This window comes from Cupressus sempervirens, chromosome 4 (genome assembly GCF_028749045.1).
Source record: "Cupressus sempervirens isolate cs-2001-9-10 chromosome 4, ASM2874904v1, whole genome shotgun sequence".
Classification (NCBI taxonomy): Eukaryota; Viridiplantae; Streptophyta; class Pinopsida; order Cupressales; family Cupressaceae; genus Cupressus; species Cupressus sempervirens.
Window position 1 is genome coordinate 674,672,253 of NC_143121.1, and position 72,089 is coordinate 674,744,341.

Below are 72,089 nucleotides of genomic sequence, written 5' to 3' on the forward strand. Positions count from 1 at the left end.
GACACAGATGACGTGTATGAGTTAGAGAGAAGTTTTTTGTAAGTGTCTTGGGTAGCGTATTGGCCTTCATTTAATCTCAGTGGTCCAATGTACTCAACAAACAACATTTGGAATCTCAGATGGAATATAATAATAGCCTCCATCAGTGATGATAGGCACAGTAGTCACAATTGATTGGAGCATCTGTGACAAATAAAGGTAAAATGGAGAAAAGAGAGGATCAATAAATTTGGAATAAACACAAACTACACACCAACAAAACCAAGGCATGTGGAATTCACAAAAGCCAAATTAGGGCTCACTCTGCAATTATCTTGTTTCACAAATAACTCTATCATGCTCGGGGCTTGTTCTACAACAAATCTATCATGCTCTCCTTCAACTACAAAGTGGAGAGGTGTCATGGTGCTACAATTACATTGCCCCTTAGTAAAGAAGCATTTGACAATACTGAGATTTTCCAAAGGTGCACATTGTGCATCAAATTCTCAGTGACTGCTTGTGTTGTGTTGGCAATCACTACAATTAGCAGATAGGTAAGTGTAAAGTCCATGAGGTACATATATTTTTATAAGGGTTATTTAAATTTATCATTACTATTATTTCTAACATTATATGAACCTGAATATAATAGAGTTAATGATAAATAAGAAAGTCATGTTTAATATTACCGATAGAACTAATATATTATCATGAAATGATGAATAATAAATCATTCAAATTATGTAGATAACTAACTATGTGTGTAATGTTTCCTTATTCATTTTTGAGTCAAAATTTCATAATCATAGTTAGTTATTTGATAAGGAAATAAAATGTTGGAAATATATGTATTAAAGTATATATTTCAATTAGATTATTATATATATTGGAATTATTTATTGTGAAAAGTTATTTATTCTTGAGTATGATATAAATCTTCCTCTTATTTCTTGTTTTTCTCTACAAGCACTTGCTTTGATCTTTTCTTTCGAGTATGTCTTGTAGCAAAGGGGATATTGATATCAGATTCAGAGGGAGTTTGACACTTCCAAGGTAAGGAGTCTGAAATTTCATTAGAGGAAAACTCGTAAAGAAAGGGAAATACACAAAGGAAAATCATTAGAGCAAAATTATTTTGGTACATCTCCATGATTGACCTATTCTCCCAAAGCGCTTAATTCACCTAGAAGTGGGGAACTATTCAGCAAAGGTGGTTGAATCTATAAGGATCCTTAAGGTAGTTAAGAGTAAATAATGGATAAATATCCTATAATCACCACTTCCACACATAAGGGTAATGAGGTAAGATATATATTTTATGCATATATTGCTATGAAATAATTGATACTTTCTTATTACTGACACATTTGTTATTGTGAAGAATATTGAATAGTCTATCAATGATTCTAGTTACAAAGAAATGAAATCAGAATATATGAAAAATGAAATATAAATATGTTGATTTAAGGAAAATATAGTAATTATAATACATTTAAATTATATTATAGAGAGTCTATCTCTCATCCAAATTATGCAATCTTAGATAGGGAGTTGGTGGGGGGAAAGGCAGAGTAATTTCAAGCACTTGTTAGATACGCTTGGAGCTTATTTCATGTGCCCTCTGCACCATCATTCTACCATCAAGATGATCGTAACAAGGAGAGAGAAGGTTGTTTGTGTACTATAAGAAGAAATCTTTCAAATGAACTAAGTAAATTAAATTTAATACTCATCTTCTCATCCACATTATGAAATTTTGAGATAGGGAGTTGGTGGGGGGAAAGGTGGAGTAATTTCAAGCACTTGTCAGATATGCTTGGAGCTTGTTTCATGTGCCCTCTACATCGTCATTCTACCCTCTCAGAATGATCATAATCAGGATAAGAGAAGATGACCTGACACTATGAGGAGAAATCCTCCATGAAAACCAATAAATTAATGTTAATACTCAACTCCTTATGTAACTTCATAGCAGAAAGGATCATAGGTTGTTTAAATTTGATGATTTCCTAATTTATGCCTAAAATTGAATATTAGGTTAAAGATTAAAAAGGGGTCATCACAATTGATTCCTTCCAAAGGATTATGTAAATGAGAAAAAAGGATCACCACAAGACTCATCTTTCTTTAGAACTATTATATGCTAATAGTTATTTGTGTTGTAGGTCCATGATCAAAAGGCGTATTAGGGAAGTATATTTTATAAATGATTTCCTTTACTCTACTTCATTATGAAAATTAAATTTAAAGAATCAACAAAGAATGTATGATGTGTCTGCATTGTGTATGCTTTGTGCCTTCATTGCATTATTTGTCTTCATCATGTATGCATTGTGTTTTCATACACTTATGTGTCTACTTCGTGTTTGCCTCGTGTCTTCTTGCATTAATGTATACTTCGTGTCTACTTTGTGATTTTATGCATTAGTGGTTTATACATTGTATATATCTATATTTCATAATCTTGTTAGTATAATCATTATTTTAATAATCCAAATAAAAATGATCAAGGAATAGGCCATTGATCTTTAAGTTGAGTGGAAAGTAGGAATTGCATGAGGGCAAGCAATTTGTGGAAGGGCGGACTTGTCATGAGCCCAAATTTAAGGATATATGAATATTTGAATAACATATTATACAATGATAATAATTAAGAATAATAATATTATAATCTATTATAATAGTGATATATTTGACAATGTAAAACAATATATAATATTATAGCATAATTGTAATATAAAATATTATATTAAATAACAAATAAATAATTTGATTATAAATGATATCGAACACTAATAATGATTTTATAATGTACCTACATTGGATATAAATATTATTAATAACTTAAGGTAATAGATTGATTAATTAATCAATATAATATTATATCGAATATGGTACAACCATTAATATGAAATTTTAGTACAATATAAATATACAAATATAAAAGTAAATAGTCTAATATTATGTAATATATATCATTAATATAATGATATGACATAGAATTTTAATAATACAATAAATAAATAAATTGTAAAAATTGGAAATATAGTTTATTATATATATAATAATAATCTATTATAAATATTAAATGATTTATAAACACAATCATCTTTAAGAGGAGTTATTAAAAGATAATTATTATACGACTATACATAGAACAAACCATTATATAATATTATGTAATCATTAAATATATACTATTATAATTGATATAATGTATATCATATATTATAATCTGAAATATAAATGAAATACATATCGTTAAAAGTATATACTATATATTAACTAAATATAATGTTATCATGTGTAAACTAATTTAATGTATATGACCGGTGACTCTTACTAAGGGTCACAACCATATATTCTATAAGGATGGGAGATATAAGATCAACCTAATTTTGGATCAATATCTTTAGAAGGAAAACATATTGGAGCATGAATAATTATCTTCCTAAGAATTTCATCAGCAGGCATACATCAAGCAGGGGTATCTGACTCAGCAGAGAAAATCTCAAATGAGTGGCACATAGTGGAACCTGGATAAAGAGATGGAATCATTGAAGGAAAAAGAGACACAACCAAAGAGGAGATTGAACATTTGGTACAATGAATTATGAGTTAGGATCATATACTATTTACTATTTAATTAGCCAAACAGATTGGCCACTGTCAACCTCAAATATCCAGCAAAGGAAAACTAATTAGATCATTGAAAAAGCAATAATTATTACATCTTTACCTACTATGCTTATAATGAGATTCACATAGAATGAAAACATATCAGAACTTCCAAATCAGGTCTTATCTCGACAATCAAAAGAATCACCCCCATAATATTATCAATCAACAAAAATATGGCAAAAGGAATAAAAATAAAGAAAAAGTCATAAATAAACAAATGACCCAAAAAGGGTTCATTACATTCAGGCTCATCATTGAAGGCCTAAATGTACCTGGATGAGGCCCAAAAACTCAATGAATGAGCACTTGCACAAATCTGAGCCTATAGATCAAAAAGCTAAGGCTTCTAAAAAGTGGTTATAATAACCAATCAAAGCAATGATTCAAGAGTTATGGCATCCTAAAGTTGGGCTGACCAAAACTTCCAAAATAAATGTCAAAAAATGTATTTGGCCAACTATATATGTATTTTTCGGGTCTATCAGCCCTAGGTATTAAGTTTGAGTTCTAGAACCTTTCCAGATTGCATATTTAAAAAATGCCTGAACATTGTCTAGGACTATTCTAGGTGATAGTTCGTAGCTTTGTCTTACATATTAATATAGTGAAGGTGCCCTTGTGGGTTAGCATATTTTAATTTTGGATTTTGTTATTCCACATTTGTGGTGATAATTAGAAGCCCAAATTTTGTTTTCATAAATTATTGTTACTTCTTTGTTCCTATTATGTGTTTATGGTATTAATGGGATCACCCTTCATCAAGTGGTATTAGAGCTAGAGTTCCTAAGTGTGCGGAAAATTTTCCAAATATGAGGTAGTTCACTCCAAGATCATGGTTTGGGTTGAGTGTTTAGATAGATCTCCAATTGTGAGGTAGTTTAATCTAGGGTTTTAGTGGAAGCATATAGATACCTCCATGAAGAGAACATGGTGGGAGTGTCGTAGGTGTTACACTAGAGGATTTTAGAGCCCTCTAGAGGAAAATTCAAACACTGTAATAAAAAATGCATAGAGGAAAGAATATTTCCATATGTGGTGATGAAAGTGAGGATGAAAGGGAAGAAGAAGGAAACACTAATCAAGCAGTAGAAGATGATGTTTTGAACCTAGAGGAGGAAAAAATTTTGGAGGCCATTTGTAAGATTGGAAAAAGACCTAAGTTTGATGTTCCCACATTTTTGGGAAATATTAACCTAGAGGAATTGATCAATTAGATCATGAATTGGAAGAGTACTTTGAATATGAAGATATTAAAGATCTAGATAGGGTCAAGTTTGCAAAGGCCAAATTGAAGGGTCATGCAAAGATTTCATGGTAGGAGATCCAATTGGAGTGAAATAAAAGAGGAAGAGACAAAATCACCAGATGGGATCAAAATGATAGCTAAAATTAAGGATAGTTCATTCCTATGGATTATGAGCTTGATTTGTTGAAGAAGATGCAAAGGTTGAAGAAAGAAAGAAGATCTACTCAAGAGTATACCAAGGAGTTCCATTGAGTTCTCATAATAATTGGCTATGTGGAAGTTAATATGGAGAAATTTTCATGTTATTCAAATGGGTTAAGGCTAAGAATTTAGGAGGAGCCAATCCTAGTTTGAATGAATAGTATTGAGGAGGCATACTATTTTTCCCTAAGAGTAGAGGAGAAGTTGATCAAAAGAATAAGGATGAGGCTAAAAGTAGCACTCAAAACTAGAGGGGAAACAATTCCAATCATTTCTAAGATTAGAACAATAGAGAACAATTCCAATCATTGCAAAAGAAAATGTGATGATAAGTGTTGTGATGTGATCATTGATGGTGGAAAAAATAACAATATAGTGTTAGAAAAGATGGTCACAAAGTTGAAACTAAAGAGACAAAAGCACCCACATCCATACCATATTGCATGGGTGCAATATGACCACAAGGTCAAGGTTATGTAGAAATGCTCAGTAAAGTTCAAGATTGGAAGCTACTAGGATGAGATGCTATGTTATATCATACCTATGGAAATATGTCATATATTACTGGGTAGGCCATGGCATTTTGATAGACATGTTTTACATGATGTGTAAGAAAATACTTACACTTTGAATAAAGATGGAGTGAAACATAAGTTGAAGCCATTGAAAGAGAAAGAAGAAAAGGTATGTAGTGTTGTTAGAATATATTTTATTGATGGAAAGGATTTTTTCCAAGGTATGAATCATGAACATATGTGTTTTTCTGTAATCCCAAAAGATGGTAAAGAAGAAAATGAGGAGGTACCAACAAAAGTTGAAGATTTTTTGGGAGATTTTCCTACTATTATGTGAGATAATGTACCTCATGGACTACCCCCTATGAGAAAGATCATTCACCAAATGGATTTGATTCCAGGAGCTAGTTTTCCAAACAAGGAAGCACATAGAATGACACCAAAAAAAGTGAAGAGTTGAATAGACAAGTGCATGAGTTGTTGTAAAAGGGGTTGATTCAAGAGAGTTTGAGTCCATATTTTCCATAAAACTTCATCTTCTTAATTTTCTCTTCGATAATTCTTTGTTTCTATGACAATCTCTAATATTCTAGCAAAATATCCTATTACATTTTCATCTTCCAACATCCTAGCATCTTGAAATAAACATACCCAACTTTGTAGTCTATCCTTCTTATTCGGTTCATTATTGTCAAATGTACTTTGCAAAACATTCCAAATCTCATTAGCAAGAATTAAATATTTTATATCTCCATATTTAGTTTTAGGAAGAGATAATAACAATGCTTCTTTAAAAAGAATATTCTACATAAATAGATCTTTTTGTGCTTCCTCACATCCTTCAAGCTTGTCTTCTTCAATATTAGTTTTAGGATTTGTAGTAACCAACCAAAATTTTGGAGCCATACATAGTGCATGTGTCTTCATCTTTTCTTTCCATCTCTCATAGCTAACTCCATAAAAAATTGGATTATCTTCCCTAAAGTATGTCATAGATTTTGTTAAGCTGCTTTTCCTTGAAGGACCTAATACTTTGATATAAATTATTACAAAGTAAAGTCCACCAAGATAACTAAGAGGGGGGGTGGGGGGGGGGGGTGTTGAATCAATTATGCACTTAAAACAACTCTCAATATCTTTATTAATTCTAAAAAATTTAAATAGTAGATGTAATAGCCATAGAGAGATAACCATGAACAATAAAATTAGATATCTTAACTAGGGAAACCCATGATTGGAGGGTAAATCTCGATGGGTATGGTATCCATAAAATGATGTAATAATATAAAAGTTCCTTGTTGGAGGATAAAACCTATTAGGAATCAATAAAATATAATCAGTACATATGAGTCCTTTTTAGGAGACTTTAAATCCCTATTAGGAGATTCCAACCATGTTTGGAGCTGTGCCAACCCTATTAAGAGTTAAACAAAGGAAAATTGAACCCATTGTCCAAATATCATTACTACTAAATTCCTTTCAAAGAATACAATATAAAACAACAACTATCAAACCAAAAAAATTTCTTTCCATATACAATTCTTTGTAAGCTCACTGTGCCTCAACCACACCAAACTTTACTCTAATCTTCACAAGTTTTCATATCAAGATCACACAATATATATTACAAAGATATGATTGCATATTATTACTTTAGATCCAAGAAAAACATATCTCATTTATACTAAGTCCTAAGACAAGTTATTGAGTCATCCTTGAGGCTTTCCCAATTTAAAATAATAACATAGGACCATCTTAAGATATTACAATACATGTTATATTATAATTTTACATTTTATCCAAGATTATAAACAAACTATCAGCTCACTATCTTTATAACTTTTCACTCAGTGATATTCAGATTATGCCCTCATAATTAGGCCATCTCTAACATGTCTTTAACCTCTATCTTAGTCTTCTTAAGCTAGTTACATCCCTGTGAAGATATATAATCAAAATAATACTACCCTCTTTCCAAAAATTCTTTCTAAAAGCTTCCTTCACTAAAATCTTCATAGCTCTATCTAGTCTTCATATTTCCATACATACTTTTAGGTGTAGTATATAAACATAATGTGGAAGATATCCTCAAGTACACATAAGATGATCTTAATCTCATGAACCACACCAAATGATTCTTCCTCTATAGCTCTATTAGTCTTCATAGAATAATTAGTATGTTGGCATCAATGAAAAATAATGTTATGAATTCAACTTGTAAGCTCTTAATCATGTCTCTAATAATCCTAATATACTTTCCTATAGGAATATCATCAACATTCATGATAAAAATAACTTCATTATATTTTTCCTAATCCTAGATCTCTACTTTTATGGCCAACAAGACCATAGGTTGGCTTGTAAGTAATTTTTTTATAAAAGTATATGTCCTTCCCTAAAGGAGGTCCAATGACCTTTCAATTAAGAAAATTAACTTATGTGGTGATAAGGATAGGCCCAAACATGATTTTGGAAGAGACTCCCAAGTGCACAAAATTCCAAGATGTCACACAAACCTCACCAAAGCCAAACCTATACATTACTCAAGTTGCCAATAAATTAGCGTGCCTCAAACAAAGAGAAGGATAACTTTCGCACATGATGGAATTAGATTCTACAATCTTAGGGGAAGGATCCATGGCAGGTCTACATTAAGGAGCTAATTTCATGGAAAGATAAAATATGAAAAATAATGGTCATTAATCCATACATAAGATAGGAATAATGAAAGGAAATCTTTTTGGTTGATGCGATATTGCCAAAGTCCCCAAGATGCTCTTGCATCAAAAAACTTAGTAAATAAAGAGCTGATGTCCACATCAAGAAGCCCTAATTCTATTATAAACTCATAAAGATCCAATTCATCTTGTGTGATCAAAGAACTATCTTCAATAATTTTATTCTGCCATTGAACCAAGTATTCTTTATACTCTTTTCCCCTAGTGCTCTTACTAATTCTGGTAACCAAAATTTTATCAATTATCTATGTCTTCTTCTTATGATAATCAATCTTTCATCTATCTCTTCATCTAATTTATGATACTCAAAAGATGTCTTGAAATAATAAACATAGGTGAAATACCCATATCCTCAAGAAATTCAACTTCAAAAGCATTACCACCACATGTTTCTTCAAGATTTTACAAGGTCCAAACTTCTTCATCTTTAGCTTACTATATCTGACAACCAAAAATATGCTCTTCCTTGAGTGTACCATTACCTCATCTCCAACCTCAAAAGTCTTACGTCTTCTCTTCTTATCTACTCTATATTTATATCCTTGATTACTATCAAAAAGATTAATTTTCACATCTTCATAAAAATTCTTCATAAATTCCATAAATACTTCAGCTTTAGTACCATTCTTATCTTTAACATCTAATATCCTTAATTTAGTAGTTCCTTTAGGACTCATGCTGCTTACAATCTCAAAAGGATTCTTCTTATTACTTTTATTCATATGTTTTTAATATGAAAATTCATCTTTTTCCATGATCAAATCTCAATTAGAAGGTCTATCTTTGATCAAACATATCAAAAGGTTACAAAAACTTATATCCACAAGTTTAGTTTTTCCATCAGTATATGGATGAAATGTAGAGCTAAACTTAAGATTAACATTCAAATTTCTCTAAAGAGTCCTCCAAAAATACTAGTAAACTTTGTATCTCCATCTGAAAGAATAGTCTTGGGAAATCCATGTAGTCTCACAATCACTTTGAATAATAAATCTTCTGTATACTACATTTGATTTCTTCTTACATTAAGGTATGAAATGTGTCATTTTAGAAAATTTGTCAGCCACTACAAAGGTATAATCATTACCTCTTTGATTAGTAGGTAATCTTAAAATAAAATCCATATCTTCCCAAGGCTACAAGGAATATGAAAAGGTTTATATAATTTAACATTTTGACTACTCCCTTTAGCAACTTGATATATCTTGTAACTCTTCACCATCTTGTGAACATCCTTATATATCTATAGTCAAAAGTATCTCTCTAAAACCATCTTTATTGTCTTACCAATCCCCAAATATCTTGTTGTTGATCTCCAAGCCCAAGTTGCCTATTAGTGCCTAACACTTAGTCATTTCCAAGGAAGTTATGGATGATCATCAATGTGACTAAGCCATCCAAAGAAGGCTGGGCTACAAAGGAATTTTATATATTTTATCTTATGCTGACCTAGTCAAAGGTTTTTGAGCACCTTAGTAGAGACCAAGTTAGTATACATGTCGAGTAACAAAGAAGAGATTGAGCATTTGGAAAGCTAGGTAATGTCGAGTGAGATAGTATATGTCAAGTGTATAGAAGTTAAGTGACAACAGGAATGTTAGTTGTGACTAAGTGTCAAAACATTCAAGTGCCTAGTAACCAATTTTGATATATGAGTTTGTAATAGCATAAAAACCTATGTAAATCATTTAAACCAAATTTTACACAATATTTAAAGATTGCAGAGACATTTAAGCAGAAGATTACACATTTTTTAGAACACATTAATCCTAAGAAAAGTAGGTTAACCAATCAAAATTTTTTGAAAGGTAAAATGGCTAAAGGATGTGTTGGCTTTTTTTTTCACCTTGCATAATTTTGTTACATTCCATAGTGAAAGAACCAGTGGTTTTATGTTTAAAGGTAACATGTGTTAAAAATCGTAGATGAAATTATTAAAATTTCATGAAACCCTTGTTGTTGTGCCCTAGTCTTCAAAAGATTTAGAAAGTAGTATTTTATTTGAAAATAGCATGGGAAGATTCTTAATTTAAGGTTATACCTTAACCTTTTCCCATATTTATTTTAAATTTACTTTCCCAAAAAAATATATCTTTTGCCATAAACCTTTGTCTTAACCATGGTTTTTACCCTCTGTTAAACCCTTATTATTATCTGAAGTGTTTTAACCACTATAGGGTTTACACTTGCTAACCGTTGATCTTAGAAAGATCAATGATGAGCACTTTCCTGCATTACAAACTTTCTCAACCTTTAGCAAATGTGGGGAAGCACCTACATGACACATAGCCCTTGGTGATGTTAGTTCCCTAATGCACCATAAAAGCTTGATGTGTAAGATGTCATGCCCAAAATATAAGGCCAAAAACGCACATAATTTTTTTTTAAAAATAGAATGATATTAAGGTCATAAAATATTTTAGATGCAAGTTCCCAACGATATAAATAAAGATACAACTTAGTTTGGACATTTCGTTAGTGGGGTTATCAGGGTGAACTGAAAATTTCTTAATAAGTCAATTAATTAAATCAACAACTAATCCATTTAACTAAGGACCTAATCCATCAATTAACTTTAATACTTTCTTAAAATATTACCCCCTATGGATGATGATGGGTAGGACTCCACATTTTATTCGTTACATTAGAAGATTAATTTAAAATCCCATTAGTCCACGCATGCTAACAATATTTTTATTTTGTGTTTTATTTATTTTATTTTTATTTAAAAAGAAACCTTACTTCCCAAGTTTACACTAACTTTTATAACTTTTCTAACATACTTATAACATTCTCATTTACTAATCTATCAATTTCAAATAAAATTGGAGACTAGATTTATTTCAATTAAATCCATAAGTGAAACTAAACTTTATATAACACTATTATAAATCTAAATCCATATTATTGATACCAATACAATGTTCAATCTATCTAATCTTACAATCTATGATATAATGTACTAATAATATAATAAATCTAAACTAACTTAAATCAAATCAGAATAAAATAAAATAAACTAAACTATATTTAATATGAAACAACCATCACATAAACTTAAAACTAATCTAGACTATATTAGCATTAACTAACTATATGAATTCATGATTACAAGTACATGTTAAAATTTTACCCATCTTTTCTTTTATTTATTTTTATTTTTTATGTATACTAAATTTTAAAAGAAAAACAAATAATACTAACACAAGAGTAGCTAACATTTAAATTAAAACAAGTCTTTCTAAACTAACCTTAACATCTAAACTTACTAAACTAACACTAACTAACAACTTTGAAAAAACAAAACTAACTTACTATCCTAAAACATAATTACCTATACTAACTTCCCACTAACCCCATCCTACGTGGCACCTACCCACCAACCAACATCCTAACCAAACTACCCAACATTCTATGACCACCCTCCCCCACAACCTAAGCCAAGTGGCTCACCTCATGCATGGGCCACTTCCCAAGGCTTTGCACTGTCCAATGTCTACATAGTGCAGACTTGGTTCCCGCCCCCTCTCCTCATTGCATGATCCTACAGTAAGGAGGTAAGCGCTAGCAGGAGAATGGAGTAGATAGTTTGCAAGGTAAGGAAATTAATGAAAGAACTTACTTTGCCCCCCCTCCATCCACTTGATGACATGACATGTCATAGATGTTACGTGCTCTCTTGCTGGCAGGCAGTTGGGAAGAAGTTCACGCCTAGTCTTGGAAGGAGATAAAAGTAAGAGATGGGTGGGGAGGAACCTTTTTTTAAAAAACCTACCATGTTTTAATTCCATTCCTTCTCAACTAACATGACATAGGAGCATGAGATCCAAGGTGGCTAAGGAATGATTCGAATTCTTGTCAAACTTTAATTTTTTGGCTTGCCAACTTCATTCAACCCATGTACTATCTCAGACCCTTGCTGATGCGAATTATATATGCTTGTTTGTCAAGGTAAGCTTTTAATGCAATAAGTATTGTTGTTGAGAAATGTCTACAAAGTGCAAATTTAATTATTTTAACTTTAAAATGCATTCAACTCATATCCATATTATAGATTTAATATTAATTTTAGTTGCAGTCTATAAGAATAATGCAGAGAATATTCTCTGTGACCTTGGGGGGGGAATTAAAATATTTTCCATACATTTTCCAGAGAGTTCTTTTAAGCCTGGAGATGCAATTTTTTTGAATTCTATTCTTAAGTGTTGATCTCTAATACTTTCATTTTTTTTTGTGTTACCCTAAGAATGATATCTATCTATTGACAACCTTGATTTCCTTATCCAACTTACTATTATAAAGATGTGTATGAAATTATTCTTTTCTTCCATAATTCAGTCCTCAATAATCAACATGTAACAAGGTGATTGTTCCATTTATCCAGAATTCAAGGTAATGCATAGTTCTTAGTCCAATTGACTTTTGGAAATTATGAAACTTAACAAGGAGAAAAAAATAACTTGGATCACAATATAAGATTTCTACATCATCTAAATGCTTAAACCATATAATTGAAAACTTCATCATATCAAATTTAATTTCATTAACATAATTGGAAAAACTTGGGACTTCATAATTAAATGACATTATCCATCAATCTATTTTCTCACAACATATGCAAAATTTGAAATCACACAAGATCAATACAAGGAGGTATTCATGATCATTTTCTTTCTCTATTATTCATCCTGGTTTAAGGCTCCATCGGGAAAGAACCAGTAAGAAAACCCGATGTCTTTGCCACTACATCAAATTCAATTACAACTTACATAATATTATAATTCATTGAGTTTCTTCAAGGCATGCACAAGAGAACTTTTATCAAATGTATTCATTGGATCAAGGAAAAACATGAAAAAGACAAGAACCAATATGGAGATAACAACACAAGGAGATGAGAAAATTGAACATGCATTCCCACCCGGTTGCACAATAGGTCCAACAATGAACCAATATAGGGGAAAGGTGGATTTTCTCAATAGGAGAAGTCAATCACCATACCTTCACTTAGCCCTTTCAGGGCATCCACAAGGATTTTTCATTCTTTTCCACATTCAAGAATTCTCAATAACAACAAGGTATGGGATGACAAGTAGGGGCCCATACACCCTACCCTTTCTCCCTCCTCTCTCCATGAGAGGAGACTCTACACTATTGAGGTCCAACTAATGCCCTTTCCCCAAGCATGGCCACTGCTTCCCTATCCAAGGGTGAGTGTTGCCAAAACATCCCCATAAAAACCTCTCAAAAACAATCATCACACCAAGAAGGCATATGAATAACATCAAAAGAAACAAGATAAAATCCCTCCCAAATCCACCCCAACACACAAACAACAAATGCATATCTACACAATGTCTCCAACATGATTCCAGCAAGATTCAAAACATGAACACACATAAAGAACCATTCATGGAATGAAGAACTCCTACCTTCATAAAAGAGTTATGGCAATGGTAGTTTGAGAAGAGCTTCCCTTTCTTCCTTCAATCTTTATGACTTCCTCCAAAACTAGAGGATTGGGTGACAAAAACTAAACTCCCCCCAAAAATGCCTCTAAGTATGGTCCTTAACTCCACTAAGCTTCAAGTAACTCAAGATGGAGGTTTGGTTTCACTAACCCAAGTAAAGAGCAACCCATTTTCGAAATCAACCTATAATAGGGTTTTTAAGAGACCCTAACAGTCAACCTAGGAGGCTAAAGGGTTGGAAAGTACCCCCACCCATACCCTTACCCATAGGGGTACTTAAATTTAATGTTTTCTAAGCCTTTAAAGGCTTATTAGGAACAATTAAAAGTTAGGAGAATAGTAAGATCAAATTACAACCTTTAAAGGATTACAATATAAGGTTAGCACAAAATTAACAAGTAGTTTAGCTCTGCTTTTTCGTTGAGTTGTCTTGGCTAATTTTCCTGCACACTCATTGCACACATCAGTAGGTCCAAAACCACATGCATAATGTGAATTAAATATTAGAGGAATTATATAAATTAAAGCATCCATTTCTCAATAAATAGTTGTTTATCTAATTCTACTCATATTTCTAACCTTTCGACTTGCATAACCAAATGTATTAGTGTTGCATACATTTTCTTCATCGTTATACATATTTATAAGCATTTAAATGAAAAAATAAAATAACTAAAGTAAGCATCACACATCGAAAAAAATAGATTAACAATGTTCAATGTATCCAATAATGTTCTGACATAACAAAGCATGAGCATCAAAATAATAATGTATCCTTGGTGCTAGGATGGGTCAGGGCGAGGCCTCACATAAGAACAGGTTCATAAGTGTCAAGTGTTGTTAATGCATGTTGGAAAATTTTGGCTATTTCATTGCTCAAAGTGACCAATAGGACTACTTTTAAATGATATGACACCGCATCCTAGATCTTGTGAAGATCTATGGTGAGAAATTCCCTACAATGTGAAGATGTGCGAGGTTTATAAAATGCAAGAAAGTTCCCTGGTGACATGTGTACTTAGTTAGGTCATGAGCCCAAGGTTTGAAAAAGTGATAGAACAATTGGAAACTATTAGGAAATGCTAGAAAAGGTAACTCATTTCATTGGTCATTTCTACTGACTAGATTTTGAAAAAGGTGAGTTGTATGGGACCCTTGACCATTTAAAGATTGATAGAGGGTACTTTACCACTTTATGAAAGTGTCTGATGTTTAACAAAAATAGGGAAGCACCTGGTTGACATGTGGACAAGTGGGGCTAGTCACTCAAAGGTTTTCTTAGTCACATTGAGTTGGAATGCATGTTGAGATGGTTCATACTAATTGGTTGGGTGGTCTACATTTTCATTAAGTTGGAAGGTGATTGTATCAGTGGGACCAAGATATTAAAAGTGAACTTGTAAAGTTATAAGGGTTTTCATGATTGTTGATCTTTGGAAGATTGGCAATCAACACTTTCCTACAATATGAAAAGTACCCAAACTTAAAAAAATGCAGGGAAGTGTCTAGTTGATTTGTGGCCATTTCCAAAAAGGGTTAATGCAGTCTTTTGGGTTTCAATCTGTCATCCAATTCTTGAAGATCAATGGTGGAATTTCAAATTTTATAGCACGACACATAATATGACTATTGAAGCATTAATTTTAATCAATGCTATTTCGTGTGAGCTTAATGTAGTAGTAAAATTTCTAATTTTTCATTATTGAGTAGTAAGGTTGCAAAATTTTCATAGCGCAAAGATTTTTACAGTTAAGGGCCAAATTTTGCAAGGGTTTCAATTCACTATGTAGTGATTTTCAAAGGAGAAAAAGAAAGGAGAATTGAGTGAATCTTCTGAGCTTCTGGAAAAATTGAGAAGTTATATTTACCATATGATAATTTTCAAATATGCCTCCATGAAGGGGTTTTTTGGGGAAATTAGATTATTTGAAGAGAGTTGTGCATGATGATTTCCTAGAGAAAATGCCATAGTCCATGAATGAACTAGCTAGGGGAAAAGAGCTTATTCCAAAAATCCCTAGGTTATTGGTCAATGAGGGTTTTTATGATAAATCAAACTAGTTGAGGGATGCTAAAGTATCTAATGGATGATTAGGGCTTTTCATAAAATGGTTCGTAGAGAGAAGGTTAGCTACTTCCTTGAACAATGTATGGGAATTTGATATAGGTAAATTAATCATCCCAAGAATTTTCTTTGATGATGATTTTCTAGCAGTAATGTGAAAGAAATATGATCCAACTACTAGAATTGTGAAGAATCATGCTAGTGACAATCTCTTTAGGGTTTCACTAGAACTGATTAGAGAAGTTTTTAAGTTAAACCCTAACCATGCAGTCCATGAAAAGATAGACATGGAAGACCTCTAGGCTAGGTATGATGCACAAAGAATATATCTAAGGGGAGGACCATTGCAAGAGGATTTTGTCAAAATTTGATTATTGCCCCTGGTTATAGAAAACACTACAGAGCCTTTGTTGAAAAAATATTTCAACCCTAGAGTGCAAGCATTATATTTCTCTCTTTGCAAAATCTTTGGAATAGATGAGAAAGACCATATTCTAGGCTCCATTGTTTTCATTATTGCTCAAACTTTTTGGTATGGTATGAGTTCAATTTTTGGCTTTTCTACTCACTTGGCAAAAGAAATTCATAGTGGATTAATAGGAATTGCAAATGCTAAAGTTGATAAGGCTTTTTGCTACTACTCCATGATGATGTATATCTGCTTATACAAGGGGGTTACTTTTTTTTTTTAAAGAAACAAAGTTGGAATTGGAAAGAGATGGAGGAAAGCTCCTAGTCCAACTATGGAGTGTTGATATGACATGGGAGGTTATTGATGCCAATTTTGTCAGGTTTGATAGATATTTTGCTTCTAGGCTCATAATGTTCTTAATAAGGAATAACCCTAGAATACCACAGCCTCTATTAGAGTTGATTAGACCGAAATATTATGCTAAATGATTGATGGTGAGTCATAATTAGGGAGACATCATCTCATATGTAGTGTCTACTATTTTTAGAGTTTATGTTTTTTTGGGAAAACCACATGTACTACCCTATCAAGTGCATCTAAAAGTTGGAGTTGTTAAGCTTCTATGGCAGATAGGATTAGTTGAAGAGAGAGAATTGTTGGGTAAATCTAAAGGTACTTTCTTTCCCTAGCTTACTATTATTTACAAAAAATTTTTTGTCAAGAAGGGATGGAGGAATTTAGAGAAATTTTTAGCAAATATCAAATGGTTTACTCCCATGCCCATTTTATAGATTTAGAGGGATTTTATGACCTCTTCAGAGAAAGAACTAAGGCTATAGCTCATAATAAAATGGTATACTTTCCAGAGTACATAGTTAGAAATAAATTTTCATTACAAGAGCAAGAGCTTAGGAAGGAAAAATAGAAAGTATACAACAAAATCCTAGATTTCATAAATTCTTTTGAGCCAGATTATGATTCCCTAGCTAATAGAAAAAAATTATGCTATGAAACTAGACATGCTAATGGATAATTTTTCTAGGATTATGAAAACTTTGAATGAAAAGAAAGAAATTATGACACAAGCATACCTAAACAAGGCCATTGAGGTAGAAAAGAGTTTGGTAAGAAAAATGATTTTGAAATGAGGACAATATACATTGTAGAAAAAGGCTAGGTACATAGTGGCTAGGAGTGTACAACTTGTTCATCCATATAAAAGACCAAGGTCTGAAAACCCACCCTCTACACATACACAGAAGAAACAAAATTTTTAGCAAGGATCATCCTCTAACATTGAACAGTATTCACCTACCCAGTCTCCACTTAGGATAGATGATGAAGTATCCTTAAGAGAACAGTTGAGACAAATAGGAGGGGAAAGATGTATTGTGGCTACAACTACATATAATGAAGAAGGAGTACCTGAAGAACCTCCTATGCCTACACTAGCTCTCACTATGGAAGATTTTAGAGGTAAGGAGATAGATCCTATAATAGCACAGGCATCTAAAAAGATTATAGATGATGAAAGTTTTGTTAATTCTAGAGAATTTACTCAATTCTTATGGAGAACAAATATAAATAATTTTGAGGCCAAGTGCAAACTAATCAAAGAAGAGAAACCTAACATAAAGGACTTTGAAATTGAAGAGGAAATCAAAGCTAGTTTTAAGGAAGAGTTTGCACAAATAACCCTTGAAGGGGGAATAAGACTATTGAAATATTCAATAATTTTGATTCTACGTAAATGAGACATTCCAAATGCCACAATTTTTGATACTATGAGGAAAGAAAAGGATACTCAGTTTAAAATTGAAGAAGAGGTCTTGCAAGAACATAAGGGATTGAAAGATAGTGATGATCATCAAGCATTGGTGATATGGTCTATTAAGAAAAGGGATAAGACTAGGATGCAAGAAATTTTAGATGCTAAGCATACAGGCAGCCTCATGGTATATAGAGCAGAGGAAATGGATAGTGAAAAAGTATCCAAAATGACCAGAGAAATGGTGAACTTTGGAGTTGTTGTTGCTGCTAAAGATAAAAACAAATTTTTGGAGCTCAATGCTAAATTTGAAGAGATGTTGAAAGAACATGAGGAAAAAGGAAAATACATTAGTTGGAAGCTTAGGTGGCTCAAATGGATAAGCAACTTGCAAGGAGAAAAATGGGAGGATCCAGCTAGCCTAGGGTTGCTTATCCTTGTCCTCCAATTAAGCCCTTTAAATCAACTCCCCTTGTAGAGCTACTAGATACTCCATAGAGACCAAAATTTTATATAGATGAGGAGTTTGAAGAAGAGAAGAGAAAACTCTAGGCATTACATTTAGAATTAAATGACCTATATGAGGACAAAATTAGGAAAAAATCTTGTATCTGGCAGATAAGATTGACTAGCTAAAATTTTATGAACAATTGGTGAATATAATGGACATGTAGAATGAAATAAATGGTGGTGAGGATTCTTTGAAGCCCATTATGAGTAAATGGGGTAGTAGGGATAAGGATGTCACCCTTTTATGTGTTTCAGTCATTAGTCTGTCTTGTGAAAAAATAGAAAAAACCTTTGGTATGACTAATGATCTATCTAATTTTTATGATAAGAGGGTTGCAATGCAGAAGAGGATAATAATTTGTCTATCAAAGTATCTTGCTGAGAAATTTGAACTCTTCCCCATGCACTTAGAAAAATAGATAAATTAAAAGAAAAGTAAGAATGGGCCAAAGAATTAGATGATCTATTATGGCTTAGAATAAATGGGATTATAAGTGAAAAAGGGCATATACTTTGGGAAAAATCAATTGAGGAAGTTGTTAAAGTGCAAATATTATATAATTCTACTAGGAAAGAATTTGTTGAAATAAATAAGTTAGAATAATTTGTATTGAAGAAGTAGCATGAGGTATTGAGTTTTGATTGGCTAGATGACACAATTTTTAACAAATGAAATTCAAAGTAGCTAGAGATCAGAGAAACTAATGAGGGAGGGGTGGACCAAGATGAGTTGCAAACAAATGATGCATCAATTAAAGTAGAAGATGACAAAGATGAACAATCAATTGTAGTAACAAGCATAGAGTTTCAAATTGATGACATGGCAACAGGAGAATCAATTTTAATTGTCAATTTATTAGTGCATGATGAATTGGATGGAGAACCACAAGTTAAGCTTAGTTTTCAAGTGTCAGAAATAGGTCTATCACAAGCATCATAATCAATCCCAATCACAAAGATTAGAATACAAACCATTCTCTTGCACCAATTTTTGTCTTTTATGACAATAAATTTTGTAAATGTCTTTTTGTCTTAGGGACAACTATCAGTACTCTCTAGACCTAAAGCTTGTTGAAACTCACACTATATAAGTGAGATTCCAAGACTAGAGAGGGGGTCTGAACTATTTTACAACTTTAGTTTGGTAGTTTTATTTGGTCCTATTTCCTTGATGCCAATTTTGTGATGTGTTTTCTCTACAAGTCTAAGAATACATTAATTTTCTAGGATTATGGTGTCTTGTCTTGAATTTTTTTGAGTATTATCCCAATGTTATAGAATTTTCAAAGAGAATTAATACAAAGATGAACTATCAACCATATCTATTTTCTTTGAATCTTATCTCCATTTTTATTGACTATTTATTTTGAGGTTGTATAGGCAAAGCCTTTCTCAACTGAATATAACTAGGATAGGTTGTATATTAGTTCACAATTCCTTTTAATTAAATGAATTAAGTAAATGCTTCAGTGGTATGATAGGATTTCCAGGCAGTAAGAGAGATATGCATAAGAATGAGTTTTATAGAAGATTGCTGATAATATTGATTGTAATGCAATCCATTAGGTCAAAATAGTTGGGTAGACTCTGAATCCCAATGGGTGAGGCACTAATCAATTATTTCAATTTGCATATGAAGAGATCACAGATAAACATCAAGAAAAATCTTAAAATCAAAATCAATTTTACTTTAATGGTATGAAGAGTATCATAGTTGGTCAATACTTGTTGCATATAATCTTTGTTTTAGTTAGCTACTGTTACCCATAATTACTTGTAAATTTGAGAAGAATTGTGACCAATCTACTATAGGGGATGAATATTGTAATATAATTTCATTGAATGAATGAAATATGAAAATAGTATCAAGCTTTGAATCTTTTTATCCCTTAGGTGCATCCACCTTGGTTTTGTAGAGCCAAAAGAGTAGAAAATCTTTATGATTTTTTTGAAGTTGGGTTTAGATCTGAAGACCATCTGGCTGAGCATAGGAAGTAGCTAATCCTTAGGTTATTTTTATTTTCACCATCTTGGTATAAGGTATCTTATTACTTGGTAGTTTAAAACACCAAAAAAAGGCAACTCTATTGGGGAGTTGTTTAACACATGCTTATTTGTGAGAAGCATTGCAATTTTTGGTGTTGTCAGTATATGATGCAGGAGCATCCAGAGGTATAAGGGCAATCCTGTGTCACCCAAAAAAATGTACTTAGACTTAGTTTCTATTTTATGTCTTTGCATTTTTGGATACCCATTTGGCTCAAATAAAGGTTCCAACTCTCATAGTTCAACTATCAGTGCATTTAAAAATCCCAAAAAAATAGGAGCATGCAATTTGACCATCATTTTGGTGACCTAGAAGGTGTGACTTGGCCAGATGAATGTAATTGAGATTTAGAGCATTCCAGAAAAAGAATCAGGTCAAAAGGCCCCACGGTTTGAAAGTTATTGCAGTTTTTCGGGTTTTGGAGACCCCCTAAGAATGCTTCAAAGTCAGGTTTGGGGCATTAAATGACCTCGAAAAGGGTCGAAAAATGGGGGACGAGCAAAGCTGGTCCATAGGGCTATAGAGCGCTTCGAGAGCTTTCTGAAAATGTAAATGGTTTGTCAATCGGAGTTACAGTTCAAAAGTTATGCCTCCCGGAAGTTCGGCTACCGTTTCTAGATTCTTCTAGAATTGCACCAACTTCTAACGCAGCTTTCAGAACCTTCTATTTTGTCGGTGGATGCCTACTAGCACTTTCTAGAATGTACTCCTAGTCCTTAACCCTCCAGGGTCTATTTAAGGAGATTTCTGGCATTGTAAAAGGCAGTTCGAATTGGAGCTTGAGAGGAGGTGCTAAAAGGAGAAATATTCTCCAGATTTATGCTATTGTAAGCCCGCAGGGCATCTTTTGAGTTTATTTTCTCTACACTGTTTGTACCAGCTTATTTTCTTAGTTAATATAATTTCCCCTTTCTATTGTGTCTATTCTGGTTGTTGGGTTGTGTCCCCATCAAGTGGTATCAGAGCCGGTTTTCCTGAGTGTGTAGACAGAGCGCCGACTGTGAGGCAGTTTGCACTAGGACTGTGTGGTTGTGGGTTCGAGTTAGAAGATGCCTCCACGAAGAGAGCGTGGTGGAAGGGCCAGAGCTATTGATCTTGAGGAGGTTAGAGCCCTCCAGAGACAGGTACAAGCATTGCAAGAGGAGCTTCGTAGAGGAGAAAATATTGCCGCAGATGACAATAGTGAGGATGACAATGAAGAGGAAGTAATGGAAGTTGATGGGGAAGTTCTGAATCCTGTAGAGGAAAGGCTTTTTAGGGCCATTTCTAGGTTTGGGAAAAGACCTACAATTGAAGTGGGTATATTTTCGAGAAATTTGAAACCAGATGAGTTGATCGATTGAATCAATGAACTGGACGAATACTTTGAATATGAGGATATAAGGGACCCAGATAGGGTTAAGTTTGCAAAGGCCAAACTAAAAGGCCATGCCAAAATCTGGTGGCAAGAGATTCAACTGGAAAGACTTAGAAGAGGAAAGGAGAAGATCACAAGATGGGATCGCATGGTGGACAAATTGAAGAAGCAGTTCATTCCTGTGGACTACGAGCTAGATCTGTTTAAGAAGATGCATGGGTTAAAGCAAACAGGAAGATCAGTCCAAGAATATACAGAGGAGTTTTACCGACTCCTGATTAGAGCGGGGCATGCAAAAGCAAATAAGGAGAAGGTTGCTCGTTATATCAGTGGGTTACGACCTAGCATCCAGGAAGAACTAAGTCTGGTAAGAATGACCAGCGTTGAAGAAGCATACCAGTTTGCCCTACGAGTTGAAGAGAAGCTGAGTAAAAGGTTTGAAGGAAGACAAAGAGGGCACGGTCAAGGAGGAAGGGGAAGCAGTAGATCATCTGGAGGCCGCAATGAAACTCAAAAGAAAAATGAAGATGAGGGTACTAGCAGGAACCAGAGGAATGAGGGTTTCAACCGCTCCCGTGATCAAGACTTTGGAAATCAAAGAGGAAGAGGTAGAGGACGTGGGCAAGGAAGAGGAGGCTTCCGTGGTACCTGTTTCCATTGCAATGAAGAAGGTCATCGTGCCTTTGAATGCCCTCAACGATAAGGAAGGACAGATAGGAGAGCTGAGGGCCAAGCTAGGGTTGCTCATGTGGATGAGGATGCACAATCATCACATTCAGAGGATGCAGAAAGAGGAGAGACCTTGGTAAATGAAAGAGTCCTACTAAGTGGTGAAAATGAACCAGGACAACGGAGGAGCTTGTTCCGTACCAGATGCAAGTGTGAGGATAAATGTTGTGATGTGATCATTGATGGTGGTAGCACTGATAACTTGGTATCCGAAGAGATGGTCTCTAAGCTAAAGCTCAAGAGGGAGAAACATCCCCAACCCTATCGGATTTCTTGGGTAAAAGATGATCATAAGGTCCTAGTAAGTGAACAATGTTTAGTAAAATTCAAAATTGGGAGTTACCATGATGAAGTTCTTTGTGATGTTATTTCGATGGATGTTTGCCATCTATTGTTGGGTAGACCATGGCAGTTTGATAGACATGCAATACATGATGGACATGCAAACACATACTCTCTGACAAAGGATGGAGTTCGCCACAAATTGAAGCCCATGAAAAAGGAAGGTGAAAAGGTATGTAGCAGTGCTAGGATTTGTCTTGTTGATGGAAGGAAGTTTTTAGATGGCATGAAACATCAGCGTATGTGCTATGCTTTGATTCCTAGGAAAGATAAAGAAGGTAGTAGTGAAATACCATTGGAAGTTTCAGATTTACTAGGAGAATTTGGAGATATTATCTCTGATAATGTTCCAGATGGATTGCCACCAGTAAGGCAAATCAGTCATCAAATAGATCTGATTCCAGGAGCTAGTTTGCCTAACAAGGCTGCTCACAGGATGACTCCTACTGAAACAGAGGAGCTAAATAGACAGGTTCAGGAGTTGTTGAGGAAGGGCTTGATTCAAGAGAGCCTGAGTCCATGTGCAGTACCTGCAGTACTCGCACCAAAAAAGGATGGAGAGTGGAGGATGTGTACAAATTCCCGAGCTATAAATAGGATAACCATCAAGTACCGATTTCCTTTGCCAAGGATGGATGATCTTATGAACTGCTTGAGTGGAGCTGAGTACTTCACAAAGATAGATCTGAAGAGTGGCTATCATCAGATAGGGATTCGAGAAGGAGATGAGTGGAAAATAGCCTTCAAGACCAAGGAGGGTCTTTATGAGTGGTTAGTCATGCCCTTTGGATTGACGAATGCCCCAAGCACCTTCATGCGGCTCATGAATGAGGTACTTAAGAAGTTCTTGGGAAAATTTGTTATTGTCTATTTGGATGATATTTTAATTTTCAGCAAGACTTTGGAAGAACATTTACTGCATATTCATAGTGTCCTTGAAAGGCTAAGGGAAGAGAAACTGTTAATTAATCTAAAGAAGTGTGTCTTTGCAAAAAGGGAGTTAGTCTATTTGGGATTTGTTATATCACCTGAAGGTCTCAAAATGGATCCAGAGAAGGTAAAAGCCATCTTGGAATGGCCTACTCCAAGGTCTGCTACTGAGGTAAGATCATTTCATGGTTTGGTTAGTTTTTACAGGAAGTTTATTAAGAATTTCAGTGGCATATGTGCACCCCTAACTGATACAATTAGAGGGGATAGAAAGGAGTTCAAATGGACTGCAGCAGCTGCGAGAAGTTTTGAATTGCTGAAGAAGAAGGTGACTGAACAGCCTGTGTTGGCACTTCCAAATTTCAGAAAAGTATTCCAGGTGGACTGTGATGCTAGTGGTAGCACTATTGGGGCTGTATTAAGCCAAGAAGGTAAGCCTATTGCATATTTTAGTGAAAAATTGAATGATGCAAAGAAGAAGTATTCTGTTTATGATCAAGAGTTCTATGCAATAGTTCAGGCCTTAAAGAAATGGAGGCATTATTTATTGCCAAAGGAATTTGTTTTGTATACTGATCATCAGACATTACAGTACCTAAATAGCCAAGGTAAATTGAATCAGAGGCATATGAAGTGGGTAGAATTCTTGCAGAGTTATACATTTGTGTTAAAGCATAGAAGTGGAAAATCTAACAGGGTTGCAGATGCATTAAGTAGGAGACAGTTGTTGCTTACAACAATGCAGGTTGAAGTAGTTGGGTTTGATGAACTCAAGAATTTGTACCCCGAGGATCCTGATTTTGTTGAAGCATGGAAATCTTGTAAAGAACCTGTTACTGTAGATAGAACCAAGTGGTTAGACTATTTGATTCAAGATGGCATGTTGTTCAAAGGTAGTCAATTGTGCATTCCAAGGAGTTCCATGAGGGAAAATCTGATTAAGGAGAAACACAGTGGAGGGATGGCAGGACATTTTGGTCAGGATAAGACCATTGCCATTCTTAGAGAACATTATTTTTGGCCTCAAATTACACAGGATGTGAAGAAGTTTGTACAGAGTTGCCAGGTTTGTCAAGTTGCCAAGGGGTTTAGTCAAAATACTGGCCTATATCAGCCATTGCCTGTTCCATCAAGGCCATGGGAGGACATAAGTATGGATTTTGTTCTTGGATTGCCAAGGACACAAAGGGGAATGACTCAGTATTCGTGGTGGTTGATAGGTTCTCCAAAATGGCACATTTCATTCCATGCCATAAAACTCATGATGCTGTCCATATTGCAGACTTGTTTTTCAAAGAGGTGGTAAGACTACATGGTCTTCCAAGGAGTATAGTTTCTGACCGAGATACTAAATTTGTGGGGTATTTCTGGAGGACATTGTGGAAGAAGTTGAGAACAGACTTGAAATTCAGTTCCACGCATCACCCACAGACTGATGGCCAAACAGAAGTGGTAAATAGAAGTCTGGGCAATTTGCTGAGATGTTTAGTTGGAGATAAGCCTAAGGGATGGGATTTGATTCTACCACAGGCAGAGTTTGCTTATAATAACTCTGTAAATAGGAGTACTGGAAAATCACCATTTCATATTGTATATGGAAATAGCCCAAGGACTGCACCAGAATTGAGGAAGATAGAACAAGGGGAGAGAACAAGTGCTGAAGCTGAGGATTTTGCTGAACACATCAAGCGTCTGCATGAGGAGGTCCAAGCACACATTATCAAGATGAATCAAGAGTATAAAGCTAGGGCTGATCAAAGGAGAAGACATAAGGAATTCCAAGTAGGGGATCTTGTCATGGTGCACTTACGAAAAGAAAGATTTCCAGTTGGTACTTACAACAAGCTGAAAATGAAGAAATTTGGCCCCTGCAAAATTTTGAAGAAACATAACTCAGGAAATGCATATGAGGTGGAGCTGCCAGATGGTATTCACATTTCTCCCATTTTCAACATTGCAGATTTGACAGAGTATCATGATGATGGTACTGATGAGGAGCTGGTTTTAGAGCCATGTCCAATTCCTGCTTCTAAGAAGGAGGAGATAGAAGACATTCTAGATCATCGTGTGGGTAGGAGTACCAGAAACAGGCAGTATGAAGATTATTTGGTCAAATGGAAAGGACGACCGATCGAAGACTCAACTTGGATTTCAGCAGCTGAGGTTTCCCATTTGGGATTTCCTCTACCATCCATAAAGTGACAGGGTCACTTTTCAATCTACCCTGGGTGTCTGATGCAGGAGCATCCAGAGGTATAAGGGCAATCCTGTGTCACCCAAAAAAATGTACTTAGACTTAGTTTCTATTTTATGTCTTTGCATTTTTGGATACCCATTTGGCTCAAATAAAGTTTCCAACTCTCATAGTTCAACTATCAGTGCATTTAAAAATCCTGAAAAAATAGGAGCATGCAATTTGACCATCATTTTGGTGACCTAGAAGGTGTGACTTGGCCAGATGAATGTAATCGAGATTTAGAGCATTCCAGAAAAAGAATCAGGTCAAAAGGCCCCATGGTTTGAAAGTTATTGCAATTTTTTGAGTTTTGGAGACCCCCTAAGAATGCTTCAAAGTCAGGTTTGGAGCATTAAATGACCTTAGAAAGGGTCTAAAAATGGGGGACGAGTGAAGCTAGTCCATAGGGCTATAGAGCGCTTCGAGAGCTTTCTGAAAATGTAAACGGTTCGTCAATCGGAGTTACGGTTCAAAAGTTATGCCTCCCAGATGTTCGGCTACCGTTTCTGGATTCTTCTAGAATTGCACCAACTTCTAACGCAGCTTTCAGAACCTTCTATTTTATCGGTGGATGCCTACTAGCACTTTCTAGAATGTACTCCTAGTCCTTAACCCTCTGGGGTCTATTTAAGGAGATTTCTGGCATTGTAAAAGGCAGTTCGGATTGGAGCTTGAGAGGAGGTGCTAAAAGGAGAAATATTCTCCAGATTTATGCTATTGTAAGCCCGCAGGGCATGTTTTGAGTTTATTTTCTCTGCACTGTTTGTACCAGCTTATTTTCTTAGTTAATATAGTTTCCCCTTTCTATTGTGTCTATTCTAGTTGTTGGGTTGTGTCCCCATCAGTATATGTGTTTGCCAATTTATTTTAGTGATTGCTCATTGTTATATTGGAATTTTCTGGTGAGAAACCTTGAGAATTTAAAGAGGAGAAAGTATCCAGTACCATCGATACAAAGTGACATAAACTGCCTTATCAAAATGTCTTATATTAAGCAAGCGTTGCAGTCCCATGTTCTTTGTGATTGGTTTCCTTGGGCATCAAATTTATTCATATTATCTCGTGATATTTTCCCTAAGTTAAAAGCTATTTCATGTTACATTTTCTTAGTCAAGGTTTTGAAACTAGTGCTTATTGACAAGTAATTTGCAGACAAGAGAAAAAGTACACATGCTTATACAAAAGCCAATCCAAAAGTACCATTATATATTGATTTACCTCAAGGTGGTAGGAAGAAAGAAAACTTAACTCCTACTTGGAAACCAAGAGGTAGTGTATCAGTAAACTCCCAATACCAGCCTATGATAGGGAGAGAATCCTCTTCATTAAGCTTTGAATTAGAAACCACCAGACTCTTAGGATGGATGTTTACTACCCCATTACAAGAAGAGCAAGCTTATTAGGATAAAAATATTTATTCAATGGGAGATGCATTACATAGACCAGATCTCATAGATGAAATGAATCATAGGTTGGGACATAAGAAAATTATGGAAGACCCTTTTAATCCTAGAGCAACTCCATATGTAGAAACAAACTTTATAGATCTTGATGACATTGCTAATTTAGAAGGAACTTCTACAGATCCAATGGAAGTATACTTAGATATAGGAGTTCTAAAGAAATGGGTTGCTAAAGAAGAAGCCAAACATGCTCATTTGGAGAAAGAAACATAACAAGTCACTTTGAATGCTCTCATTGAGAGAGATAATTTTCTAAGGAGGATGGCTACCCTAAAGGAACAACAAAAAATTAGAAGAAAGGACTTCAATTCTTCATGGTGATATTTTTGGGAATATAGATAGTTTGAGATCCAAGGTTTTGGAATAAGAAAAACTCATAAGCTAGAGGAAATAACCTGTTATATCTCAAGTTCAACCCTATAAGCCTATTCAAACAGAACATGTAGAGCCAACTGTCAAACCAAGAGATAAAGGAAAGGTAAAGCTATAGGAATCTAGATAAATGCACCTTAAGATGTACCAAATAAATCTATAAACCCTCCCATGTCTAAGTTAGATTTGGATCTAGAAAAGGCCAAAAAGGAGAAGGAGGATCTAGCAAAAGAGCTTGAGAAGGTTGAAAATGGAGCCTAGGTAGTAGAAACTAGGAGGAAGATTCAATTCATTAAATCTAATTCTAACTTAGCCTCATGGCCTAATTTATCCACCAAGGCCACAACCTCTATACCCACCTATGGACTAGTAGTCTCTGATCAAAATATGTCTCAATCTACCCCTATTTCATCATCTACCACTAGTACTTAGATCCCCATTGTTCAAACACAATAGTCTCAAAGTATTGTCCACAACCAGACCAATGCAACAAGTACAAAAAATATTGTTGGTTTTTAGAAGAAACTTATATACATGGAGAAGTATAGACAAATGTCATTCTTAGGTATTCCTAGTTTTCCACATCCAATACCATTTGACTTAAGAGACAATGTTGTGATTTTTTTAAGAAATAATGTTGTTACTGGTGAGGAACATTTAAGAATTTTCATAGACATGTTAAATGATTTTGAAGTAGAATATGATGATGCAGTGATGAATTTCTTTGTGTACTCATTAACTAAAGATGCAAGGGACTGGTTTAGAAGAATACCAGATGATAGCATTAGTTCATGGAGTGATCTAGAAAAGTTATTCAAAGAACAATATGGAGATAACACTAATGTTGGCTTCATGTTGAATGATTTCAAAAACATAAAAAATAACCCTAATGAATTTACCTTTGATTTCAATGTAAGGTTTTAGAAGGGAATGTATAAGATATTTCAAGTAATGAGATTAAATGAAGATGTATGCCTTACCACAGACTTTAATGCCTTTGATAGTAAAATGACTTGTCATTTGAGAGACAAAGATCCCAAAACTTTAATGGATGCTTACAAGATAGTTATGGATATTGAGAACAATAGAAAAACATCTAGTAAGGTAGGAAGGAGAGATGACCCAAAATTGTTCAACTCTAAGAACAATAAGAAAGAAAATGATAAATCTCCTATAGGCAAGAAGTCTGAGGAAGTCACAATGGGTCAAGTGTTGAATTTATTGACAAAGATGGACCCACCAGCCTTCAATAAACACAAACATAATGCTATAGAAAAAGCCCCAGTGAACAACAATCATTTTAATAGGAAACCAAGATCACAAAACTATCCATACACTACTCATTGGAAAGATGGTAAACCTATTCCCAACCAGACTCAAAATATGAAAGATAAGGGTACCCTTGACCCTCTACAAAGAAGTTATATCAACATTACTAATGATGTGTCATGGTGTATCACATGCCAATCACCTCACTCTTTAGACTATTGTGTAGTAGCCCAATCATTTGCTACATATCAAAGTGTGAAGAATGAGGAGGAAGAAGAAGAAAAGAATCATGATGATATAAGTTGTGATATGGTTAATATGTATGATGATTATGAAGATTCTAATCTAGAAGAACATGAGAATGACATTGCTAATTAGAGAGTTGTTTACCAATTACACCATCAACACATAGTTTCAAATAATGAAGACTATGATGAAGATAAGGCATGTACTAGATACTTAGATGTTGGTCATATAAATATAAGAAAGCCTTCTAAAGAGGAGATTGATAGAATTACAATAGAAATGGTCTCTTGAGTTCATATTAATTACAGTTTGAGAAGTAGTATAGTTAACAATGAAATTGGTAAGCCTTTTGGTATTTTCATAAAGGATATTACTCATAAGATGAAGGATGAAAGTAAAAAAAATAATTAAAAAACAACAAATTCTAGAGACAGTAAGACCAAGAAGTGGGAGGCCAAAAAGAAAGTCCAATTTCAAATGAATGAGACAATTAAGGCAAGTGTACAAGAGAAGAAATTAGGATCTGATGTTGCTAAGAAAATAGTGGACCTCAGCTCTTAGTATTCTTGTAAAACCCACTATATGTGATCCAATCAATATGATACCTATGTTGTCTCAAATAACAATTAAAGTGTCTTTATCTAAACTATTTAGAATAGATGAACATAAGAGTAAAGCTTTATCATGGCTAGGTGGGATAGGTAACAATAGTAATACTGCTAAAAAACATATCATACAACAAACCCCAGTGGTAGTTGAAGATAGTGGGATTATGTCAAAAATTCCTCAAATGTTCTTAGATGATTCATTTGTATCTTATTTGTAGGATATTGACCCATTTTTTCTCATTTTGATTATAAAAGGAAGAACTCTAAGGAATTGAATGATAGATTGAGGAGCTTCTAATACTATTATGCCTTTCAAAGTTATGGAAGCCCTAGGTTTACAAGTGGACACCAAAAAAGATAGATGTAGAGGTATGGATGCCAAGGAAGTGCTTGTTATAGGTACTAGTAATGCATTACCTTTCAAACTAGTTGCATACCCTGACGTAGAATTGACAATGTCAGTCCTTGTAGTTGACATTCCTCCACATTATGGAATATTACTATCTAGAAAATGGAGTGCTGCTATGGGAGGTAACATACAATGTGACTTATCCTATGTTATTTTTCATATAGGTGACAAGGTTGTTAGGGCAGATAGGGAGACAAGGGTCAACCATATTTTTGGGGATGATGTTGATAAAGATTCCACTTATTTCCTAGATACTGGTGTAATTGCATTCAAAGTAGAGCTAATTATCCAAGAAGTTGAGAAACTCCTAGCTATGATTGCACATAAGGTGGAATGTTGCATGGATTCATAGTTTTTTTGGACCTTTTATTTGTATGGGGCAAGTTTTAAAGAGGGTTCAAGAGTAGGAGTAGTTTTTGTGTCTCCTAAAAAGAACACTTTCAGATATTCATTCACCTTAAACTTTTCATGTACAAATAACATAGTAGAATATGAAGGACTCTTATTGGGATTAAGAGTTGCAACTCATCATGGAATAAAAAAAGTTGCATGTTATTGGTGATTTTGAATTAGTAATTTCCATAGTAAGACAAACTTATGCATTAGTAAAAAGAGATTGAAGCAATACAACAATGTTGTATAGGACCAAATTGGGTTATTTGATGCATTTCATATCCCTTTGATGGAGAGGAGTTATAACAAGAAGGATGATCTATTGGAAAATGTAGCTATTAAACCTAAGGATGTACGATTTTTTGGGATTTCATAGATTGAAGTACAAAATCAGCCTTCAATCCCTGATAATATAAAACATTGGAAAATTTTTGAGGATGATAGGGATATTCTAAATTTCTTTTCAAGTGAAGACAAATATCATGGCCACGAATTAGATTGCAGTGCTCTAATTGAAACAAAAAATGGCAAGGAGACAATCTTTCGCTAGAAAATTTTGTCGCTGAAAACAAACAAAATACCCGAAGGGTTGGTAGTTCTAGAAAGCATGTTTGATAACCAAGACAAAGTGGAGTTAGGGATTAGAGATCGCAAACCACAAGAACTCTAAGAGATAAATCTTGGTACCTTTGAAGCCCCAAAAAAGGTTTATATTGGTCAAAATCTATTTGCTAAAATTAGAAAGCCTCTGATTGATTTGCTAAGAAAGTATAGGCATGTTTTTGCATGGTCATATGATGACCTTAAAGCTTATAGAGAAGATTTATTTCAGCATGTTATACAACTTAAGGAGAATGTAAAACATTTTAGGCAAAAGAAGAGACCGCTAAACCCTACCTTAGCTCCTAAAATGCAAGAAGAATAAATAAAGTTAAGGTATGGAGGAATAATTAAGCCAATTATACATTCTACATGAGTATCAAACTTAGTGCATATTAGGAAGAAAAATGGAGACATAAGGCTTTGTGTGGATTTTAGGAACCTAAATATTGCTTCCTCGAAGGATAACTATGGTTTGCCTAATATGGAAACCATGTTGCAAAAAGTGATTGGTTCAGAACTGATGTTTATGATGGATGGATTCTCAAGTTACAACTAGGTTTTTGAAAATTAAAAGGAACAGTTTAAGACAACCTTACCTACTGCATGGGCTATTTATGTCTATGTAAGAATGTCATTTGGGTTAATTAATGTGGGAACAACTTTTCAAAGAGCAATGGATATAGCCTTTCATAATTATATTAATATGTTTATGGTAGTGTATTGAGATGATCTTACATCATATTTTGAGAAGGCTAAAGACCACTGTAAACATTTGGAGAATTTTTTCATTAAAGCCTTAGAATATGGAGTATCTCGAACCCAAAGAAATGTACATTTGGAGTAACAGAAGAGAGATTGTTAGGTCACATAGTGTCAAAAGATGGAGTAAAAATTTATCCTAAAAGAGTAGCTACCATTGATAAGGTTCCCAAGCTAGAGAATGTGAAAGGAATACAATCATTTTTTGGGAAAGTAAACTTTTTAAGAAGATTTATTACTAATTTTGATAAGTTTAGTAGACCAATATCTAAAATTCTCTAAAATGGAGCTATTATCAGCTAGGATGGTGAACCTTTAGAAATTTTCAAGATATCAAGACTACTATAAAAAATTGCCCCAATCCTTAGGACTCATGATTATACAAAACCAATGCATATTTTTTCCTTTGCATCCTTTCATACTGTGGTAGGAGTTCTATTGCAGAAAAAGTATGAAGGGTAGGAGTAGCCTATTGAATTTTTTAGTAAGTAACTTCAACCTACTAAATTGAAGTATGAGATAAATGAAAAATAGGCTTATGCCTTAGTAAAGACTATCAAAGCTTTCAGGTGTTATCTTATAGGTGCCATTGTTACAACATTTGTACCAAGTGCAGCTATTGGGGATTTTTTCCTTTGTAGAAAGTATCTGGTAGGAGGTGTAGATGGATCAATAGAATTTTGTAGTTTAACATTGACATCCAACTTACTAAGTTGGTAAGAGGTCAAGGATTAGCAAGACTATGGCTCAATCAAACCTGGATGCCAATCAAATAAACATGGTAACAAATAACTTAAGGTCAAGATTATGTGATATGGATGATTGTGAATGGTATACCAATGTCATATACTATTTGCAACAAAAGGAAGCTCCACCCCATTTGAAAAATAGTGAAAAGAGAAGCATAAAGTTGCATGCAATAAGATACATTATTGTTAGAAATAATCTATGTTGGAGGAACTTTTAAGGAGTATTATTGAAGTGCATTGATCATGAAAAATAAAATGAGATGCATTCAAAAATATGTGGAGGACACTACATGGCTAAATCTACTACTCATAAGGTAATGGGAGATGAATTTTGGTGGCCTACTCTTTTCCAAGATGCATAGTTACTTGTTAGAACATGTGATGTATGTCAGAGATTTCCATGCAAGCTCAAATTTTTTGGAAATACTCTAAAATCAATTCAAGTTCAGGCACCTTTCTATTAGAAATAGGAATTACTAGGGGGGTAAATCAGTACTCTACAAACTTTACTCGCCAACTAGATATTATTGGTTACTTTAAACCATACATAAAAAACTAATAAATTAATGCTAAACATTAATAGTAACCATGCACAAAGATAACTCATAACACCATATTTTGTTAACTAGGGAAATTCTGGCCAAGGGAAAACCCTGGTGGGGATGATACCCACTAGATAATATATTGATATATAAGTTCCTTGTTAGAGGATGGACCCTATTTGGAGTCAATGATAAAATTTAGTATAGAGAGTCCTTGGTAGGAGACATTGAATCTCTGTTAGGAGATTCCAACCCTATTAAGAGTTTTTCCAACCTTGTCAGGAGTTGTAGTATAGTAGATGCAAGATGATTCCACTACCCAAACATGCACTTCCAATTATAAGAAGAGCTCACTACCCAACAAGTAATCAGACTTCTAGAATGTAGGTAATCTAAATTCTTCCTTTGTTCAATCTTGGATAACAAAATCAACTTTGTATATATGGCTTTCATAGAAAGTTTGCATTTCACAATATATCACACAATTCTACAACACTTCACATACACCTTATTAAAAGATGTCCTTTGCATAAATACCATGCGTTTTCATAAATTGATGTTGGATTGGCTAAGACCACAATACATTTTTCTAACTTAGAGTAAACATCTAGGATGTTGGCCCTAATTGGTCAAGTAATTATTTTGTAAACAAAATAATTCATTTCCTTTAATTTTGCTGTCATGTTTCTTTGATAAAACATGAATATATCTTTTATGTATAGTCTATACTAACTTCTGAGGTTATACACATCATCATCAACATGTATCCTATCTCTATCTAACTTCACTAGTCATAATATGACATCAGTAATAAGTTACATACAAAACAATACATTGTTTTATACCAGATTCATTCTTAGACAATTTTTTGAGTACCAAAAGCTAATTTCTGAGGTTTCCTATTGTAGATGCTTAAAATCGTCCCAAAAGACTATATTAATTTATTTAATATTGCCCTTAACATTATAATTATTTATTTATCAATTAATTATATTTTTCATATTCCTCTACCTATTTAATTAAATTTATTTAATTAAGTTCGTTCACTTTTCTAAGGTATTTAAATTTAATTTAAATACTTCCATCCTTAGTGTATTAAATTTATTTAATACATGACCCTCCATAAATCACACTTTTAAATAAATCCTATTTATTTAAATCCCCTCCATCTCATTAATTCCTCTAAACCTATGATTAAATTAAATCTTATTTAATTGAATCTTAAATCTAGCCTAAAAACCTAGTCTACACCCATCATTTTCATCCTCCTAAGCCTATCCACTATTTAATCTCACTTAATTACCTTAATCATCTTGCTAAACCCCTTCTTTAGCCTAAGTTTGTGCTCACACATGTGTGAGGAACACTCACACTTTCCACACCTCTCACACTTCTCACACGTCTTACAACTTTGTCCCCCACTCCTCTCTCCAAGTTTGCTCACACATGTGAGCAAACTTTGAATGTTGACCACTTGCATGACTTGCCTACTTGTCTCCTTGTGGCACCTATGTGGATGCCACATGGATTCCACCTCACTAGTGCCTCTCTCAAGCCTATAAATAGAGCCCTTGTCTCAAGCATTTTCATCTCCCTCACATGCATTGTTATAATGCTAGCTTGCCATTTGAGATTTGTAGTGATTTTCTAGAGTTGCATGCATACTAACCTTTTGGTAGTTGCTAGTTTTCATTTCATCTTACATTATTAGATTAGTTTATTTTCTTGCATCCATCTCCACTTCCTTGAATGCTTTCAAGCATGGCTTCTTCCATAGCCATTGTTTGAAGTATTCTTCATCCATATAACATAGTTTCATCATCACATTTGCATTTCAATATCAAGAGATTGACCATAGTTGTGTTTTGGGAGAGCACACCAACATCCCTCCAATATAAACACACCAAAAAGGCCTCTGATGGGTGCCTTTGTTGAGCTATTTGAGGTTGCTTGAGGACTTGATTTCTTGGTTGCTCTGAGTTACAAAACTCAAGTAAATGTTAGTTTTTTTCATTGTTCAACATTTGAAATATGCACATTGGCAAACATTTATTTGTTTGCTCTTGCTTCCAACAGGTCAAATTCTCTAGTATACATTTTGGCACATCCGATGGGACGCACATCCCTATTTCAAAAATTTTTCAAGAATTTTTAGTTTTTCACCAAAAACCTTGCATTGTCATTTGTGTTGAATGCAGTATCATCTGCATTCTGATGTCTTCACAGATCAGTGTCTGTACAGACTAGCATCTGTGCAAATTAGCATCTCTGCCCTACTACCCAAATTACATTTGAAAATCTAGTTTTAGCATCTGCATAGGTTATTTTGTCATCTGCATTGTGGGTGGCTTTTAGATTTGAAAAATCAATTTGTCTTCTGTGCTTAACTTATTGTCTTCTGGGTTTTTTATTCTATCATCTGCGTGTAATACCTTATCATCTCCACCCTAGAGTTCTGCCATCTACATTGTGTGTTGGGCAATTGTGTCATCTACGTGTTTTAGCATTTGTGACCCTAGAATGTCTTCTACACCTGATTGCAAAATTGTACCTTGTTACCTTTTGTCATTTGCATTGTTTAGTGTTTGCAAGTTCTGACATTTGTGCATTTCAACGTTTGTGCATATTGTCATCTATGCTTATGAATGATAATCTACATTTTTTGATAGAGTTGTGAAATTTTAACCATTATTATTTGCTGACTGGTTGTTTGCAGGGATTTTTGACAAATCTTCATACAAGAAACAAACCTTGGAAGATTTAAAAAAAAACTCATAGTGATTTTTATCACTTAAGGAAATTTGTAGTGATTTTCATCACTTTAGAACTAAAAGGTTAATGAAATTGCATGATATAACCATTTGTCTTTTGAATGCATGTTGAAAATTAATGAGTAAAATCTAAACATACTCTTAAATGCCTTAAAGAAATTTATTCATATTTCATTGGAATGGATGTTTAGGTAGCAAACACACTCTTGAATGCCATTAAAGAAATGAACAATCTTTTCATTGGAATGCATATTTATAATAGAAAATATTTGGAATTGGTGCTTAAAATGAACTCACAAAATCTTGAATGACTTAAGGGAATTGGTTTCATTTTTAGCAATTTTCTTATGTTCACGAGCGATTTATTATCTTGTTGACGAATCTGCACTTTTATTTATGGTGATGATGATTTCAAGTTGGAAAGAATATTGTATGCTATAAACACATATTTCTTCAAAGTAGATTACAAAACCTAAAGCTTCATTGGAAAAGAAAAAGTGTCTTTTAAACCCCGAGGCCACTTACGTATTCTCTCCCCTCGCACCTTTGGTAGATCTTGGATGCACAAGAAATAAGTGGTCTTATTTTCTTTTTTCTTAGGAGGCCTACTTGGGGATTTCATCACCCCTTGGGATGACCTCAACTATACTGTTCTGGTGGAGTATAGGAATCAAGAGGTGGATCGAAAGACACCTCTCTTGGAAGTAAAATCTTGTCACTCTTGGCTAAGCCCCAAAGAACTTTATACCTTTGGGAAGTGAAGGAGGAGATTTGGGTTATCATATCTTCCCAGTTGTGTGGCATTATTTTGTTTCATCTACAAATTTGGGCCTCACATACCTTGCATATATCGAGGATGCCCTCTAGATAATCCTTGTACATCCTAGTTGCAACCTTATTAGGATTGTTGGCGTGTCCTGCATGTCTATTTGTTTAAACATTCAGAACCAACACCAAACATCAAACAAGTGCAAAAATGAGTGAAATGGTGAGCTAAACTTCAGTGAGGGAAACAATGGTGAGTGGGTCCTCTTGACTCATGATTATTTTCAAGAGTTCTATATTGGTCTAGCATTTGAAATTGGTTGAGTCTAGTTAGAGTTTGTGCTTGAAATTGAGTCTTGTTTTGTTCCTGCCATGACTGACAATGTGAAACATAAGAAAGTGAAATTGTTCAAACCATTTGTCTACAAGGAAAGGAAAAACCTAGCACTCAGTGATAAACAATTTTGATACGCTATCAAAGACATCCAAAAAGAAGAAGCTAAAGAAGACTGCTACAATAGAATTAAGTACAATGCAAAACTCAAAATTGGTCTACCTTCCCAAGAGTAAACCAGAGGTTTTTTTTCCCAGTAAGTGAGGATTGAGTTAACTACATAAGTGACCACCACACTTTTATTTTCCACATCAGCCCTATTTTTCCAAATCGGTAGTCTTGCATTTGCGAACTTGCTCTAGAGAGCTTGATCATTTGAACCTAAAAAATTTAGCATAAGAACACCTTCCAAGATTATAACATTAGACTTTTTACCCACAAGAAAACACCTATCACTCATTTGGGATCACAACTCCATCTCCAAATAGTGGATAGTCAATTTGGTGTCCTATCTTGCCTAAAGATCACTTGACTATCTTTAGTAGGAGAAAGATACTTTTAGCCTACAATCACACTTTGTTTTCCAAATCAAGGTCTTTTGTTTACATCTAGGTTATTGGTCCTTTATTTGTATAGGGTTCAACAGTTCTCTCTTATATCCCTCTCTTGCTTCCATAGTCTTCCACACATTGGTTTGGTCACTATTGTATGGTACATACATGATCCGATAGATTTACATTTAATCCCATGTCTCGCTTATTGGAATCATTAAGGCAAAAAGAGATGGAGAATTCTTTTCCTCTACACACAACATCAATTGGGGGAGGATTTCCCTCTAGTTCAAACTTTGGCATTCCTAGCTTAACATCCACACAAGAACTAGAAGATCTTTTTCACAACACAACTTTGGGAAATGATGACAAAGAAGTATACCAAGAGGAAGACCCTATTGAGAAAAACAATATCCCTAATGATGTCTAAATATTCCTTGCAGATCCATACAATGTTGAAATGATGGAAAAATCTATTAGGGAAAACAAAACTAAGATCTTCTTAAACTTGGTTAAAGATGGTGTTAATGTCCCTACAAGCTTTGATGAGACCACCTTGTTTAGATAGATTACGAAGGGTGGTGCTCCCGTATTGCCAAACTCAACCCAAGCATCTAGCCAAGGACCAATAGTGACAATCTGTGCTACATCCACATCAAGTTGCACCACACAACTGACATTTCAATTAAGTGCGAAACATATCCAACAAATCATTAGTGCCATACCAGACACTACTACACATGCTAGTATTCCATAGTCCACCTGAATAGGTCCAAATGTAGGATGCTTAAACATTGGGAAAATGTCTACTGAACAGATGGAAATTCCAACACAACCAATGTATTCTGCTTATTCACAATTTCCAACAAGTATGGTGAAAACATTTGTGCCAATTCCAATGACTGCATATCAATACATTAGCCAAAGTGGAGCACTCCCACCACCTCATAATAAATTTGGAACTTCTTATAGTTTGGGAGGTGGGATTGCAAATGCTCAATAGTCACAAGTGCAACCAACCCAAGATTTAGCCTAGTAGTTGCAGGAACTTTGAAACTTGGTACATTCCATGATTAACAAAGGAGTGAAAGATTTCTTTTTTGAGGAAGTTTGTCCCTTTCCATTTGATAGATCCATTAGCATGATACCATTCCCACAAAACTTTGAGATTCCTAAATTCAAAAAATACATGGGAGAAACATGTCCTATCACACATCTCAAGGAATTCTCAGTTTTGTGTCAAAAAGTAGCCTATAATGAAGATTATCTTAAGAGGCTCTTCACACGAAGTCTTGGAGGCTCTACATTAGAGTGGCTAATGAACTTACCCAAGGGTTCCATTACCTCTTTCAATGATTTAACAGGGAAGTTTGTACCACAATACTCTTACAACATTGAATGCCATGCCTCATTAAGTGACTTGTGCAACACAAAACAATGAAATGGTGAAACATTTGCCAATTTTCTACAATGATGGATGCATCTTGCTAACCATATGCCCTACAAAATTGAGGATTCCCACCTTGTGGATATATTTATCAAAAACTTGATACTAGAGATGTCTTTTCACATGAAGATGGCTAACCCTGAAGACTTCACTACATTAGTCAAGAGAGGCAAAAGCATTGAAAATGGGCTTTTAGACAAAGGTGTCATTAAACATTATAGCTCATCATCCTCAAAAAATGACATAAACAACAATAGCAAACCCAAATTTTAGTCCAAGAAAAAAGGTGTCACACACGATGGTGTCACTAATGTTAAAAATGTACAAAACCTCCAAGGAGGAAACAAAAAAAACTATCATAACTGAAACAACAACAATTCAAACCATGACAATCAAAATCAAAGCAATCAACAATCTCACAATCAAACACAATTTTTCCCTCACAGCAACAATAATTACAATCGTGACTATGATTGTAATAGGGTGTTCACTAACTTTTGTGAACCCTTGGAAGTCATATTCCAAAAACTAGTGGATCACAATTTGATGCTATTTCCCAACACACAATCCTTTCATGAGAATCAACCCAAATCAAAATGGTATAGGGAAAATGAATATTGTAAATACCACTACATCAAAGGACATGACAAAAAGAAGTGTAGAAAACTCAATGTCTTCATCCAAAATCTTATCGATGATGGAGAAATTGAGGTAGAAGGAGGACCATCCTCTAAAAATGCTAAGTTGAAGATATTCCAAAATCTATTTCCTAATCACAACAATGAAAATAACAATAATAGAAACAACAATACCAAAAATGTGAATCGAGCTTCCATATCAAATGCACTACCTTATGACTATTCTACTAACCATATATCAGGGTTTGACTCCTTGTGTGGTAAAATAGAAACCAATGATATATGTGGTTTTGACTACATGTGTGGCCGCATTGAAGAGGTAGACACTCATGTGAATACCCTTCTCCTACAAGCAGTTGATAGTGATGCAACCACTCGATGAGGAAGACTTACTTTGCAAGCTACCACTCCCAATCCCACTAATCTATCAGTTCCATATGCATCTCCTATGCCATCCACTTCAAAAATGCCCACTTCTCTCTATGAAATGTTATCCCAATTAGGTAAGACTCCTATATAAATATCCATTCTTGAGCTCCTCACCATATCACCCATCCACAAAGACATTTTGGAGAAGGCTCTTATAGAGTCTTGTGTTCCTAAAAACATTAATGCCTCCCAATTCATCACCATGATTGGAAATCTTTCTACACAACAACACCTTATCTTCATAGATAAAGATTTCAAAGGTCCTGATCCCCACCATAATTTTTTGCTCCACATTGAAGTCTGAATACAGTGACATAAGATTAAAAGAGTCATTATAGATCATGGATCGGGTTTGAACCTATGTACATTGAAGATGATTCATTTCTTGGGACTTCTAGAGGACCTCCTAGATGTCAGTAAAAGGATAACAATCAAAGCATATGATGAAAGAGAAAGAGAATCAAAATGAGTTATCATGTTACTACTAAAGGTTGGACCAACCATCATAAATATTGAATGCCATGTCCTAGACTTGGATTTCCCATATAATATTTTACTTGGTTGACGTTGGATACATACACTAAAAGTGGTACCATCTACCTATCATCAATGCTTGAAATTTCCTCACCAAGGAAGAGAGGTCACGATTCCAAGGGACCCAACACCTTTTGCCTTTTGTGAAAGATTAGAAGGTGCACTAGAAATTTTTTGTCCAATCAGTGAGTTTGCTAAAGTTATACCCAAGCCTCTCACAATAACAGACTCACCTTCCACAACAATGCCAGAATTATCCAATAATGATTCTGATTCCTAGAAAGGAAAAGAAAAGGTGGAAGATACTAAGGTCAATACTACAAGGAAGAAGGTTACTTTTACTGATTTAGGAATGAGAGAGTATAAGTTTGAAAATGTCTTGTGTGTTGGAAAACTACCACTCTCACCTCGTTCCTTTGGAAAACCTTCACAATTACCACCTCCTACCAACAAGGACACTATGCATGTTAACAAGACAAAATTTGAACATTGGGGTTCACTTAGTGATGAATATATGGAGTCTAATATCATAGATTGGCTATACTATGATGGAAAAGATGAACATATGGAATTCCCCAAGGATAAGTATGTTAAGGCCCCTCCCATTATAAAAAACATGGGATATCATGGTACCGACGTTGGACCTAAAGAAGATGGAATTAGACAACCCCTTGAAGCTAATAGCTATCCTAAAGGCATGATTTGGGCTCCATTAAACCCATGGTATCCTTTGCTAACAACTATTGTATGGTTGAATCTAATTTTGATATTGAAGAGGAGGAATTCTTTGAAATACCCTTCCAATACATTGAGGATGACCTAGATAACCATGTCCATGCCATTACCATAGCTAGCCTTTCATCCACCAACCTACCTCTCACTAACCCTGACATGATAGACTGGTACCTTCAAGACACACCACCAATTCTCGATATCTGTAAGTCTGATGAAGTAGTGATGGCAGTCTTTGGCCTTAAGAATCTCCAAGATTATGAACATGAGATCCAATACAATGAAGAAGCCTACTTTGGTAGCCAAATCTCTTAGTCGCAAAAGTGACAAAGAAAATAAAAAATGGAAAAATAAAAGAAACATCCTCTAGTGAAAACTCTTCTAGGGCACTTTTGGATGAAGGAAAAGATAAGATAAAGGACGCATCTTCTGGTGAAAACCTCCTAGAGGTGCCAAAAGAGGGAGAGGTTGACTTGTCATTCAAATCTTTACCACTAGAGAAGTCATCTATTTTGAATGAAGACACAATTCCAATCAACTTGGCTACAAAGGATAATCCACAAATGACCTACATTTAATCTACCCTAAGTCTTAAAGAACAAAAGACAATGACTAAATTCTTGAAGAAGGGTAAAATCAATTTTGCATGGACATATAGAGATATGCCTGGTTTAGACACATATTTGGTTGTGCATCACTTGATAGTAGATCCTAAGATTAAACTAGTGAAGCAAAAGTTTCACAAAATGCATTTGAAGGTAGGGCTTTTAGTCAAAGTAGAATTGTAGAAAATGTTAGAGGCAAAGTTCATCTACCTTATTGATTATCTAGAGTGGGTCTCCAACATTCTTCCTACAGGGAAAGCATCTGGGGGCATCCGTGTTTGTTCAAATTTTTGAGATTTAAATCTCGCATGTCCTAAGGATGATTTTCCACTTCCTAACATAGATATCATGGTGGATTTGACTGCTGGACATGAGATCTTGTCTTTAATGGATGGTTTCTCCAGTTACAACCAAATCAAAATTGTAGAAGAAGATCAACATAAAATGGCATTTACCACCCCATGGGGAACCTTTTGTTATCAAGTCATGCCTTTTGGCTTGAAGAATGCTGGCACTACTTATCAATGTGCAATGACTACCATATTCCATGATCTTTTACATGTCATAATGGAGGACTATGTTGATGAAATCCTAGGAAAATCAAAGACATGTGAGTCCCACATTGATGTCCTCACCACCATTTTTGAAATGTTGGAGAAATATAAAGTGCACCTAAATCCTAAGAAGTTTCTTTTTGGGGTCAAGTCAGGCAAGTTGTTAGGCTACATTGTGTCAAGAAGAGGTATTGAGGTAGATCCCACCAAAGTAAAAGCCATCATGGAAATGCCTCCACCTACCACATTAAAACAACTCCATAGTTTTCAAGGTAAGTTACAGTCCATTAGATGATTTGTGGCCAAATTAGTAGATAAAGTCCATCCACTTCAACATTTGCTTCACAAAGATACTAAGTTTTAGTGGGATTGTCTATGTCAGAAAGCATTTGAACAAATTAAGGCATACTTGGCTAATCCTCTAGTTCTAGTCCATCCAATTGCAGGATGACCATTGATCCTATACATTTCAAGCACTTCAGTTGCCTTAGGTTCCCTTATGACACAACTAGATGAGAATGGTAATGAGCAAGCTATATACTATCTCAGTCAAACATTATTTGGCTATGAGTTAAACTATACTACTATTGAGCGAGCTTGTTTGGCAGTAGTCTTTTGCATGCAAAAGCTATGCCATTACATGCTTAATCATACTACACATATCATTGCCAAGATAGATCCACTCAAATATTTTCTATCAAAATCCTCTCTCACTAGTTGAGTTGCAAAATGAGTCTTTATTTTGAGTGAGTTTGACATTGTTTATAAGGAATGCAAGGCCATTAAGGGACAAGTAATTGCGGATCAGCTTGTTGAAGCTCCTCTTCTAGGAGACCATCCCATAGTAGAAAACTTTCTAGATGAAAAAATTATGAATTTTACCCCTAGTACACCATAGAAACTATTTTTTGATGTTCCTTCACACAAAAGGGATCGGAGGTAGGAATTTTGTTTGTTACACTGCAAGGGGACCTCATTCCTAAGTCTTATAAAATTTCATTCCCTTGCACAAACAATATAACTGAGTATGAGGGATTAGTCATAGGGTTGCATCAAGCTATTAGATGAAATATCAAAAGCCTTGTTGTGTTTGGAGACTCACAATTGATCATTAAACAAGTTACAGATGAATAACACACAAAAGATGAAAAGTTGTTGCCATACCGCAAGATAGTTGAGGATCTTAAACAACACTTTATAGAGTTAGTTTTTTAGTAGATCCCAAGGGCTAATAAAAAAACAACAGATGCTATGGCTACTATTGCCTCCATGATTTCCATGTCTAAATATAGTCCTAAATGTGAGTTTCTTGTTGAGAATCTTTTTACTCTTACTTATGAGCAAATCGATATAGAGTTGGTGTGTGAGATTGTTGGTCCTGATTCTCCAAGGTATGCCAACATTTTTTCCTTTTTATGTCACAAAACCATTCCCATAGCCCTCACCCCAAATCAAAGTAAAACCTTCATCCATCGCACAACCCGATATACCATCTTAGGTGACACACTTTTCTGAAAACACTTTGATGGAACCCTCCTCCGATGTCTCAATTCAGATGAAGCTAGAACAATGTTAGAAGAGGTCCACCAAGGGATTTGTGGTACCCATTCTAGTGGCCTTATGTTAGCAAAAAATCTTCTTAGAATGGGTTACTATTGGCCTACTATAGAAGTAGATTCTTATCATTTTGTGAAGAGATGGGTTACCCACGACCCTTTTCCCACTAGAGATTTGATCTCGTTGGTCAAGTATACCCAAATTTTGCAAATGGCCATAAGTACATTATTACTGCCACTAAATACTTCACAAAGTGGGTTGAGGCTATTCCATTAACCTACATCACTGGAAAACAGATTTCAAAGTTCATCTTGAACTACATTATCTGTCATTTTGGTATACCTCAAGATATCATGATTGATAATGGAACACCTTTCAAAAATTAGGAAGTTGCCACATTATGTAGCAAATTTAGAATCATGCAACATTTTTCCACCAAGTACTACCCCCAAGGCAATGGCCAAGCTGAAGCTACTAATAAAACCATTTTGAAAATCCTAAAGAAAATCGTTGATGCAATTGGCCATGATTGGTACCTCCATCTTGCTCCTGCCCTTTGGGCCTACCATACCTCCATTTTCAGCCCCATAGGAGCCGCTCCATTTTCCCTTGGTTATGGTTCTGAGGCTATCTTACCCATCAAAATTGAGCTCTCTTCCCTCAAAATCTCTCTCAAGAATCTTATGTCTGAAGAAGAATATAGAGTTTCTCACTTGCAAGAGCTACAAATCCTCAATGAGAGATGCCTTAATGCCCTAAACCACCTCCGCATGTATCACAATCACCTTTAGATTTAGTATCACAAAAAAATTCAGCCACAAGAATTTGGGGTGGGTGACTTAGTTTTGCAGCATAACATGAAGAATCTCTAGAACCCTAAAAAGAAAGGAAAATTTGAAGCTAATTGGCTTGGTCCATTTATCATTACAGCCAAATATGGTTTTGGGGCATATAAGATTACCACTCTAGAGGGAGATTTTCTCCTTGAGCTTTTAAATATCCAACATCTCAAGTAGTTCTATGCTTGAGCCTTGTAGTTCTTGTACAGTGTTGATATAGTCCCACAAAAATACAAAAAAATAAAAAAAATCAGAAAAATCCAAAAAAATTCATAAAATGTTCCTAAAAAAAGACTAAAAAGAAGAAAAAGTACCTAAAAAAAACATTTTTATCCATTATCTATAAGGCTCGTTTCACTTCACCCCATTCCACCATTGCACCTTCCTATTTGTGCAAAGTGTTATCTATGCATCCAATAAAAAGACCTCTTGTCTGTGAGGCTTCATTTCACTCTCATTTTTCCAAAGATCTCTAGTCTATGAGGCATTTTCTCATTGAGTGCTTGTTCCAATCCCATCACACTGAGCTTTTACCATAATAGTGACTACAATAGAACTTAAACAAAATTACCTTTGAGACTTAATGATTTGGTAAACTTGTTCTTTTCACAACATTTGCCAAAAACAAACACACGATTTACACAAAAAACTTTCATAGGATGAATCCTTCCTATGGGTGGCATTATGACATTCACTTCTAGACCTAAGGTTCTTGGCAGAAATTGTGGACTAAATGATCACTTCGTCATGAGGTCTCTTTTTGGTTGATTTCATTTTGTGTGTTAATGGAAGCCTTTTATGGTGCGCCTTGATCTTCCATATTTTGGTCATACCTAAATGGCTCTCATTGACTACATGTGTTGTTTGTGGTATGATCTATTTTTGAGGCTTTAATACATATGTGTTAATTTTAGGTTATGTTAATGCATTATGCACTAGGGGCAACGGGTTAGTACACATTCTACCAAAGATCCCTAAAAATACTTTGGGTATACCTAGACCTCTCCAGGGCATATATGAAATTTGTTCAATCATGACTATGCAAACTAAACCTATTATTCTAAAGCCTCTAGTCTACCCAAAGGAGTCATGTCATTTATGCTTCTATAGTATATAATGCATAAACTCATTTGCAAAATCAAACTAAGGTGTGCTCTTTCATATAAACACAACTGAATCTCTTGGTATCATGTAGTTAGGGTTCATGTAGTATAGAGTTTCAGTAAGCTATGCTTGAGACAAGGGTCCTATTTATTTCTCCCCTCCTATGCTATGCTACTTGGTTTCTACATGTGAAGAGTTTTGACTAATCATCATTTCTTAGGTTCATTCATATTAAATTTTTATTTTAGGTTGCATTCATTAGTGTCTTATTAGGATACATTTCATTGTCAAGTTCATTAGGCATTTTGTTCATTTAATTAGATTGCATCATTACTTCATTGCATTAATTCATTACATACATCCATTCTAAACATCACATCTAGTGGCATATACATCATAAAAATATCTCATAATACATATAGTAAATCCATACATGTCAAAATAACACAATGCATATATCTCATAGTCACCAATCAACATGCATCATACACAAGTTAGGCATCATATGAATATATCATAGGCAACATCACATCACATCACATCCTAAATCACAATGTTAGTATCCATATCATAGATATCATATGCATACAATCATCCATGTACACATAGGCCCATCAAATAATGTCATATGTATGTATGTATATATATATATATCAAAAAATAATGTCTATACAGTCCATATACATAAAATTATGTAGTACAAATGCATCATCAAAAACTCACTGCATTTGCACATATTTGTCAAAACTGCTCCCTATACAAAATCAAGCCACTGGCTATGAGGGTCCAACCCCCCTTGTGTCACCCCCTAATGGAGGTCAGTGTTGTCCCACAAACTACTCTGATCTAGCCTTTCCCCCTGTGGTCCATGAGCTCAAGCCTCTCTGAAAGTCTAGCTACTGTTGATCGGCAATCATGACATCATAATATAGTGATCTATAGTATGTTGCCTCTCTAACTACCCATGCCTCTACTTGACTAGTGGCCATAGCCTCCTACATCACTATGATGGCCACCCCAAGCTGTAGCATCTGTCTAGCTATGTCTCGCTGCCTGTGGTACTCATCCAATTGCGCTTGATGAGTGTCTCGCTCGGCTCGCAGAGTGGCCACTTCTCATCAGAGGGTCTCTATCTTAGCCATCTCATCAACCTCCTCCTACATCTAGAAGTTGAAAAACTCTCTAGCATTCACCTATGTCTATAAGGTTTCTAGGGCCTCCTATGCACTATCTCCCCTTGCCCTCTGAGCCTGGACCTCTACTTGTAAGGCCACCATGGCCTACTGTATACTATCTGCTTGGGCCTGCTCTATCTGTGCCATGCCTTGGAGTCAGGCAACCTTTGCAAAGAGACTATCCCACTACCCTACTAATGTCTGGGTCCTTTTTTGGCCCCTATCCACCTAGTGGAACCTGTACCTGTGGCCCCTATACTGGTGCTAGTGCCTATGCTAGTAGTGGCCTTGGAGCTCTCCTCACATGGGCTATGCACCCTCACAACCCCTCTTATGCTCCCTATGTTGGTGGTGGCATCATAGCTACCTACCCACCATCCCATGCTCCATCCCCCTCTCCCTATGCTTGCTCTACTAATGATGGTGCCCCAGTCAATGTCAATCTAACATGCTAATGAGCTGCCCACCACTGTGCATATGCGAGTGTTATACCTACATCTCCTTGATCCTACCCATGTACCTAGGGCATTAGCTACATCGCCAATGAGGAACTTTGTGCTAGCTTCAAGGTGGTCCCATGACCCCATAGTCTACCATACTCCTGTGATACTACAGGATACAAAAACCTGTCAAGAATTGCATCACAAACTCTACCAAACTATCATCGCACCTTAGAGGGCATATACCACATCATCACATGCATGGATCTCTTGATCAACTAGTATTCTATCTATGTATAACAGAGATACATTTGATCCTTGGAGTCATCCTCTCTGCCTACTATGAAAACTATAATCCATTGCTCCACCTCATCATATGGCATAAAGTCAAACATGATGATCTCATCCAAGCAGCACTGCCAAAATCCCACTGACTCTATCAAGGTATATTGGATGGGTGGTAGGTATCTGTAGGTGAATGGCTCACTGGGATGTCTAGTCTCCTATCTAGTAATAGGCCGTGTGACCCCGATATTCTCCCAGGACCATACCATCAATAGTGTTAGCCCTAGCCCCATTGTCCTCTACATCATATATGCACACATGTGCAGATCATGGTAAAGCTCTTCCAGAATGGTCTAGCCCCAACAATAAACCTCTCCATCTTCCTGTAGTAGGATGCTCAGCACCCACACCCACCTAATAGGAAAGCCATGCCTAGCATGGTTTGGTACCATCCTCCAGACAAGAGAAGCCAGATACATAGCTAATCTGGTAAATCTTTTCTCTAGTGCACCTCTCCAAGTCAGCCATGATCTCTAGATCGACAGTCTCTATCATTGCCTACCAAAGCACTCCCACAGGAATGGATCTGAACTCTCTAGCACATAGTCTAGATATGCCCCTGAGATGGGCACTCATAGAATCTGCCACATATCCATTAGTGTGACTGTCGCCTCTCTAGTAGGTAGATGGAAACTCACAATGGGTGTATGCCATCACTCGATAAGTGCCAATAGTTGCACTAAGTGCGCCCTTAGGTCTGACCACTTGTGCACGTGTTGTAGACTGCATAGTTGGATGTGCTCTAAGTTAGCATATGTTAGTCTATCCTCTAGCACCATCATCAAAGGATAGTGCTCCCTTGACCTATAAACCACCGTCTCCTCCTACAACATAGACATGTAGAGGGTCAGCCTCTTTAGCCTATGCCATCACCAGAATGGGGCATCCTATCCTATCCTCCACTAATTTGTGCCAATCAACATAGAAACTGATTGATGCAAATATCAATCCATGGATATGATGATCAGTGTAGACAGATGTCTATGGAGGTGTCATTTAGGCCTCTCCGGTAGCTAGGCAGACGTTAATTTTTGTCTGGTGATTGCATTTTATCATCTGTGGAGATGATGAACAATCAATCATTATATTTTCTTCCCTTTTACCTCCTTTTGTTGTCCATGCAGATGACAAGTTGAACACTGTCATCTCCGCAGACCCCCTTTCCCTAGTCTGTCGTCTATGTAGATGATAGGATTGATCCTATCATCTTTGTGGATGACATATCTTTGTTTTGTCATATACGCAAATGACAAGGAGGATATTGTCATCTTTGCCTTGACTACCTTTTTTTGCCCTATTTATGGCACAATAAATGTAGCTAACCTACCCAAATGAGAAAATTGAAAAAGAGGATCAAATGACTCACTAGTGGGCCCATGTTGGCTGATTGCTGGTGCTCCCAAATGTGCTTTTCAAGCTGCAATCAATCAATAGGGCTCATTTTTGCTCTGGATGCTCTGCTCTCTAGGTGTGCAAATGACCTTCTTTGAGCCCCTTGGAGGCTTATATAGGTTCGCTGAGGCCCCCTTTTGAGCTCATGTCTTCTTTGAGCCATGTCCATCTCTTGTTTTCCTGCAAGTCATGTAATGTCTTCATTTATTCCCTTTTTCTCCTACTCCCTTTCTTCCAAAGACCTTTTTTGTGAAAATTGCCCAAAATTTATTTTTTGCACAATTTTCGCAAGGGGGCACCCTCCTCCCCTATCATCGCTCCTAGGACTCCTACCTTTTTTGGGGAAACCTATATTTTCTTTTTTTTGATATGATGTCATCCTAACATCACATCAAAGAGGGGTAAAATGTAGATGCTTAAAATTATCCCAAAAAACTATATTAATTTATTTAATATTTCCCTTGACATTATAGTTAATTATTTATTAATTAATTATATTTTTCATATTCCTCTACCTATTTAATTAAGTAGGTTCACTTTTCTAAGATATTTAAATTTAATTTAAATACTTCCATCCTTAGTGTGTTAAATTTATTTAAATAAATCCCCCTTTTAAATAAATCCTATTTATTTAAATCCCCTCCATCTCATCAATTCCTCTAAACCTATGATTAAATTAAATCTTATTTAATTTACTCTTAAACCTTGTCTACACCCATCATTTTCATCCTCCTAAGCCTATCCACTATTTAATCCCACTTAATTACCTTAATCATGTTGCTAAACCCCTTCTTAAGCCTAAGTGTGTGCTCACACATGTGTGAGGAACACTCACACTTTCCACACCCCTCACACTTCTCACACCTCTTACAACTTTGTCCCCCACTCCTCTCTCCAAGTTTTCTCACACATGTGTTTGCAAACTTTGAATGTTGACCACTTGCATGACTTGCCTACTTGTCTCCTTGTGGCACCTATGTGGATGCCACATGGATTCCAACTCACTAGGGCCTCTCTCAAGCTTATAAATAAATCCCTTGTCTCAAGCATTTTCATCTCCCTTACATGCATTGTTATCATGCTAGTTTTCCATTTCAGCTTTGTAGTGATTTTCTAGAGTTGCATGCATACTAACCTTTTGGTAGTTGCTAGTTTTCATTTCATCTTGCATTGTTAGATTGGTTTATTTTCTTGCATCCATCTCCATTTCTTTGAATGCTTTCAAGCATGGCTTCTTCAATAGCCATTTTTTGAGGTATTCTTCATCCATATAGCATAGTTTCATCATCACATTTACATTTCAATATCAAGAGATTGACCATAGTTGTGTTTTGGGAGAGCACACCAACATCCCTCCAATCTAAACACACCAACAAGGCCTCTCATGGGTGCCTTTATTGAGCTATTTGAGATTGCTTGAGGACTTTATTTCTTGGTTACTTTGAGTTACAAAACTCAACCAAATGTTAGTTAGTTTCTTTTCATTGTTCAACATTTGAAATATGCACATTGGCTAACATTTGTTTGTTTGCTCTTACTTCCAATAGGTCAAATTCTCTAGTATACACCTATAAGCATGTACATCATGTGTTTCCATAAATGACAAAAATTACATATCTTCATTAATCAATTATCAATAATTTCCCTCTTTGGCATTGATGACAACAAAATAGGAAAAATTGGCTAAGTATCAAAAACTTAAAATAAATAACACATTAACATTACATATATTATAACTTGTCCATCTTACATATGCTTCCCATTACAATATGATTTTATAATTTACAATATTTTTTTCTCCTCTTTACCTAATTTACAATTTTCTTATATACTTCTCCCCCTTTGACATCAATGAAAAAGGTTAAAATGGCAAAAACTATCCATCTGCTGTCAAAATCTTTGTAAACAACTAATACTATCTTCATGAAATCATCAAAAGTTTCCTTAAGATTGCTCAAACCTTTTTTCCATGTATCCTTGGCTGATTCAACAGAGGTGAGAATTACACATAAGGCATATCATGCAATCTTAACTGCATTAAGGTCGAAGTATAAAAATTTAGAATAAGTGTCCTTGGCCTTGACAAATTCCTGCAACTATTTCTCAATAATAGATATTTTCAGAGCAATAGAATCTATGAAATCTAATACTTCTTTCAAAAAAATTTCCTTTTGAAGTTCTAGTTTCCTAATATCACTATGAATACTAACCACTTGTCCTTCAAAATCATCAATTTTACTAGAAGGATATTGTATTTGGCTAGATAAAGCTTCTAGCTCACTCATATTACCTCCAATCTGACTGTCAATATCATTGGTCAACTTGTGAGATAGAGTACACTTGATGTACAATATCTTGCCACCCTATTGACATTAACAAAGTTCCTTGATACAAGTATCAAGATTTATCAAATCATTTTTGATATTCTTACAGATAATACTAAACAAGTTAGCATCATGTGGGATCTATGCCTTTCTTTCTACAACATTCAAAAAATTTGTGAATTCTTCATCAAAATATTTTAGCACTACCTGTGCCCTCTATTCAGGATCTATCTCTATGTGTTGGACTGCCAGAGTACTATGTACAATGTTAGTAACCTCCATTAGGGTTCTTTGTAGGCTCTTTGCTCTCTATTGTTATGAATAAGCTTTGACAAAGATGAGATCAAGTCAATTTGATCATCATCATTAGCTGTCAGGCTAGCAAGTGAAAGCAAACTAGATGAACTAGAAGGTTTAGTGTCATCTTCCCTTTTGTTCTTTTTAGCTACCTCTTTGACTCTTCTTTCTTCTTCCTCTTTCTCTTCTCTTTCCTTTCTTTCTTTTTCTTTCTTTTCTTCCTCTTCTAATCTTTTCTTCTTATCTTCCTCTATTTTATTTTTCATTTCTTCTTCAACTAATCTTTTCTTATCTTCCTCTACTTTTCTTGTCATCTCATCTTCAAGCAATTTCTTCTTGGCCTCTTCTATTTTCCTTTTCTATTCCTCTAATAACCTCATTTCCTCTTCAATTTTCTTCAATTGATCTTTAAAATCTTTAGTGTGACGTTTATTCTATTTAGAACTCTCAAATTGGTTTGTATCATCAATGTTAATGGTAACATTGGTTTGATCTATCTATGTTATATCCCCACTCATTGATACTTTCGAGGTTGTGGGTGTTGCTGAAGATGTTGCCTTGGACTTTGTTATCATCTAACTTATAGTTGTTGCAATTTCACTTCTTATATTATCTTTCTCACCCACTATAAACAGGAATGGTCTTACCTTATTTCTCAAGTAAGGTGCTAGATTATTCAAAAATCTCTTGACTTCTTCTTCATCATCAATCATTCATATTGTTCTTAACATAGACTTTTGAAGTTCTATGTCCTCTTCTCAAGTTGGTGCCTTCCTTTTAATGAGTCTATCATGGACCTTTCAGTTTACTATGCCTTCAATATCCTTAAGTTTTAGATGATTGGATATTATGTATCTTATAGTAGAGATATCAATATGATCTTTCTCAAAATTATTATACAAGTCATAAAAATTTTTCATCTGCACAAAGTTGCCTTCATTAGAAATAGTTGAATTTATCTTCTTTATCTTCAGCTTCAAGGGTTGCTAAGCTTTTTCTACTAACTGCTTAGAAGTTGTTACCTTCACTACCTATTTAGCTTCTTATTCTTGTTCTTCTTCTTCACTAGACTTAATAGTTGTTGACAATTTATTTTCTCTTTCCTAGTCTAGTGGCTTGTTATTTGACCCTTGTGGTCTTTGTGGTCACAACTTCCACTGATCTCTTTGATTTCTTCTTCGGCTCACTTGGATGAACATTTGATACTGCTACATAAGGAATGCTTTGTTCTAAAGATGTCTCTACAATAGACACTGGAAAAGGTTGTACATTCAACATACCTTATTTTAGTTTTTCTAACTACTTGTGACTCACTCTCAGTCATATCGGCTTCTGTTAAGGCTTTCTTCATTATTATTTTTATCTTCTTGTGAGATGCCTTCTCCAAGGATGCCTGATGAGCTGATTAGGTAATCTCATCATAAGTTCCAAATCTATATTCAACTTGGTCCTTCTTTGATTTCAATAATAAATCAATGTATCCAATTACTATTTCATCACTCAATTCTTAACCTAAGGGATCAATAAATGGTTCCCAAGGTTTTACTATTTGAATATAAGTAAAATTTGTATCAACCATAACACATATCTTCTTTAAATCCATCTAAAATTGTAATTTAAATTCTAAATATTTTCCTCATTTCATTATAAAATGTTTTCATTATCAAGTTTCCACTATCCGATATTTTATTTGTTGTATTTCTTCTAGACACTTCTATGATTTTCTTCACTATACACCTCTCACTACTCATAATCTCTATGACTGACAAATATGGAAATCTCTTAAGTACATGAAAAAATAAATGATTGATCAGTGACTAAAATCTAAACACACCATTCTTAGTCCTTTTGATCTTCTCTAGGTTCTGAAGAAGTTGCATTCTTAGAATTTCACTAAGGTTAACTTGTTCCTTCTCAACACATATCATATATGCTGCATAGATAAATTTGGCTAACAATTCATCAATCTTTGAACTTGCACATGTAGAGTAGGCAATGATTCTACTTAGGAATCTTACATCATCTTGTTTAATGGTGTTGATCACCATGGCCTTTCCATTATACACTACCTTTTTGTAGCTCTCAACTTTCTTCTTAACCAATTTCTCACTTATAGATACACTTCCATGTTTACAAAGACCAGTTACCAAATGAATAAGGTCGGCTAAAATATCAACTACACTATCTTCCATCCATATTTTTTCATCTTGTATTCTACTCAGTATGATCTGTGTCCACTCATATGTGTCCAATTCTGAGTAGAAATGATATTTGAATAGGTCTAGTTCCTTTAAAGTGTTCAAATAATAGGTTTCACAACCATATTATGATTAAAGACAAACTCCATATCCCTATTCATATAATAGATTAAAACTTATTGGTCAAATAACTTCCTATATCTTCCAAATACACTACATTGTTCAGAGTAATGGATAATCCTGAGTTAGGGTTTCCTTCTATGGGTTTCATGGAAACAACCTTCAATTTCAGTCTTTCCTCATTCTCAACATTGTGAACTACTAACATGTCCATGATTTTATCAAATATGAACTTTTATCAAATAAATTCTGTGGAATAATGATAAAATACATCTTTTCAAAAATAGGGTTTTCTTTGAAACCACCTTGTCAAGTCACTTTAGAGTGCTCTATGCTTCGAATGTAATCGCAATGAAGTGGTAATCAAGTTTGTACTTCATTTTATTCCTTTAACTTGAACTTGCATTAATTACATACCTTGTAAACACAAAAAGCTATCAATTGCATTTTGAAATCAAATAACAACTCAAGATCTTCTATGTAATCTTTAGATGCTACACAAGGTTTACTATAGCACCCTCCCATCATGGCAAAGCTCCATAAAACTTCGCTTCATGAAATTCTCTACAAAAACATAGTTTTCATCTTAGAATTAACTTTCTTTGTAATAAAAATAACTTTTAATTCCTTGGTAACTAGTTTAAATAAGCTCCAAATTACAAGAGAGCTTATATACCATCTAAACTTATCTCAATACATCTTTTCCCAACTTTGCTACCCATAGTTTGATCTCTAAATGAAGTTTTCAAATTCTAGTGTTGTGAACAAGCTTAATTCAACCTAATTGAATCAAACTTGGTTACTGAATTTGATCTTCATGTATCATCATCATCTAACTTATCTTTTGAGATGTCTAATCCTTTTACAAATGCCTCATTGAGTTCTTGAAGTTCACTAACTACATTTCTTTGTTCCTCATTATCTTTCTTAGTTTTGGAGTATTCTCATGGTTCCTTTTTTCATTTATGACATTTCTTCCATCATTCCTTCTATTTCTAAAGGTTCTTCCATTATTCCTTCTATCTCTGAAGTTTCTATCCATTCTGCAATACTTTGATGTATGTTCAATGTTGTTGCATAACTGACATATTGGAGTTCTACTTCTAGGATTCTACTGATCATCAGGTGCATGACAATTCTAAGCTATGTGTAAAGTGGTTACACTTATAACACATGATCTATCTTCTTTCTTTATAAGGTCTTCCTTCTCACGATGTCCTTTCATTAGATCTTCTTCTATTTGTAGGGTTAGTATTTTCAGACTTTCTACTATTTCTTCTATCATTATCATATTTAGGTTTCCTAAAACCAATTTATTTATGACCCATACCATGACAAGTATGACAATAAAATTCCTTAACATTATTAAATGAATTATTTGTACAATCTCTTTTTATATGACCTATTTCATTACATAAAAAAAATACTTATCTCTAAATTCATACCTAGTTTCCTTGGGAGATTCTACTTGATTTGGTTCATCCAATATCTCAACTTCCTTTTCTTGTCCAACTTCTTTGGGTTTATTATAAGATTGACTAGATTCAATCTTATCAGTAGATTTATCTTTTTCTTTCCGATTTGATCTATTCTCAGGTTTCTTTGTAGATATGTTAAATAGACAACCAAGACCAGTCTTATCATAAGTAGGTCTTTGTATTGACATTGAATCATCAAGCTTTTCTCTACTAGAATAAAGCTTCTCAATTTGTTTCTTGCACTAAGTTAATTCACCTTTCACAATATTATTGTATTTCTAAAGTTCTGCATGATCTTCTTTCAATGTTTGATGTCTTCTTTACAATACTTTCTCTAAGATCCGCATTTGTAGTCTTCAAATTAGTTTCAAATTTTCTAGGATCACTCCTCAAAGTTAACTATAGATTTTTAATCTTCAATTGATGCTTCAAGATCTTGTACTCTATATTTAGCTTTGAATAATCATCATCATTAGTTTCAGATTCAGTAGATTCAGGCTTGGATTTGAGATGTTCAATCTTTTCCTTTAATTTTCCAATGTATATTTTAGAGTCTTCATAGCTGTCCTTCAACTTATCTCTTTCTTTAGTAAGGAGATCAATTTATTCAAGTGCCTCTTCAAGGTTCTTCATCAACTGTTCCATATCCATTGGGATCTTACTCAAGCTGTTAAGCCTCTTCTGAGTAACTGTGCTTTGATACTAATTGTTAGAAATATGAATGGGGGTGGGCGGGGGGTGGTAGTGGTGAATCAGTAATCTACAAACTTTAGCCACTGACTAGATATTACTAGTTACTTTAAACCATACACAACAAAGTAATAAATTAATGTTGAATAGTAATAGTAACAATGCATAAAGATGACTCATAACACCATATTTTGTTAACTAGGGAAACCCTTGGTGGGGATGATACCCACTAGATAATATATTGATATATAAGTTCCTTGTTAAAGGATGGACTCTATTAGGAGTCAATGAGAAAATTCAGTGTAGAGAGTCCCTATTAGGAGACTTTGAATTCCTATTAGGATATTCTAATCCTGTTAGGAGTTGTAGTATAGTAGATGCAAGATTAACCCACTACCTAAACATGCACTTCCAATTACAAGAAGAGCTCATTGCCCAAACAAGTAATCAGACTTTTAGAATGTTGGTACTATAACTTCTTCCTTAGTTCGATCTTAGATCAAAAAATCAACTTCACATATATCACTTTCACAGAAAGTTCGCATATCACAATATATCACACAATTCTACAACACTTTACACACACCTTATCGCAAGATGTCTTTTGCATAAATAACATGCCTTTTCATAAATTTTTGTTGGGTCAACTAAGACCACAATACATTTTTTCAACTTAGAGTAAACATCTAGGATGTCGGCCCTTGTTGGTCAAGTAATTATTTTGTAAAAAAAATAATTCCTTTCCTTTAATTTCGCTATCCTATTTTATTGATAAAACACAAATATCTCTTTTCTATATTGTCTGTACTGACTCCTAAGGTTATACACATCATCATCAACATGTATACTATCTTTATCTAACTGCGTCATAATATGATGTCAATAACAAGTTACATACAAAAAAAAATATTTTTGTATACTAGCTTCATACTTAGACAATTTTCTAAGTACCAAAAGCTAAGTATCTTTATTTCTGAGGTTTCCAGTAAGCATATACATCATGTGTTTCCATAAATGAAAACAATTACATATCTTCATTAGCCAATTGTCAATACTTTCTAGCAATGGGGCATGGATTTTATAGGTGAAATTTCCCCTAAGTCAAGTATTGGTTACTCATGGATGTTGGTAGCTATAGATTACTTTACAAAGTGGGTGGAAGCCATTCCTACAAAAAATGCTACCAAAAAAGTGGTGAATAATTTTCTTTTAAATAATATCATTACAAGGGTTCAGATGCCCTCAGAGGATTGTAACTAACAATGCAATGTGTTTTAGGTTAGAAGAATTCATAAAAATATGTGATATGTATGGCATAACTAGGTCAACATCCTCACCATATCATCCACAAGGAAATGGACAAGCTGAATCTACCAATAATAACTTGTTAAAAGTCATAAAAAAGGACTTTGGATTATAACAAAAAGGCATGAGATTTCAAATTATAGTTTACAATATGGCTAATAGGGTAACAATAAAGAAACCAATAGGTGTGGCACCTTTTGATCTGATATATGGAATCTAGGCAAGAATGCCCCAAAATAATCTAGTAGGCCTATATAATTACATTTAGATGTATAATGAAGATATCATTGATGATATGCATGTTAACATATCAGGAAAGTTTGTTATTAGTGACACACACTTATTCATATTCTATATAGCCACTGAGTAGATTCAGTTAGTGTAAAGTTCAGTAGTGCAAACCGAGCACTTCAATGTTTGCCAAGTTCATCAATGATCACTGAGTTTGCAGTCCTTATGATGTGAATTTAGTGGTTACCGAGCATTGAAAAGTCTACTGAGTTCTCAGTTCATGTGATATGAAGGTAGTGTTGTTAGAGCCACTCCATGGTAGCCAAGTGATTCAGTGTTTTCCAAGTTGCACAATATCTATCAAGTCACCAGTGTAGACCAAGTTCAAGACTACTTGAAAGTGATTAGTATGGACCAAGCTTCTACATTCACCAAGAGCATGACAATGCCAAGTAGTGGTAGTGGATGTCAAGTATCAAAACCTCATCGAGTCAGTCTTCAAAATAAAATTATCTTCATATGGGCTAACTTGGTAATATTTGTGTTAACTTGTGTCATGGTCGACTTTGTAATTTTGTAAACTGGATTGATCTATATGTGATGTATTATATCATATCAAAATGTAGTATGGAATGTATTGAATATGTAATGCAATTACAAGAATACAAATGTAAGCAACAGATAAAGATTTATGAAATCCATATCAGTATAAGGAGTAGTAGTGACAAATCTATCACAAAAAGGTGATTAGTACATCAAGGAATCTATATCAACAAACTTAGTTGCAAATTAGAGATCAACTACTTCATCCTAATAGGTGAACCAGTCAAAATCCTCTAACAAGGTAGACCTCACAATCTTTTCTAGATCTCTTTACTTAGTGCATACTTCACTGTATGTGTGTACATCTTCTCACAAGGTGGACCTAGAAATCCTATTTTCTCCTAACAGGGAAGATCATCAGATGTAATCAATGTAAGCCTTAACTGGCCAACTTTATATAGTAGTACTAAAGTTTGTGGGTTTCATCTCCACCCTAGTTTTACTTTCTATTTGGAAGGTTTCTGAGTCACCAAATCATTGTGTTCAAGTGTTGTGGATGCTTTTATATGAAATTAGATCATATGTGATAAATTAAATGTTAAATGGTTTATTGGATCAAGAATTAAAATTGGTAGAAGTTTTAGAATTTACTGATTCACCCCTCCCCTCTCATTAACTTAACACAGTCTTGAATATTTTGAATAATGTAGGAAAGGATGGATGAATTGGTAGGGTTAACTGAGACTATAAAAGAGTCTTCTCTCAAAAATGCAAAATTGCAATTACAAGTCAAAATGTTATATGATAGAAAGATAGTGAAAAAGAAATTTGAAGTTGAATACCTAGTTCTCATTTGTAACAAGTTTGATCCTATATGGCTAGGTACTTATCTAATGGAATCTACATGAGGAGAAGATTCTTATATCTTGAAAGATTTATCAAGCAATATTCTTGAACTATCAGTTCATGGATAGTTCTTGAAGAAGTATTTTTGCTAAAAATACTTGTCTTCCATGAACAATAGTTTTAGAGTTTTGTTGTGTATTATGTAAATCCTTGTAAATTCTTGTATAGAATTTTTTCTTGTGTCTTTTCTCTCTTAGAGTTGTCAAGAAAATTTGGTTATGTGTGTGGTCTACTTCTGCTAGGGATTTTGAGCCCTCACATGAATTTGGATTTTCATTGTCCTCAGACAGAGCCACTGTTGGCCAGGATTTTTACCTTGCATAATTTTGTTACATTCCATAGTGAAAGAACCAATGGTTTTATGTTTAAAGGTAAGATGTTTTAAAAAGCCTAGATGAAATTATTAAAATTTCATGAAACCCTTGTTGTTGTGCCCTAGTCTTCAAAAAAATTGGAAAGTAGTATTTTATTTGAAAATAGCACAGGAAGCTTTTCGCTTTAAGGTTTTATCTTTACCTTTTCTTGTATGTATTTTAAATTTACCTTCCTAGAAAATATTTCTTTTTCCATAAACCTTTTTCTTAACCATGGTTTTTACCCTTTATTAATCCCTTAAGATTCTCCAAAGTGTTTTAACCATTTTAGGGTTTACACTTGCTAACCATTGATCTTAGAAAGATCAACAATGAGCACTTTCTTGCATTACAAACTTGTTCAACCTTTAGAAAATGTGGGAAAGTGCCTTCATGATACATAGCCCTTGGTGACATTAACTCCCTAATGTGCCACAAAATTTGGATTTGTTAGAATAGGTTTAGAAGTGTCAGGTGTTGTCAGCACATGCTGGAAAATTTGGGCTATTTCATTGGTGTAAGTGAACAATGGGACAAGTTTTAAATGATATAACACCACATTGTACATCTTGTGAAGATCTATGATGAACATTTTTCTGCAATGTGAAAGATGTGCAAGGTTTATGAAGTGTAGGAAAACACCCTGGTGACATGTGTACTTGGTGAGGTCATGTGCCCCTAGTTTAAAAAAGTGGTAGACTAGTTGGAAACTGTCAAGACATGTTGGAAAATGTAACTCATTTCATTGGTCATTTCTATAGACTAAATTGTAAAAAAGGTGAGCTATATGGAACCATTGATCATTTGAAGATCAACAAAGGATACTTTACCACTTTATTAAATGTCTTATGTTGGAAAAAAGTGGGGAACCATTGGTTTCCATGTGGACAAGTGGGGTGAGTTGCTCAGGTTTCTTGGTCACACTGAGTTGGAACACATGTTGAGATGGTTCATACTAATTGGTTGGGATGTATACATGTTCATTAAGCTAGAAGGTGATTGTATCAATGGGACCAAGATATTAAAAGTGGACTTATAAAGTTATAAGGGTTTTCATGATCATCAATCTTTGAAAGATTGACAATCAACACTTTTCCGCAATATTAAAGAGCCCAAACTTTATCAAATGTGAGGATGCACCTGGTTGACATGTGGCCATTTCCAAAAAGGGTTAACAAAGTCTTTTGGGTTTCAAGCTAAGTCATCCAATTTTTGAAGATCAATGGTGGAATTTCAAATTTAATGGTTTGACATAGAATATGACTATTGAAACATTAATTTAAATCAATTATATTTCATGCAAGCTTAATGTTGTAGTAAAATTTCCAATTTTCCATTATGGAGTAGTAAGGCTACAAAATTCTCATAGCACAAAGAATTTTAGAGATAAGGGCCAAATCTTCCAAGGGTTTCAATTCACTGCATAGTGAAATTTTACAGGAGAAAAAGCAAGGAAAATTGGGTTAGTCATTTGAGCTTTTGGAAAAATTGAGAAGTTATATTTTCCATAATATAATTTTTGAACATGCCTCCATGAAGGGATTTTTTGGGGAAATTATATTATTTGAAGAGAGTTGTGAATGATGATTTCCTAGAGAAAATTCTATTCCATTAATGAGGTAGCTAGAGGAAAAGAGCTTATTCTGAAAAGCCCTAGGTTATTAGTTAGTGAGCATTTTTATGATAAAGAAAACTAGTTGAGGGATGCTAAAGTGTCTGTTGGAGGATTACAACTTTTCTAAAAATGGTTTGTAGAGAGGAGGTTAGTTACTCCCTCAAACAATGTATGGAAATTTGATATAAGTAAATTAATCATCCCATGAGTTTTCTTTGATGATGATTTGCTAGCAATAATGTCGAAGAAATATGATCCAATTACCAAAATTGTGAAGAATCATGTTGGTGACAATCTCTTTAGGGTTCCACTAGAACTGATTAGAGAATCTTTTTAATTAAATCCTAACCATGTAGTCCATGAAAAGATAAACATGGAAGACCTTCAGGCTAGGTATGATGCACAAAGAATATATCTAAGAGGAGGACCATTGCAGGAAGATTTTGTCAAAATTGGATCATTGCCCTTGGTTACACAAAACACTCCAGAGCCTTTGTTGAAAAAATATTTCAACCCTAGAGCATAGGAATTATATTTCTCTCTTTGCAAAATATTTGGCATAGATGAGCAAGACCATATTCCAGGCTCCATTTTTTTCATTATTCCTCAAACGTTTTAGTATGGTATGAGTGCAATTTTTGACTTTGCTACTCACTTGGTAGAAGAAATTCATACTGGATTAATAGGAATTGCAAAGGCTAAAGTTGATAAGCCTTTCTCTTGGTACTCCATGAATATGTATATATGCTTATACAAGGGAGTTTCCTTTTTCTCTAAAGAAATGAAGTTGGAAGAACAAGATGAAGAAAAGCTCCCAATCCAACTATGGAGTGTTGATATGACATGGGAGGTTACTAATGCTAGTTTTGTCAGGTTTGACAGATATTTTGCTTCTAGGCTTAGAATGTTCTTAATAGGGGATAGCCCTAGAATACCGCAACCTCTATTAGAGTTGATTAGACCAAAATATCATGCTAAAGGGTTGATGGTGAGTCATAATTGGGGAGACATCATCCCATATGTAGTGTCTACTATTGTTACAGTTTATGTTTTTTGGGAAAACCACATGTGCTACCCTATCAAGTGCCTCTTAAAGTAGGAATTATTGAGCTTCTCTGGTAGATAAGATTAGTTGAAGAAAGTGAATTTTTGGGTAAATCCAAAGGTACTTTATTTCTCTAGCTTACTATTGTTCACAATTTTATTTTTGTCAAGAAGGGATGGAGGAACTTAGAGAAATTTTTAGACAAATATCAAATGGCTTAGTCTGATGCCTATTTTATAGATTTAGAGGGATTTTATGACCCCTTTAGAGAAAGAGCTAAGGCTAAAGCTCATAAGAAAATGGTATGCCTTCCAGAGGACATACTTAGAAATAAATTTTCATTACAAGAGCAAGAGCTTAGGAAGGAAAATGGAAAGCATACACCAAAATCCTAGATTTTATAAATGCTTTTGAGCCAGATTATGATCCCCTAGCTAATAGAAAATATTGGGGTATGAAAGTAGATATGATAATGGATAATTTTTCTAGGATTATGCAAACTTTGAATTAAAAGAAAGAAATTCTAGCACAAGCATACCCAGACAAGGCCATTGAAGTGGAAAAGAGGTTGGCAAGTAAAATGATTTTGAACCCAAGGCAATATACATTGCAAAAAAAGGCTAGGTGCATAGTGGCTAGGACTGTACAATCTATTCCTCCATATAAAAGACCAAGGTTTGAAAGCCCATCTACTACATATATAGTGAAGAAAAAAAATTAGAGCAAGGATCATCCTTTAGGGTAGAAGAGTATTCACCTACCTAGTCTCCACTTAGGATAAATGATGAAGTATCCTTGAGAGAACAATTTAGATAGATAAGAGGGGAAAGAGATATTATGGTTACAATTGTAGATATTGATGAAGGAGTACCTAAAGAACCTCCTATGCCTACACTAGCTCTCACTGAGGAAGAATTTAAAGGTAAGGAGATAGATCCTGTAATAGCATAGGCTTCTAAAATATTTATTGATGATGAAAGTTTTGTTTAGAGAATTTTCTCAATTCTTATGGAGAAGAAATATTAATAATTTCTAGACCAAGTGCAAACTAATCAAAGAAGAGAAACCTAACAAAGAGGACTCTAAAATTGAAGAGGAAATCAAAGCAAGTTTTATCAAAGATTTTGCACAAAAATCCCTTGAAGGGGGAAGACAACTGTTGAAAGATTCAGGAATTTTGGTTCTACCTAAATGGGACATTGCAAATGCCATAATTTTTGATATTGTGAGGAAAGAAAAGGATACTCAGTTTAAAACTAAGAAAGAGGTCTTGAGGGTACATAAGAGCTGAAATATAAGGATAAGACTAGAGTGCAAGAAGTTTCAAATTTTGAGTATATAGGCAGCCTCATGATATATAAAGCAAAGGAAATGGATAGTGAAAAAGTATCCAAAATGACAAAAGAAATGGTAGACTTTGGAGATGTTGTTCCTCCTAAAGATAAAAACAAATTTTTGGAGCTCAATGATAAATTTGAAGAGATTTTGAAAGAATATGAGGAGAGAGGAAATATAATACATTAGTTCGAAGATTAGGTGGCCCAAATGGATAAGCAACTTGGAAAGAGAAAAGTGAGAGAATTCATCCAACCTAGAATTACTTATCCTCATCCTCCAATTGATCCATTTAAATCAACTCCCCTTGTAGAGCTACCAGATACTCCACAAAGACTAGAATTTTATACAATTGGGGAGTTTAAAGAAGAGAAGAGCAAACTGCAGGCATCACATGTGGAATTAAATGACCTATATGAGGAAAAAATTAGAAAAAAGAAAACTTGTATCTAGTAGATAGGATTGACTGGCCAACATTTTATGAACAATTGGTGAATATAATGGACATGTGGAATGAAATAAATGGTGGTAAGGATGCTTTGAATCCCATTATGAGTAAATGGGGTAGTAGGGATAAGGATGTCACCCTTTTATCTATTCTAGTCATCAGTCTATCTTGTGAATAGATAGAAAAAACCTTTGATATGACTAATGATCTATCTAATTTTGATATAAGAGGGTTGCAGTGCAAAAGAGGATAACTATTTGTCTTTCAAAGTATCTTGCTAAAAAATTTGCACTCTTCCCCCATGCATTTGGAAAAATAGATAAATTAAAAGAAAAGGAGGAATGGGCCAAATAATTAGATGATTTATTATGGCTTAGAATACATGGGATTATAAGTGAAAAAGGGGATATACTATTGGTAAAATCAACTGAGGAAGTTGTTAAAGTGCAAATATTCTATAATTTTGTTAGGGAAGAATTTGTTGAAATAAATAAGTTAGAATAATTTGTATTGAAGAAGTAGCACGAGGTATTGAGTTTTGATTGGTTGGATGGCACAATTTTTTCCAAACTATTTTACAACTTTAGTTTTTCTAGTTTTGTTTGGTCCTATTTCCTTGATGGCAATTTTGTGGTGTATTTTCTCTGCAAGTTTGAGAATACATTAATTTTTCAAGATTGTGGTATCTTGTCTTGAGTTTTTTTGAGTATTATCCCAATTTTATATAATTTTCAAAGAGAATTATTACAAAGATGAACTGTCACCATATCTATTTTCTTTGAATCTTATCTCCATTTTTATTAACTAGTTATTTTAAGGTTGTATGGGCAAAGCCTTTCTCAATTGAATGCAACTAGGATAGATTGTATATGAGTTCACTATTCCTTTTAATTCAATGAATTAAGTGAATGCTTTAGTGGTATGATAGGATTTCTAGGCGGTAAGAGAGATATGCTTAAGAATGAGTTGTAGAGAACATTGCTGATAATATTGATTGTAATGCAATCAATTAGGTCAAAAGAGTTGGGTAGACTTTGAATCCCAATGGATGAGGCACTGATCAATTATTTTAGTTTTCATATGAAGAGATCATAGCTAAGAATCAAGAAAAATCTTAAAATCAAAATTAATTTTACTTTAAATGTATAAAGAGTATCATAGCTAGTCAATACTTGTTTGCATATGATCTTAATGTTTTAGTTAGCTGTTATTACCTAGAATTTCTTGTAAATCTCAGAAGAATTGTGACCAATCTACTATAGGGGATGAATATTGTAATAGAATTTCATTGAATGAATGAAATGTGAAGATAGTATCAATTTTTGAATCTTTTTATCCCTTAGGTGCACCTACCTTGGTTTTGCAGAGCCAAACGAGTTGAAAATCTTTATGATTTTGTTGAAGTTGGGTATAGATCTGAAGACCATATAGCCAAGCATACGAAGTAGCTAATCCTTGGGTTATTTTTATCTTCACCATCTTGGTATTAGGTATCTTATTACTTGGTAGTGAAAAACACAAATAGGATGAAATATGGATCATTGATCCTAATCTAGAACTTTCTATGATTATCTATTTACGAAGGGTTCTAACCTTAAATCATGATGAGTGAATCAAAGTGAGTGTGAAAGAACAAACAAGGTAAGTATAGAGTGAAGGAAGGATAAGTCTAAAAGGAGATTAGGAAGATCAATTAGAGCAAAAAAAGACATAATAGAGATATTAGATAAGGTGATCTGATTGATATTTCTAAGAGAGGAGATCCATAATTAGCTTTCAAAGAAAACTAAAGGATCGGGTACTAAATCACTTTTAGTAGATTGAGTCAAGGAAAATCTCTTAATAGAGTAGTTTTAACATACTTATTTAAATCTCTTAATAGAGTCCTTTATTGTAAGTGTAATATCCTTTAATAGGGTAAGACCTAATAGTCTTAAATGCTTTTAATAGAGAAGATCCCTCATAGGGTAGATCATCAAACATGGTCAAACTGTAGCCCTAATAGGTGAATGTTATTGTTGTAACAATAAATATTTGTGGGTTTCATTCCCACCCCAGTTTTACCTTCAACTTGAAGTTTTTCTGGTTTACAAAAATAATTGTGTTATGTGCTAATATTTTTCATGGATGTTATGCTTAGATATATTTCATTTGAAGATTACATATTTTATGAGATCTAAGATATGAGATGGATTAGGTGTGAATACAATAAATTATTTTATCAATGAAACATTTTATAGATCCTAATACACCCCCCACCCCTTCAATATCATGTTTCCCATTAAGATTTCCAATAATTGGTATCAGAGATAGATTCTCTTGAATGAATTCTAATAACTTGAGAGCACAAGATCTTGAAATGGAGGAATACAAAATGGGAAAAATCATTCCAGATGATTGAAATCCATATCATATTGCAATAAGTTGAAGGAGCAAAAGATGAGTTTAGGAAATCCTTAAAGAAAAGAAAAATATGGTTATTCAATAGAATGACACACTATATAAGGAAGTTGATGTTAGAGGATTTTGTAATAGTGGAAACACTAATGATATTGATATAGTAGTAGAAAATATACTAGAGAAGAACAACATTCTAAATAAAGAAGTTAAATAACTCAAGAGAGAATATGAAATTCAATTAGTAAGATTATGCAAGGTGAATAAACAAAAGAAGAAAGTTGAAGAACATAAAAGACAAATTTCTACTAGACTTGAAGAAAGATTATTTGATGTGTGTAAGATTAAAAAGCATCAGTTGGACATGATGAACCAATTGTTACTTGCAAATCAGGAGTTGAATAGAAAGGACAAGGAGATTCCAAATCTAAGATTATAGAGTGACGAAGGAACAAGTTGAGATATAAGAAAGAACTTTTAGAAATAATGAAAAAATCAAGTTAAGCTATCAAATGCTTTTAAGAACTAATGAGATCACCAAGGCCATCTAGTGATACTTCTAGTCTAGGATATGTCAAGCACTCTTCATCTACTAAGGAAGGAGAATCATCAAAGAGTGGTAAGAAAATAAATACAAAATCCAAAGAAAAACCTACTTGTCATCATTGTAGTAACTTGGACACATTGCTAACATATGCAAAGCAAAAAGGGTATGAAAAATTGTAAACCTAAGTTTTTGTAACTATTTTAATTGCAAGAAACATGACACCAAGCACATGAATGCAGGTCCAATAAAAGTGATGCAACTAAATTTGAAGGACATTATTATAACTATCAAAAATATGGACATGGAGCTCACAAATGTAAATCCAAATCAACATATAATTGAACATCTAAAAATAAAACATAGGCTCCCAATCAAGGCAACTCTTATTGTAAGAATTTGGTATAGCTCTAATACCATGTAATAATTTTCTTAAGGAAAGAATGAAATGCCAAGATCTAGAAGCTCAAGAGATAGCACAAGAGAGACAAGCTATGATCAAAGGAGAATGGATTAATTAGATAATTGGATGAATACATCATAGAAGTGCCTTGTATATAAAGGCAATCAAAATGACTAGGAGTCATGCAAAGAGATAAGCAACAACTAAGAACATGTCCACCAAGAGTGGATTATCCTCCATTGTGCATGAATGTATGTGCAACAATGAGAGGATAAGAATGTAAAGGTGTATCTCATAAAGAGATGTAGTAGACAGCATGTGCTCAATTGGAGTGCAAAATACTATGTTGTCTACATGACAACTCATATGAATATGCAAAATCCTAGGTGTCTACATGAAAACTAATATGAATATGCATTATCCTAAGTAAACTTTAGTAAAGTGTAAATAGTAAATAATTATTTACACCAACACTTACAATTGGGATTACATCACATGGTATAATTTTCATTATTGTGGGGAGTATGGGCACATTCTAATGAATTGCATCAAGACACATTTGAGAGATAGCTATAAGAAATGGTTGAATGGAAACCTAGTTTGTTTTAGTTGTCTTAAGGTTGGACATATTAGTTAAAATTGCAAGACATGAACACCAACCCCAAACAATGAAAGCATTAAAGGAAAATGAAAAGTTTAGATGAACAAAACAAGGAAAGAGGTAGTAGAAGTTGGAAGAAGCATAGAAAGAAAATATGAGATCACCCAATCCAATGGATCAAATGATCATACCACATCCAACTAAGAAAATAAGGTATGTGATACACTGTATACATACATGTAATATCATACATCAGCTCCTAATAAGTAAAGTGGTTAAAAGTCCATATCAACATGAATCAAGATGCATTAGGAAAAATATGAGAGAAGTATTGATTTAAGGAACATGTTTCACTATCAAGTGTCAAGCATCAGTAATACAGTCTGTATTGACCAAGCATTTCAATATAGACCAAGAGCTTACATCAAATGAGCTAATGTATTGAATGAATAAATTGGTATTAATCGATCACGGTGATAACGACTGAGTATTTGAATAGAAAGAGGCATGAAAGGCTGAAGACACCTATTGTGCACCTACTTGAGTATAAACATATTTATTGAAAACCTAAATGGATAGATTGAAAGTATATATCAAATTTTGGTACTCATTTTCATTTTACCAATCAATTTTAAAAGATCAAGCAATTCCAAGGCTATTTCAATGATACAACAAGTGAATCATGACATTCTATTGGAAAATTAAAGGATTGTAGTAAGTTAAACTTTCAATGCCGAGTAAGTTATTTTTGAAGTTATTCATTGAACCCCAGTTTAGAGATGGCATCATTTGTGTCTGCATCTATGAAAGAAATGTTGAAGGAGAGCAATAAGCAGATTGTAAGGAACTACCAATGACCTCCATAAAATTTCAAAGAATATCCAAATATTGCATTGAATTGTGATGAATTTGGCACCTTGACATCAATTCCACCAAGGGTATTAATGATTCATAATGTATGATCATGTTATATGTGTAAAATGGGAGAAATTGGAGACTATGAACTTCATACAACATATGATAAATTGTGTGATAATGGAGTGTTGAAGGATGAACACACAATTGTTTTTGAGAAAGAGTTGACCCATGCCCTAGTCTTTGTGAAGCTTTTCAAATTCTAATGGATAAAGATCATGTTGAGTTATGTATATGACATGAAGGTATGGTTACAAGGTGGACCAATTATGATTAGCAAGGCTATCATATGCCAAGTTATTGGTTATCCTTCTTTGGGTAGAACTAAATGAATAAGAAGTATCACAAGGGATGTTATTGAGAAACAAATGAAGACAAAGTGGAAAGATTGTGGTATGTCAATTGATGGGATCGATGGCCCTATCATTGAGTTTGTAGTACTAGTGATTGCACACAAATTCAATTAGTCAAGTTGACTAAATAGCATGCCTTGCATTGCAATAGACCTTGGATACAAACTTTTAAAGAAAGATCATAGTTATGATTTTTCCTAGCTACAACTACAACAATTGCTAGAGAATGTTGGAGTAATAAGGAAAGACAAGAATACATCATGTATGTTTGGTTCCTTACTTGTTTGCATATTTTTCTATGTACAAAATTCATTTCCTACTATTGGCACTATAGCATGGGATAGGAGTGGACTAACAATAGAACAAATACAACTTATGAGGCAATAAGCGATAAGAACTTTGAGGAACTCAAGAATAAGTTGAAGAACTGAATGAGGATACCTAAGTCAATTTTAGATAACTATTTTGATGACGTATGCTTTATGATAGACAAAGATTTTATATATGAACATGAAGTAATACCAAGGGTTGCATCGATGAGGCCAATGCAATATGAAGTAAATGTTGATGAAGTGACAATAGTAGTAACTACACTGCTATCTAAAGACATTGATGCAAATGTCAAGCCATTCAACACATATGACACAACCAAGAATAGAATGGCATTAGAGACAAAAGTGCCCAATATATATAGGAAAAGGAAGAAGGATCTTGAGGGAAAACTTGGAAAATTCCACTTTAGATAACTGAAGGAAAAGGAGAGGATGAAAAATCCAAAGATGAAGCTAAAGCCAAGTCATCCAAGGGAAAAGAGCTAGTTGTTGTTGAACACAAGGCAAAAAGGTAGAAGAAAGTAGTAATTATTGATCCAAAAGTGAAAGAGGATCTTAAGAAATGTGTAAAGAAGGTTGTTACACGACTTCAGCCCGAGTTGAAAATAAGAATAATTACAAGGCCAAATGAAGCTCACTCCCTAGCTAAAAAATAGAAAGTCAGTCCATCAAAGAGGAAGCCAACCAAAGCTCAAAAGAGGAATTTACCTAAGAGGCTGAGAAGAAAACTGGCTTTGACACATGAGGAAGAGGAAGATGAAGAAGAAACAAAGTCTGACGATCTAAGTAAACTTTAGATTATACCTAGACTTCCACCAACAACTATAGATAAGGTATGTCAAGAGATTAATGAGTTAGCAATTTATGCGAGATTTAAATATATTAATTTTTATTCTTGAAATAAAGTAAGAATAAGAGAAGATTGAAAAAGCTATGATAGAGATGATGATATGGCTCAAATATATACCTATAGAGTTAGGTCAAGGCATTCCTAATTTTTTTAACAGTAAAGTTGATGCTAAGTAGAAGTGGGTATTATCCACTAAAAGAAAAATCAGGGAGACCGTGTTAGCATAGACAATGCTAGATTTAGGGAAGACACTGTCTATTGCTCTAAAATATTTTATGAAGAAATTCATACCTAAGGAGAGAGCTTATAAAATATCAATGAATAAATCTCATGAAATTGAGAAAGAGAGCATTCTTATATGGAAGGAAGCATTTGTATTACTTATTCCATTGGATGACAAAGATGAGGAAGAAGAAGAGAGAGGTGAAGAAGTAAAGGAAGAAGAGGAGGATGCATGAGAGGTTGCAAAACTTGTAGAAGAAATAAGGTAATTGGTAGAAGGGCATGAAAAACAATATGTTGTTGTAATTGAGGAAATTCCCAATTCATCCCCATAGATTTAGAATGTTCTAATTGAGGAAGATCTAAAAACTTCTATACCAGATGCCTCAAATCCCTCTCTACTATGCACCAATCTAGTGTTACTACAAGTACATGACTATCCAAAGATTGAGAGTGTAAGTACTAAAGGTTTTAATCTTACATCAGTTATAGTGGTTTCTAACAAGAGTACCAAGTAGTAGGGTAAGGAAATCATTGTGTTTTCATAATTCATCCATATCACAAATGTCAAACTACAAAGAGACATAAAAGAAAGAAAAACCCAAAGAACAAGAGGCTATCCAAGCTCTTATAAAACTATCAAGTGTCATACCAATAGAGACCTTAATCGTTACACTTGTACAACATGTTAAATTAAATCAAAAGGAGAAGTCACCTAAATCGGGTGCA